The 72,089-nt window shown below is 41.9% G+C and overlaps 4 protein-coding genes across 4 annotated transcripts; 2 read left to right on the top strand and 2 right to left on the bottom strand.

The window, feature by feature from the left end:
• Positions 1-12,222: 12,222 nt before the first annotated feature.
• Positions 12,223-19,272, top strand: LOC109031999 (uncharacterized). The gene is made up of 2 exons (XM_072303551.1): positions 12,223-15,822; positions 17,769-19,272. The coding sequence occupies exons 1-2, from the start codon at positions 13,920-13,922 to the stop codon at positions 17,822-17,824; spliced, it is 1,959 nt and encodes a 652-aa protein (XP_072159652.1). The 5' UTR covers positions 12,223-13,919; the 3' UTR covers positions 17,825-19,272.
• Positions 19,273-47,176: 27,904 nt separating this feature from the next.
• On the bottom strand, positions 47,177-49,075 carry LOC140225248 (uncharacterized). Its single transcript, XM_072303497.1, has one exon. It carries the CDS (start codon positions 48,956-48,958, stop codon positions 47,180-47,182), a length of 1,779 nt encoding a protein of 592 aa, XP_072159598.1. The 5' UTR covers positions 48,959-49,075; the 3' UTR covers positions 47,177-47,179.
• Positions 49,076-50,990: 1,915 nt separating this feature from the next.
• On the top strand, positions 50,991-51,796 carry LOC140225249 (uncharacterized). The gene has a single exon (XM_072303498.1). The coding sequence runs from the start codon at positions 51,017-51,019 to the stop codon at positions 51,776-51,778; it is 762 nt and encodes a 253-aa protein (XP_072159599.1). The 5' UTR covers positions 50,991-51,016; the 3' UTR covers positions 51,779-51,796.
• A 4,311-nt stretch (positions 51,797-56,107) lies between these two features.
• LOC140225281 (uncharacterized) lies at positions 56,108-59,926 on the bottom strand. The gene has a single exon (XM_072303569.1). It carries the CDS (start codon positions 59,924-59,926, stop codon positions 56,108-56,110), a length of 3,819 nt encoding a protein of 1,272 aa, XP_072159670.1.
• Positions 59,927-72,089: the final 12,163 nt, after the last annotated feature.

Raw genomic sequence — 72,089 nt, 5'->3', positions numbered from 1 at the left:
AAATTCGACAACACCTTACTCTCCTTTGGAGACCCTGCCATATTTGGATTCTTGGAAGTCTCTCTGGGGCTAAGCGCCGATATTTTCTTAATTAAATGTACTTCATCTACTGGAAAAAACACTTTAATACTACACACTAAATGATTAGGTTTAAAAATCTAAGGCCAGCTATAATCATATTCTGCCTTACAAGCATCAAACCCTGGAATTTCTAATTTCTTTTCCCCCGTACAAAATGTCACGCTGTTAGGTATGACTTCGTGATAATTAATGTGCTTCAATTTATTCTGTAAACATCTTTAACTACTAAACGATTACTAAAACTAGTTAAAAAATTAAAATAAAATAGTTCTATTACGCTAGGTACCCAAAACATGGGTATGATTAGTAATACATTGAGATTCGTGCTCAGTGCTGCAAACAGAAGTCTCGGAATCCTGCGATTGGAAAATGTTTAAAATTGACTTCGACTCGTCCATTTCTTTGTAACCCTATGGTTTTCCACGTGTCTTTGTCAGGAATTCATATGTTTACATCCGGTGCTTTTGAACCAGGAGAGTGTCTTTAAGCCATGCCAAGCATTTCAAGCAGCGCAAATTCTGAAAATGTTCAGCTATCATCTCGCCGATGAAAGCAAGGAAACTTAAAAACAAACCTATAAAAAGGCTCACAAAAGCTGGCTGTAAATCATTGAAATTGTACAGTCTCGGTTCTCCATCATCTGGTGGCGCGAGCATAACAGTTTTAATGGGCAGGCCATTCATGGATTCCTCTACAATTTTTTTCACAAGCCCACTTTCCATAAATTGAGCAACTGTATCCTTAAAAACATCATTCAAGAACATGTTTTTCAAGAACGAAAACGAGTAAGGAATCTGCACCACGTGTTCTTCAACCACATGGTACTCATATTCCAGCGGTGACCAAATTTGCAGATTAATGGTGTTTTTTTTAATGATTTGCGAAGGAACTCCGATTAAAACCGCGTCCATTTCGACGACACTCTTCATATTGTTCATGATATCTTTCCCTCTGGCTGAACCATTCCCTTCATCATTGGTCAGGTTATACAACTCTGTTTCATAATCCATCGAATACGAGATATATTCATGTTGATCGTCCATCGAATACGAGAATATAGCCGCATCGTAGGAATGCATGCTATTGGTTAGCTTGGCAATCAGTGCCTTAGATTCACCGTAGTGGGTAAAGGCTTCTCTGGCAGCGTTATCATTTTCTGTTTGAATTAGTAGATCGGATGCCTGTAGGTCCTGCAGAGAGTTAATTTCCGAATATCGCACTCGATTTGTCAACAATGTGGTCATACCACCGAGAAAAACAGTGGAGAATATAAGTGCAGAGAGGCTGAAAATTAAGAAGAGGATCTTCCCGGTGAAGAATTTGCCGAGGAGTAAGGTGGGTGGACTCCTGCAGATGAAGTACGAATAAACGGTCAGTAACGACGATGTGCTTTCATACTGGAGAATCTGTGCCTCCGTGTAAAAACGATAAAATATTCTTGATTGTGAGATCTGGAAAAGATATTGCATTAGGAGAAAAACTGAAACTTGTGATAAGAAAAAAAATCCATACCACAAATGTGAAGCTTCTAAAACTGGCCAAAACCTGTGGAATGAACACGCTGTGAGGAGTAACGACTCTCACAGCTCTCGATTCAAAGCCGACAGTGTAGTCGAACCTGGATAAACTCGAAGAATCATAATTAAATATCAATCGAGAGATATGAAAATCTGCACCGAATTTTTGTGCGAGTTCTTGACTGTTGGGTTCGTAATTTGCGCCCGAAAGGTCACGTATCTTGGTGCAGTTTATCGAGTTCTCTATATGCTTTAAAATTTCGGAGAAAAGGCTTGTCACAAAAAGCCCGAAAAAATGATCGTAGACACCCTCGTCCGACATAAAGCCATCGTTCGCCAAGTTCGCTGATTTCCTATTCATATTTTTCACACAAAAGTCAAAAAAGGACTCGCTACTTTCGCTGCCGTACCAAATGATCTCCTCGACGAAGGGATCATACCGGGCGCAGTCCTTCTTGAAGCAGACAATCGTTTTGTATCCTCTGAAGGAGCGCCAGAAAAAATTGGAAATCAAAATGAAACTGTTAAATTTTTTGAAAGAGGCCTTCTGCGCACTCACCATTTGAAAGTTTTTTTTGACGGGTACAGTCAAACGCGGAATGTTCGGACTAAAATTTTTGAGCATGAATATCAAGAGATTGTTTGAATTCCAAATGGGATTGGCGTACAAACCGCGTGTCAAGTCGAAATTGTGATCCGACAATAAAGAGGTACTTTCTAATTCCTCATTTGTCAATGTCATTTTCTCGTCACACACAGCGTCAGACGCGGGCTTCAGCTGATCGTTAATTTGAACGCAATAACGGGGCAGTTTCTGAGGGGCGTGAATTCTAGGGCTTACCTGATTGTTTGAAAAATCAGTATCGGCGAATACTCTCAGCTGTTTTGCGTCACTAATAATATCGGTATTTTCGAACCGATTCTTACTTGAGACGGAGCTCAGAATTAAACTCAGTGCTTCCTCAGTGTCATTGACAAGGAACATGATTTTTTTCCTGTGGTATGCGATAAAAGTATCCGTCAGTTTGGCATGGTGGTTTATCAAAATTGTTGGGATTAACGAGTTATGAAGGGCTTCGATTAATGAAATATCTGCAGGATCCTCATTGAGATCTACAACATGAAGTATCGATCTTTCAGATTGATCAACTGTGTCGTTGCAAACTTTAAAAGCGAGAGAAAGCAGGTGATCATCGGATTCCTCATTTAGCGTAAGATTTAGCGAAGCGGATGTAAGAGCGTGATAAGAAATGATGAAATTAGTGAGAAGAAGAAGGATTGGAAGGTTTTCCTCCATAGTATGAGGATGATTTATGATTTACCTGAAATAGTTCTAAGATACAAAACAAACGGGATGGATCAGATGGGTGTGATTTAATCAACTTTTCACACCAATAAAGAAACAATGGAGATGTTGCATGTATGAGGAATTTGCGATTTGACTATAGACTTTTACGTAAAAGTTCACGTGAAACACGATGGTGCCACTGGTTAGCTCTGAAATCAACTCCCAAGCTCAAAAAAAGCTCTCAAGTCGAGGCCAAAATGGAGGGGATATCCAACGCTATCCTGAAAGTCCACCTCTACATCAAGACAAACTCTCCATGCTAAGATAGAGCGTAAATACATTAGCAGGGTTGCCATGTTTTCAGTTTTAGAGTCCCCAAATAAAGTGGATGCCCTGTCAAAGTATTTGCTCCCTATCTTTGCATGGAGAGTTTGTCTTGATGTAGACGTGGACTCTCAGGATAGCGTGGGATATCCCCTCCATTTTGGCTTCAACTTGAGAGCTTTTTTTGAGCTTGGAAGTTGCTTTCAGAGAAAACCAGTGGCACCATCGTGTTTCTCACGAACTTTTACATGAGAATCAATAGTCAAATCGAAAATTCCTCACACATGCAACATCTCCATTAATGGTGTGCATTTTCGTTTCATGACATATGGTGCGAGGAAGTATAGAGCTACAAATGAATATAATGAATAATATATTTTGTACGTGTTTCTCCACTCAAAAATCTTGCTATGCAATATTTGCCTGACCTACTTGCATGGCTCATTTGCCTTAACTCACTGCGGAAAAAGTGTTTCTTGAGTGGAAATGGTTGGCACGTGTAACGGAACTCGATCCTTCTGACACTCAGTATATCAATAAACACTCAGCTTTGAACAAATAGTATTGTATATTATTCACTTGAAAAGGGCTCTTTTTGGAATGCAAGACGACATTTATTTATGAAAATCCATGTCGACCGTGTGAGTCCGCAACTACGTATCTCGGTCTTCGACGTCGCAGATTTCTTGTCATGCTTCATTTTTTAAATGAAAAACCACTCAATAGCAATTCTTAAAAACTGCCGTGATTTCCCTTCTTAAGGTGATTTGATGGACGCCATATTTTGTGTCAGAACGGCATGCGATATATCGCATCAATTGGTTCCATTTTTTCAGCTACTCGTCATTTTTCACCAATTTGGAGATCGCAATTCTGTTGTCAGGAGACTAAAGCACTCACTTACCAATTTTAACAAAGAAATTCAACGTAATAAAGGCGTGGTTTATTTAGAGAGAAAATGTCGCATTCGAGTGCAGTTCCGACATCAGTATCGAATGCGATGTTTTCTCTCTGAAAAAACCACGCCTTTATTACGTTGAATTTTTTTGTTAAAATTGGTAAGTGAGTGCTTTAGTCTCCTGACAACAAGATTGCGATCTCAAAATTGGAGAAAAATGATGAGTAGCTGAAAAAATGGAACCAACTGATGCGATATATCGCATGCCGTTCTGACACAAAATATGGTGGCCATCGAATCACCGTAAGGCCAAGAAAATTCCGCGAAAACTTTAAGGAATGAAGTCGAATTGTTCCCCTTTGAAAAAATGACATAGAAGCGGAGGTTTTCAATCACCAAAATCGAGATGCGTGATTGCGGACTGCCGCCGTTGATTTTCAATCGCAATAATAATTGCAGGTTATCAGCGACCCGATCCACTCTAGATTTAAATAATGCTGAATTGGCAATCTTCAACGATGCATTCCTTAGTAACAATAGTTTTTTTTGAAGAGGCTTATTTTTCACACGCCTTTAAGTGTGCGCCATGAAGTGTAAGTTGCTGAGAACAGACTATAACTCGTCCACTCTTTCAATGACTCCATTTAGGGCTGGATTGGTGTTCAGGGGCCCGGATAATTGGCGGATGAAAGGGCCTTTCATCCACTTTACGACTTGTATAATTTTTGAATGAAGGCGGTGCGCGTTTCCAAAAAACGAAGGCTCCCACGTTACCCAGTGGCGTGGCGTGCTTTACGATGTATCGATTGACCGGTAATTTAAACCTATGGAAAAGTATCGATAAACAGGGTGTTCGCAGCGAACACCTCAATAATCGATTCTTTACCATAGGTTCAAATGGCATAACAATCGATACATCGCAATTCACGCCACGCCACTGCCGTTACCCCTGACATCCCGATTTCAGGACCTCTCTAGTCCTCCAAAATCTCTATGACTTCATGGAGACCCCAAAAAGTATGATTAGACCGATCGCTCGCAGAGAGAAAAAAAATGAAGTAAAAATGACAAAAAACCGTTCCCAGGGCCAGTCACGTAACGTGCTTTGCGACATATCGATTTATCTCTCATTTAAACCTATGGAAAAAGACCGATAAACAGGGTGTTCGCAATGAACACCTTTATAATCGATTCTTTACCATAGCTGTAAATGGGGAGATGTCGATAATCGATCATTCACGCCTCGCCATTGCCCAGGACCCGTCATTAAAGACTGACAAAGACTACCGATCTAACTGTCATAAGGGAAATTTTTGAAATGGACAAAAATTAATTGCATTGATTGCATCAATGTAGATAAAATGTGAAAAGTTACCCAACTAGTGTACCAAAAACTGAAATCAACCAGTCTCTCAATTTTATATCATATTCATAGCATTGAATTTCACATTTTCCCCTCAACACTTCCTCGGTCCCAGAAGGATATTTTGTTGGTATTCTAGTTATCTTGATTGTTATTTATTGTGAAATATCGTAATATTTTTTTCTGCTGGAGGAATTTTAAGTGTTTCTGTTATTTATTTGTTATTCATTGTTTTAGAGTATGTATTACTTCTACCTTTAGGTTTAAGTTAGGTGTTTGCAGATATTCAAAATGAAAAATGAATAAACCAAAACTCACCCATAAATTTTGGAAAAATATTTTTAATTTTCTCCTTCTAACACGGCAAAAAGAGCTTTAAATTTAAAATTATTAAAACAGATTTTATATTCATTTTTTGAATAACTATGTGAGGTAACTTAAATTTTAAAAATAGTGCTAGATTTATTACGAAACAGATACAAAATGTTTATGCTTTTTCCATGATATGCCGGAGTGCTAGTTCCCCGGCATCCACCTAATCTTGCCTGCGAGCCGATAATTGAAATTGATAGACAAAGCTATGGACAAAGAAGACATAGATAGTATGGAGCGATCCTATTGGTTGAGACGGGTGCTTCTCATAGACTTAGGTGGGAAATGATGGACTAACTGTCGGGTCTCTCCCGCTAGTTAGTCTTTTACTCACTTCCTTTATCCAATCCAACGACCCATTTTAACCAGTAGGATAGCTTCATTTGGACCGCGTTGGACAGAAAGGAACCAAGCCACATCAGCCATTGCCAAATTTAATTGGGTAATTTAATTACTTACATGAAACCGGTTGTGCGGATTCTCGTGCAAATTTCAGTGAGAATTCTCCATGGCACGAAGCAAATTCCTTAAAATTTTCCAAGAAATCCGAACAAACGTTCTCTCGTAAAAAATTTAATTGCCCGGTCAAACTTGGCAATAGCTGATGTGGCTTGGTTCCTTCCTGTTAAACTCGGTCCATTTTTCCTCTGCCTCCTATATCTATAGCTTTGTCTGTTAATTTCAATAATCAGCCCGCTGACTTTATTTACTATAACCTTTCACGTTGACTCACTCCGAGGAATACTTAGATGCACAGATACGGTACCATTGAACCTAAAAGGAATTTTCAAGCCATGCCAAACATTTCAAAAGGCGAAAATTTGGAAAGTGTTCAGTCATCATTTCGCCGATGAAAACGAGGAAACTCACAAGGAAGCCTAAAGGAAGGGTGATAAATGCTGGCTGTAAATCGTTCAAATTGTAGGGTCTCGGTTCCTCTTCGGTTTGTGGCGGGATGATATCCATCTCGAGCGGAACTTCGGCCATGGATTGTTCTATAATTTTCTTCACGAGCCCACTTTCCATGTACTGAACGACTTTCTTCTTGAATATGTCATTCAAAAACATATTTTTATAGAGTGAAAACGAGAAAGGATTCTGGACCACAGATTCCGCAACCACATGGTACTCAGATTTGAGCGGACCCCAAATTTCTAGCTTGATGCTGTTTCGCTTGATGAAGCTTGAAGGAACTTCAATTAATATCGCGTCCATTTCAATGATGGCCTTCACATTTTTATAAATATCTTTTGCTCTGACTGAACCCTCCTCTTCATTTCTACTTAAGTTCAACAATTCTTCTTTGAAACTTGAATCATGAGCTATGTACATGTTTACAGTCTGCTCGTAATATGCTAAGTTACTAGTTAGCTTCGCAGTTAGTTCTTTGGATTCGCCGTACTGGGTAAAGACTTCTCTGGCAGATAATGTATGTTCTGTTTGAATTAGTAGATCAGATGCGGCTAAGTCCCGCAGAGAGTTAATTTCCGAGTATCGTACTCGATTTGTCAACAGAGTAGTCATAGCGCCGAGAAAAACAGTGGACAAGATGAGTGCAGAGAAGCTGAAAATTAAAAATAGGATCTTCCCGGTGAAGAATTTGCCAAGGAGTAAGGTAGGCGGTCTTCCACAGATAAAGTACGAATAGACGGTCAGTAAAGGCGAGGTGCTTTTGTAGGTAAAAATCTGTGCCTCGGTGTAAAAACGGTAGAGTATTCTTGACTGTGAGCACTGGAAAAAATATTGCATCAAGAAAAAAACGAAAGTTGAGATGAGAAGGAAAATCCACACCACTAGCGTAAAGCTTTTGAAACCGACCAAGACTTGCGGAATGAACGAACTGTGAGGAGTAACAATGAGCGCAACCCTTGATTCTACGCTGATAGAGTGATCGAATTTGGATACGCCGGCAACGCCATGCCTAAACATAGATCGAGAGATGTGAAAATCAGCACCAATTTTTTGCCCATTTTCATGATCATTGTACTCAGTCATGCCACGGATAGTGGCATAATGATGTTCGATGGTGCAGTTAATTGAGTTCTTGAGATAAGTAACAACGTCTACGAGAACGTCGTACCATGACAAATCAAAAGAGAGACAAAATTTCCCTTCGTCCGTCGTTAAATGATCGAGGACTAGGTGCATCGATTTACCATGCATGTTATTCACGGAAAAGTCAAAAAAAGGCCCGCTGTTATCAGCGTCATACCACATGATCTTTTCTGCGAATATATCATACCTAGCGCAATCTCTTTCGAAGCAGATGATTGTTTTATATCCTCGGAAGAAGCGCCAAAAAAATTTAAAAATCAAAATCAAAACTTCATTCGTATCGCGTAGAATCCTCCGAGGACCCCCCGTGCGATAAAATTGATTGACGGAAGGAGTCAAAGCAGAATCATTTCGGTTACATTTTTTGAGCATAAAAATCAGGAGGTTGTTCGAATTCCAAATGGGATTGGCATACAAACCGCGTGTCAAGTCGAAATTTTGATCTGACAATAAAGAGGTACTTTCTATTTCCTCGTATGTTAGCGTTATTTTCTCGTCACACATGGCATCAGCCCCGGGCTCAAACTGATCGTCCATTTGAATGCAAAAACGAGGCAATTTCGAAAACGTAGCAGCTCGAGACCTTGTCTGATTATTTGAAAAATCAGTATTGGCGAATACTCTCAGCTGGTTTGCGTCACTACTATTATTGGTATTTTCAAACTGATTGTTACTTGAGACGGAGCTCAGAATTAGACTCAGTGCTTCCTCCGGGTCATTGACAAAGAACATGATTTTTTTCCTCTGGTGCGTGGCTAAAGTATCTGTCAGTTTGGCGTGGTGGTTTATCAAAATTGTTGGGATAAACGAGTTATGAAGGACTTCGATCAAAGGAGTGACTGCAGGATCCTTATTAAGGTCTACGACATGAAGTAAGGATTGATCATGTGTGTCGTTGCAAACTTTTAAAGCGAGAGAAATCAAGTAATCCTCGTATTGTACATTCGGTGTAAGATTTGGAGGAGTGGATGTGAGTGCGTAATGAGAAACGATAAAATTAGTGAGAAAAAGAAGGAGCCGAAGGTTTCCCCGCATAGTATGAGGATGATTGATGATTTACCTGAAATAGTTGTAAGGTTCAGAACTAACGGGATGGGTGTGATTAAATCAACCTTTCACAGCAATTAAGTAAGAACTATTGGTGCATTTTCCTCGTATGACGTACGATAGAAGGAAGTGTGGAGCTGCAAAAGGAGATAATGAATAATGTATATTGGACGTGTCCCTCCATCAAAAAATCTTGCTATGCAATATTTGCTTGACCTACTTTCATGACTCATTTGCCTTGACTCGTTGCGAAAAAAGTTTTCTTTCGGAAGTTTAGTTGTCGCCGGCAACGGAGCTCAAACAATCGGACACTTGTTCTATCCATAAACAATCGGCTTTTTACTAATGGTATTGTATCTTATTCACTTGGAGAGGGATCTTCTTGGAATACAAGAAGGCATTTATTTATTAAACCCCATTTTCAGTTGCAAAACAATACTCTTTAAACTAATGGTATGTATCTTATTCACTTGCTAAGGGCCCATCTAGGAATACACGAGACGGCATATACTCGTTACAGACCGTCCTTATTTGGAATAATAAGTGCCGGTCATCAGTGACATATTACATGGAAAAAAATGGGGCAGTCGACACAACCAGCGGCTAGTTAAAAATGCGCCAGCTACCTTGCGGTAGTTACGATAACTACCGCGGTGGAGGTCACAACTAACCCGGTAGTTACATCAACAACCATGGATGTTGATGTACCATGTGGACCATTACCTATTTGGCCCCCAACGCTCTACAGTGGATCAAGTCAATCGGATAGGTCGGACAAAATTTGGAAACTTTACAAGCTTGTAACTCCGTTTATACAAAACATTGAGGTTTTAAAAATGGTTCCACTGTTTTTCTCGTGGAATTTTCTTCTAGAAACACCCTTTACAATTTACAATGTGACGAAATATACATTAAAATTTACAGTTTTAGTCAAAAATTTCATGTCCGACTCCTCTGATTGACTCTTTCCACTGTGCGCCCCCCCCCCCCCCCCCCTAGATCCGCCTATGAGATAAACGAATAAAAAAATGTTACCGGCACGTTTAGGCTACTTCGTGCTCTACTTTCCATTCTAACACAAAATGCCGATAACTTTTTCTTCCTGTGTAGGCAAAAAGTCTGATGTGCATAAAAATAGAACGGAGAGAAAGACTGGGTCCTCAAAACAGACGCAGTTTTGAACGAGGATTTGTTCCGAAAGTTTGCACACCTACGAGAAGGTATTCATAAACGACCCTCTCGAAATATAAATTCAAAAGGGAAAGGGAGGCGAATTTCCCGTTAAGCTCGTACAAAGTTCACTGACGTCACCGTCCTGGGGATTCCGTCTTCGCTGCGGCACTCGAAAGCTCTGACAGGACCCGAAACGATGGGCTACCGTTTGGTACAAAACCGCATATCTCCAACGGAAACCTAGCCTGGTTGCGTCGTTCTTCACTCCGCGCGAAGTGGGCGACATTGTTGAATCTTAACGGAAATTATCTGAACTTGCTCTAAGTCGGCACGAAGGTCAGGGCCCCGCCCGCGGAGAAACCACGCATATCCGATGGCTATACCGCGTGTCATACGCGGTTTTCGGTGAAACGGGGGAGCGGAAAGTCGTCCGGCCTGCGCCACCCCCGTGTTGACAGAGGGCTCAAGCGAAGTTCCTCGCAGCCCTTCTGTCAACTCGGGGCTGCGCCCGAGAATTCGCCCAAGACAAATTAGCGAGCGATGAAACGTGGAAACTTCGTCCGATGTGAGGCGGATGTCACGTTAAGACCCAGCGACAACAAACGCGGATCCGCCGACCTGCGGATGCCAGACTTCGGGACGACGAACGCGAGGTGGCCCGAAAGAGACAGCTAGATGGACTCATTTCTGCCAAACGGAGCTATGTGCTTGTGACGTGAGCCTCGTTATGCATATGTTTTTATGGGTCTCGGGGCTCATGTCTTAATGCGCATAGTTTCGTTTGGCAGAAATACATTCAGATCTAGGTGTAAATGGGCCGCATCAGACAAAAAGGAACCAAGCGCTAATAGCTATTGTCAAATTTAATTGGGTTTATCGAACCACTATTATAACCACTTTATTGAAGGTGCCACGTCGCAGATTTTAATTCATTGAGCTGCTTAAAAGTATTGAGGGTATTATTTTTAACTGAAAATTAGGTTTTAAAACGTAAGTTGATACGTTGCACTGATACGGAATGAAAACATTTTAAAATCATGAGTCAAAAAGCACAGACTCCGCGAGTTTGAATTTCATCATGAATCAGAGCCGAACACAGTGCGGCCAGCTCAAAATGCGTATTAGCGCCTACAAGACCGCGGTGATACTTCACGCATTGCGCGTCCGCACGTACGGATACTTCACGCATTGCGCATACACCGCGGTGCGTACGGGCGTACGCGCAATGCGTGAAGTATCACCGCGGTCTTGTAGGCGCTGATACGCGTTTCGCGCTGGCCGCACTGTGGCCGCTCTAACGTTTAAACTCGTCGAGTTTTTGCCTACTCAAATTTAACGCAATCCTCGCGTTAGGTTAATAAACTCGATAATTTCACGCCTTAACGGTCTTCAAGGCGGCTCCTTCAGAACGCGCGACGGAGCGGCGGCGGGAGAGGGGGGGGGGGTAGTTACTCGCGCGCCATTAAAAAATCAACAATTTCTTTCAAATTAAAGTCATAATTTAAGCCGGCGAGCCATTGGGATTCACGACCGGTAGAAGTGAAAGAATAGCCCCGCGCTGAGGGGGCGCTCTCCCAACAAAAGCCCCGAACCCGCCCAGCGCCTTTCATCAAGACGAGTCCGACCGGCGGGGGGCGGGGGGGCGTCTTTTGTTCCAGTCTTCTCCTCCCCCGGCGGGACCCGCTAGTCACTGAGTTATGGACCAAAGCTGGAGGAGGTAGAGGGGGGGGGGGGGGGCACTCGGAACTTGGGACTTCTTTCTGGTCATTTAACTCGGTCTTTTTAAGCTCGAGGAGTCGGGCGCTTAGTTTCCGCACTATGCATAGAGTTCCGCCGATCCGCGTCCTTGAGTCGGGGGGTTTTCCCTTTTACCCGCCCCTCTGTCTTGGATCGCGGCTCCTCTACACTCTACACTGCCGTGCTAAGGAATGAGAACGCCGTATGAACATTAGGGAGTTGCCAAACTGCTCTGGACAAAACATGTATTATTGAAGAAAGTTATGCGTATTAGTCCTTGAAATTTTTAGATTAAATGGACCGCGTTCAGCAGAAAGGAACCAAGTCACATCAGCTATTGCCAAATTTAGCTGGGCAATTTAATATTGTAATAGAATGGGGCCCTATCACTTACGTTTTAGGACCACATTCCATTATGCTTTCTAGCTCATTCGGGCCGAAAGCCATCGATTTCGCAAGTGCGGGCTCAGGCGTCAGCATTTGGATGTTTAGAGTTTACATCTCGGAGCGCCGATGTTTCTCGCAATCACGTCTTTGACGTCATCGCGTCATCGGACGCTACGAGATGTATGCTCTCGAGATTCGCCGCGGATTCATTCGTATCTTCGAGGCAGCGAGTATAGGTAGCACCTAGCCAGTGTACCAAGTGTATTACCGTTGTATTGATATTCGAGATATAGAGTCAGCTCTGCCATTTGACGAGCGTTGGATTATTTCATCCTCCCCCCCATTACATAGTGGAGACTCCGGGAATCGAGCACGTCATCGAAGATCCCAGGTAAGTAGGATAATTTGAATTTAAATTAGAAAATCTACAGAGTTAGTAGGAATTTTTCGAGCTTCACCAAGTCAAAAATTCACGAAAACCAAAGGTAATTTTCAATTCATTGATAGTACGAACAGTTAGTAAGTTTCAAGCTTCACAAAGTTGAAAACAGAAAGCGGTTAGTAGACAGAAAGTCGTAAGTAAGTTTATTGGAAGCGTTCAATATTCAGTGAAATTCTATTCACCGATTTTCCATTTCATTTCATTTGAAATTTGTTTTCAGTGAAATTTTATTCGCAGATTTTACTGCAGATCATTTTTGGGGCAGCAGAAAAGAATTTAATTTTTTTATTTAGACGAAAGTCTTGAATAAAGTTCGTTTATTTTATTCGTTTTTTCTAAAATTTCTGGGGCAGCAGAAAAGTAATTCAAGGAATTTAGACGAAAGTCTTAAGTAAATTTCATTGAAGCCTTGAATTATCAGTCGAATTTAATTCGCAGATCTTACTTTACGTAGTAATTTTACAGAGCTATAGATAGCTTCAAATAATTTCTGGGGCAGCAGAAAAGCTATTTATTAAATATCTGTTTTAAACTTGTGAGTAAGATTAAATCTTCGTGAAGTTTAACCTGTGCATACTTGAAAGTTCTGAAAGTTGATTTTTTTTCAAGCTATCATACTGGCATTTTTTTTTGAAGAAAGTTTAGTTTAAGCATATCATCTTCTTTGTGCCCATTGCAGCAATTTGGCGACTTTGTCTCAGATTTACCTTCCCGTGCTGATTCTCGTACGCAGCTGTGATCAAACTTTTCAAGTCACGACGCTGATTGCGCAGAGAATCTGGACGCGCGACGATATCTGGGATTTCTTTAAGCCTTTATGCTGATTCTTCTTTCATTGCTTCTATCAGTGTTTGCTAAATTAGTGCCGAGTACGCGGAAGTAACTAAATTTTTTTTTGTTAAAGTCAAAATTTTCTCTACTCGTCGGGAAATTGTGCGTCGCTCCATAATCATCGCGTCGAGTAAATAAACAGTAAAAGCTGCCTTGTCTACATTGAATTGCGACTTGTGTGAGAGTTACGGGAAGCAATTCAATGAAGAGAATAGCATAATACGAAAACAATCTTTTTCAAAATCGCTTTTTCAGAGACTCGTAGCTATGTTTCCAATCGCGCTCGTTGCACCAAGAGCGGTTGCAAAAAACGCTGATGCCAGTAAACACAAAGAAAGACCGACCGAGTCCACATTGCCTCATGCCGGTTTAATTGAGAACGAGTACGATGCGGTCGGGTTTGAATGGCAAACCGAACTTGTGCAGGCAGTCCCGTAGGACCAAGAGACATACTGTTAGAGGGCATGGAGACCAGAGACAACGGCCGGAAAATGACCCAAAACTGGAACCAAACATTTCAACCTGGTTTATGGGGGCAAAGTTCCGCGCAGATGGATCCTCGAGGACACAGGGCCTTCCAGGAAATACCGGGACAAAACCGAGAAATTCAAGAAATGTTTAAAGCCCAGCTGGAGGTGACGAGAACGTTGAGCCAATCCATAATGGAATGGAACCAGTTGATAGCAGGATCCAACGTTCCCCGATCAGCAGAAGGACCAATAATTTCAATTAAGGCACCTCCCTTCAAGAGACGTTTCAAGGGTGAAAGTGACTATGAGATCAGAGACTTTTTGAAAGACTTCGAAACGCACTATCGCAAGTGTTCGGATCAAGAAAAGCGGGACCAGCTCAGGAGTCACCTAGGAAAACGAGCCGTGCAGTATTATGACAACGAGGAAATAGCGTTCCAAAACTGCGAGTCTTTTGAGGAAACCAAACAAAAACTGATCGAATATTTCGATGATGATGAGGATGCCCTCCAGAAATTCTCTACGCGAACGCAGAGGAGCGATGAGGACCCGTTGGATTTTGTGCAAGCGAAGAGAAAACTGGCGAACTTGGCTAAAGTGAACTCGACTGAAGCACAGTTAGTGAGGAGTATAGTAATGGGATTGGCACCGGAGTATTTGGCCCAGGTGATTAATAATCGTGATTCAACAATTAAGGAGTTAATAGACTCAGTAAAAAATGCTAAACTGGCCGTTGCCGCAGCCAGCAAGGGTAGAAACTCTATTTTGGCTGTGAATCACTATACTGGGCAGGAATCATCCTTAGAATCCCGGGTGAAAGCCACTGAAAATACTCTAGCAACGTTGGTAGCCGCAGTTGATTCAAATCGTGCAGAGACGGAGAGGAATAGTCGAGCATTGAACGCTATGAGGCAAGACTTGGCCAGGGGAGTTGACGCATTAGTAGCCGCAGAAAGGAGGTTACGAGAGGCAATGTGCGGTAACGCGCCCTGTCAAGGACAGCAACAAATGGCAGGGATGCCCTTCAAGAAAAGAAAATGGACCCGAGGCCAAGAAAATGACGCACCGGAAACAGCAAACCCCGGAAATCAGCAGTGTAGATGGAACGGAAACGCGAACCAGGCCATTTCAAGGGCGCAACCCGCAAATCCTCTTCTAAGCCAGCAAAGTTCCATTCAGGAAAATCATGATCCGTCGATCAGTACAATAAAATCTCGTGATAATTTTGTTGCTAAAATTTATCCTAGAAGTAATTTTCCTGTAAAATATGAGGGTCATAAGTCTTTTGCTGAAACCAATGAAAAGATTTTGGACAAATCTGCATATGATTCTCCAGATTCAGATACTGTGGATCAGGAGCCTATTTACATAAGAAGTGTTAATTTCATGCAGGATAAAAACTTTGAGCAAGAAGTTAATTCGAACGATAAGTTTTCTTCCAAATTTAAGGAGGTCACAGAGCAGGCTCACTCCTTGTCTGATTTTAATGATTCGAATGTTGGGTCTAATGCATCTTTGAGCAGTGTTTCAGATAGTTGTGAGGAAATTGGCGCAAGCAAAGGGATAGTCGAGCCCGTTACGGAGCGTGGGGATCCCGACGCGTTCAAGAGTTGCAAATCTGAGGAGGAATCAGCCCCATGTGAGATTCAGGAAGGAGACCCTCACAATATACAAATATTCCCTGAGGAATTTGTGAGTCCCACTGAAGAAAATAGTAAAAATGATCATTTTGATCAGCAGGAAAGTGGAGGAGAGGCATCGAAGTTCGGAAACGAGGTCGAGATGCTCACAGTAACAAGCGATGGACTTGAACTTGCGTATGGTTTACGCGTTTCAGGTAAGCAAGGTGAGGTCAGCAATTTTCAAAGCACGGACACCGCCGGTCGCGCAGTTTACAAATTTGAAAGAGTGAGTAAGAAAAAGCGAGGCTATTCTACTGCGAATTACACAGATGATGCCAAATCTGAGTTCAAAAAGAAAATATGTTTGAAAAATAATGGCTATTTTAATGGGCACAATTCCGATCATGATTTTTCTTGGAGGAGTCCCAAGAATTGGAGATTTAGGAGGAAATTCGATCCTGGGGGGATAGTGTCAATCCAGGATTTTCGGTACCAAGACGTGTAACTTTCATATCATAATGACGATGTTTTTGTTTTTGTTTAACAGGACACGATAAAATATCCTTTAATGGTCAGATTTTTTTCGTGTTTGTTTAATTTTTACTCTTCTTGGTAGACTTTTCCGAAGGGCGAATGTCCATGAAAAAAGAAGCTGTTGCAAAAAGGACAGGTTTAAAGAAAGAATCTTTTACATTTCTTGATCGTCTTATGTTTTGAGAAAAGATGATTTTTAAGTCTTAAGTTTTTAAGTTTTCTTTAGCTCTGTCAGGAACTCGTTACAGGTCTCGTTATTCATTTTTCATTTCAAAATTTTTAAATTGTATGTATGTATTTTTAGTTCATTCTAGGAGACCCGTCTCATTGTTTCTTTATTGTCTTAGTTTCTTCAGGTCTTTCTTTTCAAAGATTTTCCATTTTCCATCTTCCTTGAAGTTTTCTTTTCCCTAAAAAAATTCTCGGAGGACCCAGCCACCAATCTAGGTCAGTGCGCGGAGGCTGAAGGAAAAACAAATCATGGGCATACCGCAGTTGCGCAATTTTTGGGGCGTCGGCCGTCAATTTGGCGAAAAAATTTCTCATGTCGACATTTCAAACACGAGCGGCGCTCGCTGAATTTTCCGTGTTATGCAAGATGGAATTAGCCGGCAATTTCCGCAACCGAGCCGGACGAGTTCGATGTGTTATTGGCAGAAATGGTAAACAATGCGCCAGCTCTAATGGAGCGCCAGCTATGGATTTGCTAATTCCATTTTATCAAAAAAAGTATAAGTTAGCAATTTTCATCAATTTTCGTTGTGGATTGCCTACGACCTGTAACTAGACCAAAATTACTTAACTTCATTACTAATTTTATAAAATTGACACTCTCTCTTAGGAAAGGTCAGGATTTTTCCTCTTCCTTGCGGAATTATCAGGAGTACCTAAGCATGGACAGTTTGTAAACGCGCAGCACGTTGTTTGCGGCGTTGTCAGGTTTTTTTTAAAATCTTGATTTTATGAATGTTCATTTGCCTAATATTTCATGGTACCTGCAAATTTTACTTTTCAAACTTCCTTCCTTATTTGTATCAAGTGCGATACTTAAGTATGCCCGATGGTTTTTGATTTCTTTGAACAACCATCAACTTATTAGAAATGTCCATGTTACGTTGGAAATATTCACGAACGTATTGTAACAACAAGGAAACCCATGACAGTTTTCGATTTTTTGTCTGAGAAAAATTTCGTGGTGGAGACAGGCTATTGCCCCCGTTTTTAGGTTTCTGTTTTTCGTTTAAAAGTGTTGAATGGTTTCGACTAATTACTTGTGTTACTTTTAAAAACGAAACCTTATATAATATTGGAAATTAATTTATTGTTATTTCTACTAGTTTCCGGATAAATTTAATATAATATTTATTTAATATAATTTAATATAATAATATATTTAAAAATTTAATATTTCCGGTAGGATCGGTAAATTATGCTACCATGGTTTTTTGTTTACTTAATTTATTAATATATTATTTTGTGTAATTTACTAAGCGTATCTCTAGATTTTAAGAATCCTGCGCTGATATTTTACAGTTGCGCTTCTAAATTTTGTTAATGTAATTTTTTCTCCTGAGAATAGGAAATTACAGCGCAGTAGTCTAATCCTGTGTTTTTGGCAACGTTTCAGGACTCCTGTTCGCAATGGAGGTTTTCTTGATGCCGTCTCGGAATTCGCATCTCTGATGGGAAACGCACTGACAGTCCACGCATCCTCAATGATTCACACCAAAGTAGCGCCCAAATCGCGGGAACTTTGACTTCGCTGATCGTCAGGCAGGACATCAGCCGGCTCATCTCCTGTCGATGGGATCAGCGGCCCTTTCCCCAGCGTACCCTGCTTCCGGGGTAGAAACATCTCTCCCTGGTTCATCATCCCCTGGTTACCGTAACCGGAGTAGCTAAGCTTCGGCATCCAGCGACTGGTTGGCGGGTCGTATCCCTCAGCGCCCTCGGACGTATCAACCAATCGACGAGGCGGCAAACTTCTTCCACTGGTCGCCAGGCAGGCCGATCCCTAGGACAAGCAGAGGCCATCGGTGGGCTTCGAGACACGTTGGAGGCACTCTTCACACCCGGCTCATCCTACCTCCACTTTCGGCGGGATCCGGGCGTGCTTCTCTCAACTGATCGGCAAAGGCATCTGGACATCATCCGGATATCCTAACAATCGAGGGACATCCATTCCTGAGGGCGACACTGCGATTTGGCAACCGCGAAGCATCACGGCGCTTCATGGGACAGCGGATGGTGCAAATATCAACATTGGGCATCGCGAAGGACTGAACGAGGCGCTTCTGAGTCAGTAGAATGTGTTGGACGGGCATGGCACCTGAGATTTTTCGGAGCGACAGCAAATTTCTTTGTAGTAGTTTTAAGAACCGAAATCGGGTACTCGTACTCAATTTTTTATTTACGTTTTTTTTCGATTCAAATTTGTTTTTGAGTACCACGAATGCGCCAGGTTAAACTGCGGTGAACAGATTTCATAGCAATTTTGGGATTTTGTTACATGAACAGAACGGCTATGAAACCTCTCGAACCAAAGTTCTGATCGGGTGCCGGCAAATATAAAATGTAGCCGCTTTATTTATTTTTTTCGTAAAAAGTCATATTTTCTATTACCATTCGATTAATGTTTTTTTTACGCTAGCCTCCTTTTATTTATAATTTTTTTAAACCTACTTTTATTTTACTATTTTTTTTACGATGAAACGCTGCACTTGCTACGCAAGGGCCTTTGCTTCGAAAGGGATGGTTAAATCATTTTTTTTTCGTTTTTTTTGCCTAAGGTGGAAGAGTGTAATAGAATGGGGCCCTATCACTTACGTTTTAGGACCACATTCCATTATGCTTTCTAGCTCATTCGGGCCGAAAGCCATCGATTTCGCAAGTGCGGGCTCAGGCGTCAGCATTTGGATGTTTAGAGTTTACATCTCGGAGCGCCGATGTTTCTCGCAATCACGTCTTTGACGTCATCGCGTCATCGGACGCTACGAGATGTATGCTCTCGAGATTCGCCGCGGATTCATTCGTATCTTCGAGGCAGCGAGTATAGGTAGCACCTAGCCAGTGTACCAAGTGTATTACCGTTGTATTGATATTCGAGATATAGAGTCAGCTCTGCCATTTGACGAGCGTTGGATTATTTCATCCTCCCCCCCATTACAATATATTACATGAAAACTGTGAAGCGGATTTGTTTGAAAATGTCAGTGAATTTTCTACATGTTACAAGGCAGATCCCCTAAAATTTACGAACAACTTCGCACAAATGTTCTCTTGTAGAAAATTGAAAAACTCAGTTAAATGTGGCAACAGCCGATGTGGCTTGGTTCCTTTCTGTTAAGCGCGATCCAAATTGTGTAATATTGTCTAGAAGATTTGGAGACAGATGTTCAAAATTTTCCCGGTAAATTCAATTTTTATTGAAGGAAACATGGCAACGCCTGAAGGCTCATTCAGCGTTCTTGCTGCCGTGCTAAGGGGAGACGCCGTATGGGCCTTCAGTGAATGATAAACTCCCTTCCACAAATCACGAATTTTCGGGGAAATTTAGAAGTGATTTTCTTCAAAATTTTCAGAGAATTTCGTTCGTAATTTAAAATAAAGTATTTGAAAATTTCAATGAAAAAATTCATGACTTTTCTCAAAAATAAGTACTTTCTGGGAGGTAATTTGGCTGCATTCGAATATTCATAAGACATTTTTGTTTTGATTTTTGTCATGGGAACGGAGTTCCCCATGATATTAGAATCGTTCCGTTGCTTTCGCTATGGGATTCCCTATACCTCTGCGACCTTGAGCGTTTCGCCCAGTCTCCGATTTTTGGTTGATTTTCCGATGTATCAAAAACCGTTGTATTTTTTAGCCAATCATGTCTCTACGTCAAGTTGTGTTGATTGCTAAAATTCGCTTTCAGCGAGTTTTTTTCCACCTTGAGATGTCGTGTCTGACTGGTAAATCTGCGCAGAACCACGAAGTTCCGTTTTTAGGCAAATTCTTTTTTTTGGGAGGTTCTGATTGGTTATTTTTCGCCATCAGTTTTCTGTTCGTTGGTGCAAAAGATCGCCTACCTCGGTGTTCTTGAGAAGCCGCCATTATCCCACCTCAAATTTGAAAAATAGAAGTAAAGAAATAATAACCATCGTACAAGGTGGAAAATTGTTCTGGAGGACTCGTTACGGATAAAGAAGTCAAAATCAGAGCTCGATTGATTGATTTAATTCATGGATACGCAAATATTGCCTTAGCTTACTGCCGCGAATCGCGAATGCATTCTGGGATGAAACTCGAGACACATGATAGCATAGGCAAACAATGTCTCACAGAGAAAGGCAGTTAGCTCTTTTTCTCATATCTCAGAGGCTACGAAGACGCGAATCGCTCAAGGACAACTCTTGTGATAAGTCCCGCCCATCGTCCGAGTCTTTTAAATGCTATTTTTACTCGTCATGCCGCGGTTCTGAGATAGCCAAGTTGACTGAGGCGCCCCATTTTTTTGGTAAGGTGCGGGCACCCGGCGATCGGGAGTTCGATACCCGACAATGGGAACCACTTTTTAATGGTTGTATTGAATGTTTTAGACTAATCATCAAAAAATAATTAATAGTAGATGATAAATGTACGAACATTTTCTCGTCAGTTAATATGTTAAACAAAAATACTGGAATATACCTCCTTCATATAATCAGCCACATGTTCCCCCAAATAAACTCCAAAAAACCCAAAAACTTGGGTAAAGAGACTCCGGGCAAGTCACCATCCTCTTGCCAAAAACCTCCAAAAGCTCTTCTTTGTTCCCCTCTTCAGTGGAAAAAGAAAATATCACACTACGACAGTTTCCATTTCTGTCATAGAGTACCCCAAGCGGACCAAAGAACGGAACTCTTAGTCGTTTACACATTTACCTATTTAACAAAATCTCCAGGAGGTCACAGACAGGCTGGCAGCCCCTCATTGGACCAAAACGCACACCGTACCATTTTTTCCTTGTAGGTATGTGCCTCCAAAGTACATGAAATGACTCCTTGAGGGGCGGGCAAGTTTGATTGAAATTCACGTTGTCCTCTGAAAATGAGCTAAAATTTTACTTACCTTGAAGAAGAAGAAAATCGAGTTATCATTTTCTTCCATACACGGTAGGTATGCCTATGAGGTATGAGAGGCACCAGGAACGCCTTCCAAAATTATTGATGCAACCCGCACGACTCCGAAGTCAGCGGAAACTTTCTTGAAGCGTCTCCTAAGATTTTCCCTACGCAATAATCCCCTTCAAAAATGAATGATGCAACAAGCGCGTCCTGTTTGACCACGAAAGCTCCTCAGATGAGAAGTCTTTTGGTCTGGTCAGAAAAATATTCGAACTTTATTTTTCATCTTCTCTTCTCATTTCCCGCATTGACGGAGGCGACATTTTTTGGAAAGCATGACGCGCCCGGCCCAATGCTCTCACTGAGGATCAACCTGTAGATAGACTACTAAAAATATTTAGGAAACAGATGTTCGGGCTCACTGAGAATGAGGCCAATTTCCGAACTGATAGTACGGGATCAGAATGGAAAAAGTCAATTATGACTACGAGGAGGCTTTGTACACTTCCAAATAAACAGTGCCGTCTTTGTTGTACAAGTATTCCTGAACGATCATTCATAATGGAAGGTCATATTCTATTCGCACTTTTTTTTACGCATTGGGCCGGGCGCGTCATGCTTTCCAAAAAATGTCGCCTCCGTCAATGCGGGAAATGAGAAGAGAAGATGAAAAATAAAGTTCGAATATTTTTCTGACCAGACCAAAAGACTTCTCATCTGAGGAGCTTTCGTGGTCAAACAGGACGCGCTTGTTGCATCATTCATTTTTGAAGGGGATTATTGCGTAGGGAAAATCTTAGGAGACGCTTCAAGAAAGTTTCCGCTGACTTCGGAGTCGTGCGGGTTGCATCAATAATTTTGGAAGGCGTTCCTGGTGCCTCTCATACCTCATAGGCATACCTACCGTGTATGGAAGAAAATGATAACTCGATTTTCTTCTTCTTCAAGGTAAGTAAAAATTTTAGCTCATTTTCAGAGGACAACGTGAATTTCAATCAAACTTGCCCGCCCCTCAAGGAGTCATTTCATGTACTTTGGAGGCACATACCTACAAGGAAAAAATGGTACGGTGTGCGTTTTGGTCCAATGAGGGGCTGCCAGCCTGTCTGTGACCTCCTGGAGATTTTGTTAAATAGGTAAATGTGTAAACGACTAAGAGTTCCGTTCTTTGGTCCGCTTGGGGTACTCTATGACAGAAATGGAAACTGTCGTAGTGTGATATTTTCTTTTTCCACTGAAGAGGGGAACAAAGAAGAGCTTTTGGAGGTTTTTGGCAAGAGGATGGTGACTTGCCCGGAGTCTCTTTACCCAAGTTTTTGGGTTTTTTGGAGTTTATATCATCTCATTTTTGCAAGAAAACTGTTATTTTACCAAATGAAGTCCCCCACTTGTGAAGGAATTGGATTACATTTTACAATAAGGAACCATTACCTCTGGCTCTCCCATAAAAACACATATCTGCATAGGGAAACCAATAGCATGTATTCTGTTTCTAAAATGGACCAGAAATAGTGGCTCCTAATTGCAAAATGTAATCCATTTAATGCTTATAGCTATGAAGTGGATATCTCCTTGCTGTGTAGCAAAGTTTCTCGGATCCGTCTTATTTTTTTACACCCTTGACTGTCATTTTTAATTAATCAGTTCAAAGCTATTTCGACGATTAATCATTAATTGTTAGATCGAAGAAGAAATTTTCTTCGGAAAGCTATGGCTGAATTGACTTTACAACTGAACTTGTGAGAACATCAACTGAGGCAAATTTTGCAGAAAGTTATACATGGTAAGTGATAATTATTTCAACGCTCTCTTAGTTTTAAAAAGAGATTAGTTTTAAAAATCAAAATCTACACAACTGTAGATATCCCTGAAAAGAAATACAATTGTAGAATCCCAAGAAAAGAAAAAGAAGAAAGAAAAGAAATACGAAGAAATTCAATGATAAATTGCAACTACGGTAGGTACTTATTTCAAATTAATTGCTCTAAAAATTGTTCCTTCAATGAGTAAATAGGCAACATTCTCAACACTACAATGCAATAGAAATAATTTTACCATGGAATTGAAATCCAAAGAAATGTGTGCTGCTTGAGTAATAGAAGTTTGGAAATCAGGGCATTCAATAGCTTCCCAGACATCATTAGTGTTACAATCTAAAAATTGTAAGGATTAAAAGTGTCAAGCTCTCAAAATTTTTGTTCTCTGATTATAAAGAAGCCCTGCTAGAAATGTTCAGTGTCATTTTTATTTTTGTTTGTGAAAGGAAATTATTTTAAGATTTTTTGGCGTTCTTGGCGTCCTCTGAGACTCTGAAAATTTTTGTACTTTATTTTTCATCAAATAATGAACATTTTCATTGTAATTTTTGTCTATTTAGGAGAGTACATTATTCGATGATTATCTTCAGTATGTATTAGATCTTTCCCCCAGCGACAAGGTTTACTGAAATTTTATGAGATCTATATAGTTCTCATAGGTAGGTACTGACCTGCATCATGGTCAATTTCATCTTTGAGGAGTAAATGAAAACAAATTATTTTCTCTTGGTTCCTCAATTCAGGGCTCTGATGAATAAACCCTGTTTGACAACAATGTTAGTAGGTAAAATTGCTCCCTCCAAAATCATTTAAGCGGTATCAATTTAGTGGTAAAGTTATCAACGACCCTCATTGAATCTCATTTGGTTCACTGAATTTCTGAGGGATAGACAGGGTGACAGGTTCTGTAAAAGTTAGGAAATTAAGCCCTCCTCACTGTGAAAATATGTCAGGTAGTTTTGCTGCGGAGCATTGAAATTCCTTCTCCCAGTAAAAAAATTGGACTTTTCAGTTTAAAGAGACTAAACACTTAAAATTAAGTCAAGTAAAAACTTGAAATTTTTGTGAAAAGAATTTTTATCTGAGACACCTAATGTCAAAAGAGGACATTCCAAAATCAGGGAAAAGTTAGTGACCACTACGCTAAAAATCCCAGAAAAGAATATTCTGCGCATCGAAGTCATTAATTACACAATTTTCAGAAATTATGTTGAATTATTTATCAGCAGAGAAATGAAAATACTCTGAAAGTCTTTGAGGATGAACTTTGTGGATTGCGGTAAGTAGTTTCCCAGTTTGGCCATGGTATTGATATATTCGTTTCGTCATTAATCATTATCAATAAAAATATCCCTATCTACCGTAAATGTTGGAAAACCAGTGTGCATGTAATCTGGTAATCCTTAATTAATCAACTGTAGATTTCTTACCTGCTAAACTGCCTGATGAGTTGAAAAAAATGTTCACTTTGAGACAGATTCTTATGTCTTGGTTCATGCTTTCGTAAGTTGAGTTGCAATGTCAATTCCGTCGTAGCTTTCAGCAGAAAATTTCTTCCTTGATATAACGTTTGATGATTCATCGTTGAGATAGCTTTGAACTGATTGATGATGAATGGAACTAAAAGTGCCATTAATCGATGAATCAGAGATCAAAGTAAGATGTGAAGCTATAAGAGCAGGGATCGTAACGGACAAAAGTGAACGTCTGTTCTACGTGTCTAAACTGAGACTTATCTGAGAAATTTAGCGACACCACACAGAGGTTTTCACTTCGTAATAAAGCTTAAAATTATTTATCACTGGAGGAGTTTCTTTGGTAAATTAGCATGCTTAAAGGTACATCCTGACGTGAGAGAAAAACAATGGTATTGGTACCTGAGCGTAAGTATGTATGTCCTTGAGTGTTCACGTAGAAAGACTCTCAACAAACATTAAACAAGGAAACAAAACTGGACGAAGGTACTGTAATACCTAATTTACTTTAAAACTGCTAAAAGAAGAACCAAAAGACAAACCTCACTTATCTTAAATGTATAAACACTTGGTATCGCTCAGAAAAACCTTGAGCGAAATGGACTCATATCCGTAGAATTTGAGGAGTAAAAAGGCTGTAATGCCAGAAAAATGTGAGCTTCACACTCTTGAATGGATTCAAGATCACATAATTTTAGTGAAGCGACTTTAAATCGCTTGATTTGAACCAAAAATGAAGAGAGAACAATGAGAGAGTAGAATGGTGAGGTTTTGAGTTCTAAGATTGGATATTCAGAATTCACTTCACGATGAGGCGATAAACTTCTGCTCCAGGTTGTAAAATACGATGATAATGCTTGTCACAAACATTGTTGAAGTCGTAAATGGATTGAAATGATTGAAACCAAATGATTCCGTATTGTATCGATCGTTTTTGTTGCTCTGTGAAACAGGAACTAACCTAACATTCGTGGTTTGTTTTGTTGTTCCGCTGGTGAGATGCTGACTGCAGAGAGCACTAACATTGTCACTCTACCGTGTGTATGTGTTAGTAAATTCGGGTTTTACGATTTTTGGGACATAATCAAAGCTACAGCCTAAACGGTAAAAGTAAACCCCTACTCATATATAATTTTTAGAATCCTCATAACTTCAGGATGTTCCCTCGAAATAACCATAATTTCATTCCAGAATAGTGTAAGCGAGAAATTCAATGATAAACGTCAGCAGGTCGGGTCGCCCATTGCACCCGAAAAGCAGTTTAGACGCAATATTTTTCTTAGGATGCCTTGGTTATTAATGAAACTTAAACGCGCACTACACGGGAACATGACAATTCTTTTGATATAACATTATATAGGGCTCCGATGTCTCGTATTCTCCATAGCTTTGACAGAGCGTGAAAATGGTCAAAGTGGATACTTTTTGCTATTTTAGGCACATATGCGTAATTATCTCGTTTAATAAATCATCAACCTCCTTGAAACTCAACAGTCTGTTAGACGGGACCGAGACGCATCTTTAGACACCAAAATTTCTGAAATCCGTCGCTCCGTTGCTTTGAAAAGTTTACTAAACCGCAACTAAAAACCCAAATAAGCCAAGTTCGTGTAACTATGGTGTCGTTGCCTCGACCGGGCTGTGCTGTGTTGCCAATTGTTGGAGGATAGGTTACTTGCCCGGTGGTGGCTACCGCCACTCATGATTAATGACGTTATTTTCTTTTTTCAATAAAGTTAATTTGCATTCAACGTTCGTAAGTTAAGCAAAAAGTACCTATTGATACAAATAGAAAGACATGAAAATAGTATGTCTAACATTTCAGTTGTTTTTTTTTTTTATTTATTTTTTGTTTTTTCAAAAAAACAAATTGACTGGGACTAGAATCATTGTATCTCTGAAGACAAAAGCTAAGTTTTTTGATACAGAAATACTAATATATTCATCCTTTATATAATCAGGGAGATGTTGACCCAAATATTGATGTATATTTTCTCTGTTCGCCCAAATTAATGATGGTACTTTCTTTTTTCAATAAAATTAATTTACATTCCACGTTCTTAAAGCAATATTTTCTCCAAAATTCAGCAAAAAATAACAATTTATACCTACGCAAAAAGTAAATAAATAAGTAAAGCAATGACATGAAAGTAGTATTGGTAGTACACATCTAACATTTCGGTTACATCTATTTGAATGAAAAAAATGGCAACTTAGGAAGCACAAAGGTCACTTATCGACGGTGAAACTACCAAACTACGGATCTCGGTTTGCGACGTCGCAGACTTCCTATCATACTTTATTTTTTAAATGAAAAGCTACTTAACGTCCAGTCTTGAAAATTTCCGTGATTTTTCCTCTTCGTGCGGAGAAAATTCTGTGAAAATTTCAAGGAATGATATTGATTTGGTCTACTTCAAAAAAATAAAATGTGAGCGGAGATTTTTAAACACAGCAAACGAGATACGTGGTTTGGTAGTTTCACCGTCGTTATGATGCGTATTCGGGCATATGCGTAGAGTAAAAATATCATACTTTACGCCGAAAAAACGAAACTGAAAGTTAAATGCGTTAACTTCCAAAAACCATACATAATCCAACGAAAATAAATAATTGGTAAATAACAGCTTTCTTGTATGCAAAGAAAAAAAATTAAAAATGTTAAAAAAGAGATGTCGACACAAAATTACATGGCCCCTTCAATTCTGAAGATACTACAAACGAACTGTACCTTAAAATTTTCATATCCTAGAAGCAAAAGTTCCCATGACGAATATTGCTATCGCTAGCGATTGCAAAAACCAACTTGTTTGATTTTGATTTTTGTTTGAAATTTGAATTTTGCAATACACAGACCTCTCTGCGCTACCGCATTCAGACAAAAAACAACGAATGAACATTCGAATGCTGTCTTTCCCAGGGTAAAAAGTCTATTCCTGAGGAAAGTTATGAACATTCTTTCTCGTGATGTTCAGATACTTCCGATTGAATTGTGCACAGACTTCTTTCAAAAATTGGAAGAAAAAAGTACACAAGTTTCCCAGAAAATGTTTACTTAATCGAAGAGTATCTGACAACTCCCAAAACCTCATACGCCGTTTTTCCTCCGCACGGCAGAACTTCTGGCACAATACAGGATGCAGAGTGTTAATCATAAATTATTATTGAGCAACTATTCGAACATTCGGAAGATCAATTTGCCTATCCGTTCATTGGAAGGCGACTCCTGATTGCCACTTTGAATCTTACATATCTTAAACTTTGTGCGTGCTGGTTTCAGCTCAATATATACTTGACTCTCTGGAGACGTTTTACGTGCAAAAGCAATTCGCCTTCAGCTGCGTCTGCAGCAATTGTTGTTACGAATATGTTGTGCGTGCTGATTTAAGCTCATTACATACTCGACTCTCTGAAGGCGTTTAATGTGCGAAAGTAGAGCACTCTGTTGGAGAACAACAGAAACGAGACTGAATGAATCGCTCAATTCCTACTTCGTTCCTTCTCCGATAGATTGCTCTACTTGCGCACATAAAACGCCTTCAGATAGTCGAGTATGTAATTCGCTAAAATCAGCACGCACAACATATTCGTAACAACAATTGCTACAGACCCAGCTGAAGGCGAATTGTTTGGTTAAAAAAAAAGAGTATGATAGGTAGTCTGCATGTAACGAGAGGGTATGTATTCGATGAACATAAATCGAACGAAAAATAAATTCGTGAACCAATCAACACCGATTTAATGGACAAATAAATAAAAAAGCGGATCTAAATCGATAAAAAAACTTGCATTTGCTATTAAAATTTCAAATTGAGATACCTCGAAATTAGAAGCAGCAAAGATTTTGATTTTTCGCGATTTCAAATCCACACGCACCATAGGCTCATCCCCTGCAAACAGTTTTTGGGGTATATTTTGTCGCATCGTTTTTTTGCTTCAAGACCACAATGTCTGATGCTTCTTTGGTCTTAACCTTCAGAGGCTTACCTTTAACCATCAAGCTGAAGTTGATTTAGGTAGTATCACCGACCCACGTCTTTCGACGATTCTGGCTAGTTTGAGACACAATATTTGCAGACACCACTTTGTCGGGTTTCTTTTTAATCCGCCCACGTAATAATCCTCAATGCCGCAACGAAAGATATACACGATACGAGCTAATTAATGTAATTTCAGACACCAGCGAGCCGAGAATAAAGTGAAACGCGGAAGAACGACAAGTTTTCAAAAGTCGCCGGAAGCATCGTCCTGCTCGTGGGGTGCTTAATTAAAAGACGGAAGGTCTGTATGCAGGACGCGAAGCTGACAGCGAAGGAAAAACGGAAGAAAAAGGAGGAATGGCGAGTGCCTCCGAGGAGACTTTTGCATGAGAGCCAGAATGCCCACACTGGAAGAACGTCGTACGAGCCCTCGTATGTTGTCAAATTTCTTTCTACAAAACACGAATTTTCTTTAAGAAAATTGTAGATATTTTTCTTCCGGGTTTCCGATGGATTTCGTTCGGAATTTAATCTGGGTGCCGTAAAAATTTCGATGAAGAATCTTGATGACTTCATTCAAAGATACACTGGAAAAAGACACATTGTATCTAGAGTCCAGACTCTTAAAAACATTGACAAGAAAAAGGACTCTTGATTCAATCAGATTTAAGATTAAATCAAAAGGAAACCCGCTTAAATTAAGAGGCTTGGTTCTTGATTTAAGCTTAAATCTGATTGAATCGAGAGTATTTTTTCTTGTCAATGTTTCAAGAGTCTGGACTCTAGATCAAATGTGTTCTTTCTTCCAGTTTAGATATTTCATCGATGCCAATGGACCACTAGACAAGGTACGAACTGAAGCATTCTGATACATGTTTCTTTACCAAAATTTCACGTAAAACACGAATCTTGCATCGAAAAATACTGAAATCAACTCCTAACTAAGATATTAACGTTTTAATTTTACATTGGCTACGGTAAATTTGAATCACCCAGGCATAAGAAACGCAATACTCTACGTGAGTCAACTCGCGCCCTTCGAGAGTTTTGGCAGGATTGAATTCTGCCAAAACTGTTAGTAAAACTGCCAAAAATTGAGAATTCTTAATTGAGCATTGTTTCTTTCCCATCCCTCATTGTTCAAAGTGATAAAAAATTTGTTATAGCTAACCCAAAACGCCAAGGTTGTGGTTGTCACACGTCTGTATCGCAGAGACTGCCACAGTAACGTTTAGTGTGCTATTTGACTCACATAGACCATCGAGTTTTCATGAGCGGGAGGTCTAAACTCACGGTCAAGAAACATTAAATACACTAGAAAAAAAAAAGACCCATTGGATCTAGAGTCCAGACTCTTGAAAACATCGACAAGAAAAATATTCTTGATTCGATCAGATTTAATCTTAAATCAAAAGGAAATCCGCTCGAATTGAGAGGCTGGGCTCTTGATTTAAGCTTAAATCTGATTGAATCAAGAGTACTTTTTCTTGTCGATGAGACTCTAGATCCAATATGCTTTTTTTTTTTTCCAGTGTAGATTCGCACGTAAAAGCGTATTTTCGTTGATGATTGCGAGCCAATACGAACCTAACCTAACTTGAGGTTAATTAAATTGAATCAAGAGTAATTTTTTCTTGACGATGTTTTTATAAGAGTCTGGACTCTAGATCCAGTGTGTTTTTTTTCCAGTGTATCATAGTAATTAGCATTAGTCAAGATATTAGTAATTTTGGCTATTTCAGTAATTTCCGTTGCTGGAGTCGAGATCTACGTGAAATGTTAGTTAAGAAACATGTGTCAGAAAGCTTGACTTCGTACCTTGTCTAGCGGTTCATTTGGCAACATTCGAATGCTTTTACGGCTTTTTTCCCTACAGCGGCAGCACAGGTGTCTAAAGCCGCTAATTTTATTCTCAATTTTCCGCATTCTTCCCACCGTCTCCAAATTCCCCGACTCGACTCCCCGCGTAATTTGACAAAACTCCCCTTGGGCGACTTGCACTCGGCAGGAATTCTTGAATTCTTTCCAACCGTCCCGAGTATGTGTGCGTGAGCACACATGTATACTCACGAGTGTGTGCGTGTCTACGTCTCAGCGGATGATTAGAAACCTCGAGAGGAAGGAAATTGAGAGGGGAAAAAAAGGCGTAGGTATACATTGTATTCGCGAAATACCCCTCTCCTGTATTTAATTAACTTTTTTCGGTCAATCTCCTTCGGCGTAAGTATTTTGAGGAGGGGGGCGGGGCGGAAGGGGGGAATCGTACCTTGAAGTACGCTCCGAGATCAGTTGCTGGTGAGATGGAACTTTTTATTCGATTTAAAACTACCGGAAGTTGAAGACGAAGTTTGATCAAAGTTTAGATTGAAATTTAGATTGCCCGCGTAGTCTTTCTTATTAATACTGCATGTGTGATGCAAGGAAGAAGGGTCTTTAAAGACAGTTCGGATATCTAGACGAGGCGGGGCTGGGGAGTAAAATGAGATTAGACCTTTTCCATTAATCATGCATCATGAGCGAAGCGGAGTTACGGACACGTCAACGGCATTTAAACGACAGTTGCATCTTTGCTCTCCTTAGACTAAAATTCAGCGAGGGCGTCTTTTTCAAAATCCTTGGCACTCATAGAATAATTTTGTTATTGTACATGGATTGCATTTTGCAGAAAGGAGCCAAGAGCATTCCAATGCCGCAAAAACTGTGCAGATTTTTAACCTTGCAAGTATACACTAATCATCTTTACTCCCAATAAACTATATATTTAAGACGAAAGTTACCTTTTAATTTTAATTTTTTTTGTAATTTTAATTTTTTGCACGATTTCAGTAGTTTTATTGCAAAGGGTGTAAGTTGTACAATCCTAGTAACATTGGAATGCTCTTGATTCCGTTTTGCAAAATGCAATCCATATCGTGCACGCAGATGTTACAAGACTGTCCGTTTTTGGCAGGATAATGGAACAAAGAAAGGGACGGAAAAACAAACATGAAAGTAAAAACTTATGCTATAGATTCCGATTCTGTGACCAGCGCAACCAACCCATCGTTTCACCCAGAATATTTAATGACAAAAGTGTGCGGCACGGATAGTGTCACTTTTTGTGCGAGCGGGGGTTCGATTCTCGTAGGGGACAGCTAATTTTTACTGGTTGTATTGAATGTTTTAGACCAATCATCTAACAATAATTAATACTTGGCAACTTAGGAAGCACATAGGTCCCTTATGATGCGTATTCGGGCATATGTGTAGAGTAAAAATATCATACGTAGGGTGTCCCAAAAGTACCGGGACTGGTTCTATAACTTCAAAAGTAAGATAGATGCAGACATGATTTTCATTCTCATTTTAAAGATCAACTCAATACCTATCGATTAAAACCAAGATCAGCTCAATCGAATAAAAATTGACCGAGTTATGACAATTTGAAATTAGTGAGGAAAGTTTACCCCTACGGTTTTTAGGAAGATTTTTCGCTTACCAGGATTCAAAAAGTTAATAATCCTATCCACTTTCCTCCGAATCTTCCATAATTTCCTTTTGCTTTTCAAAGTACCGTCCATCAAACCGGATGCACTTTTTCATGCGCTCTTGCCACTTATCCAACATTGTTTTCCTGAATTCTTCCTCTGGGATGGAGTTGAAGAAGTTTTGAATTGCATTCTGGATTTCGGTCTTCGATACGAATCTTCGTCCGCGAAGCTCCTTTTTAAGCGTGGGAAACATCCAAAAATCACATGGAGCCAAGTCAGCGCTATTAGGGGGATGAGGGATTGTTTCAACTCCATTCTTACTCATAAATTCACGTGTTAAGCTCGATGTGTGAGGCCGCGCATTGTCTTGATGGAGTATCCACGAAGCTTTCAAGTCCGACCGTTTCCGGGAAATGTGCATTCTCAACTCCTTTAGTACTTTGCAATAATACGCACTGTCAACTGTTGTGTTTGATGGTACAAAATGTTGATAAATGACACCTCGAAAATAAAAAAACACAATAAGCATCACTTTATCGGCCGACTTTTCGATTTACGGCGATGAAGAATCTTCCTTAAAAACCGTAGGCGTAAACTTTCCTCGCTGATTTCAAATTGCCATAACTCGGTCAATTTTTATCCGATTGAGCTGATCTTGGTTTTAATCGATAGGTATTGAGTTGATCTTTAAAATGAAATCAAGATCATGTCTGTATCTATCTTACTTTCGAAGTTACAGAACAAGTCCCGGTGCTTTTGGGACACCTTACGTATACTTTACGCCGAAAAAGCGAACCTGAAACTTAAATGCGTTAACTTCCGAAAACCATATATAATCCAACGAAAATAAATAATTGGTACATAACAGCTTTCTTGTATGCAAAGAAAATAATTAAAAATGTTAAAAAAGAGATGTCAACACAAAATTACATAGCCCCTTCAATTCAGAAGATACTACAAACGAACTGTACCTTAACATTTTCATATCCCAGAAGCTAACGTTCCCATGACGAATATTGCTATCGCTAGCGATTGCAAAATCCAACTTGTTCGTTAATTCCAACTGTTTTCATAAACGTTATTGTAAAAAACTTGTTAACAGTCTCTCAATCAGCCGTGTTTCAGTCGTGATCGCTTTACAGTTTTGTATATTTTATTCCTTTTTTTCTATTTTTGTGTGTTTCAGTAAAGGGTAACGTGACAGGCAGGAGGAAAAGGATAGTAATATGCGTCTTGTAAATAATCCTGTTTGAAAGAGAACAGGGAATCGTGGCTGAGAGGACAGAGAATCGTGGCTAAGAGAACAGAGAATAGTGGCTGCGATTAAAAAACTTTACTCCGGGATGTGATCAAGAACGAAATGAAATAATCACGAGCACATGAGCCACATTACGGAGGGTCGTTAAACTAAGGCACGTAACAGGTTCGAGCCATAAAAAAATTTAGCTCTCATTATTATCCCGAGCGCGGCCCCGCTCCTCGCGAAAAAAAAAAACCGAAAACTTTCACATATTACTGCTTCGAATGCAATAAAATTTGGATTGCTTTTTCCTTCGTGCATTTAAAAATTGATTACACCATCAGCTCGTTCTCGACTTCCAGAGAAACTTTTCCGTCCATTTGTTTACTTAAATGACCCGCTTCAAAACAACTGTGGATACTTTGCAGCTCGAAAGAATTTGTGTTGCAGATTCGAGATAGACGGGAGCTGTCGATCTTGAGTAATCGTCCGGAGTAACGAACTGGCAAACTTCTCCTTTCTTGTTGGTAATTCACCCATTCCTCCAGTCTACTTCCCGGTTTGAACATTAACAATATGGATCTTCAGTCAAAGTTGAAAGTTGCGATGTATATCTCTTTTTGAGAATTAAGTTCGTACAAGCTCCTGGTAGAGCGAAAAGAAGATTTTCAAAAAATTACCTTGAAGTCCTATTGAATCTTTCAGATGATGACAATTATGGCGCTACAAAAATGTCATTTTAAAACTCATAGGACTTAACTTTTCGCCTCCTCTGTTATTTTAATGGGTATTACACACTGAATAAAAGGTTCTGTCATATGAACTAAACGCTTGGTGATCCATATCGCACCCGTTCGGTTTCTTAAACCGAACTTTCAGTTTGCGTGACGAAAGGTTCGATTCATGTAAATGAACTTCATAACATCAGTCGTTATCACGAATCGGCTTAGAACACTCTGTCTTTACAGTTATTTGATGTTTTTAGCCTTGATTATTTTCTTTCTATTGCTTTCGTATATTCGGGCTATGTTTTCGTGTGTCTGATCGTTGTCTGGTTACCTCTACAGCGGTACAGTACCATTGCGTCAAACATCAAAAATAGAATCAGGATATCATCTATACTATAAGCTCCAAGACCTCCTAATTTTGCGAAACTGGTGACGCTTAGTTCCAGCGTTCTACCGGGCCGATTTTCATGATTTTTGCGGCTATCGACGGGCAATTTGTCTCTAGATAAGCCAACTCTTTTCAGATTTTCAAAATATGGCCCAGGTTTTTTTACATTACGTGGTAAAGTTGCGAATTCTCCCATTTAAACAATGTAAATTTATACTTTTTGTCATAGTTCGTTTGAGCGTTCTACCGGGCCGATTTCCATGATTTTTGCGTAAATCGACAGGTAATAGGCCCTAGATGAGCCCGCTGTAATCAGATTTTGGAAAAAGGACCCAGGTTTTTTTAAAATCACGTTATAAAAGTAAGTAGGTTTACAGGATGCTCCGGTACTGCTACCGCTATGCGCGGGAGGATGCGCATTGGTCGAGGAGGTTGCGCAGTAGCTGTGTAGCCTGCGCATCAGCTCTACACTTATCTACACAAGATTCGCACCGGACACCTCATGTCGAGCGGTGGCCGAGTCGTCTAAGACGTCGAATGCATCCACTCTTAATTCGGCGTGGGTTCGATCCCCGACTCATAAAATCTTAATTACTATCTGTCTATCATTGTTCATTGTTTTACTGCAATATTTCATCAAGCAGTCATTCCAAAACGCGTCCTTTTAATTTTAAAGTAATTTTAAGTAAAGTTTAAAATTAAAGTATACCTCATATCGTAATTTTTTAGGGGAAAAATAAAACCAACACTGATAGGAGGGTAAAAATAGGGCCGCGAAGCGGCCCATTGATGGCGCGGAGCGCCTTTAGGGGGTTGGGCCGCGTAGCGGCCAGGGGGCGTAGCCCCTTGGTTCACCATGTTCGGGTAAAGATACTTTTTCCAGTGTTCGCAAAGAAAAATCTATTGCAGTAACCTAAAGTTCTCCACAAAAATAATCTGCAAAGAGGCTCTCTCGCAGTGCTGAGGAAGAACGCCGTAGGAGCCTTCAAACATTGCCGAGTTTCCTCCCACAAAAACTGAATTTACTGGGAAAATGGCGAATATTATTTTCGAAAATTTTCAGAAAATTTTGTACGCAATTTGATCTAAAATGTTTAAAAATTTCAAATAAAATTTGCATAAATGTTGTTAAAAATAAATGTTTTATCAGGGTAATTCGGAAACTCTCGAATGTTCATACGGCGTTCTTTCTTAGCACGGCAGTCTGTCCTTTTTATCTAGTTTTTCGGGTAGGATCCGCTTGCGGAAAAGAAGCCTCCGTCGTGGTTTTTAATTACGCATAGGCAAGGCTAAGAACCGGGTGGATTCATTAAGGTCTTTGCCGTGTTTTGTTTTTGAGAGCGGAATAATTATAGGCTCAGTTCTCTGCATTTGCACCGACTTGGCGCAGCGCGGCCTTAATTCCCCAGAAACGCTTTACATATCACAAGAGTTGCCGGCTTGGACCTCGACGAGTGCTAAGGAAAAACTCCGTATGAACCTCCCAGCATTGCCAAATATCTTTCTAGAAATCACGAATTTTCAGGAAAATTTGTGAATATTTCTAAAACAGTTTTTCAGGACTTACTATTCGAGACATTCGAAAAACGTTCAAATTTTTTTTAAAAATAATTAGGATATCTGCCTCAATCCCTTTTCATTGAAAATGGTAAAAGCCATGGACGATTTTAGCGCTAAAAAATTAAAGGTGATTGCCTTTTACATGCATTTCAATCCGTAATCATCGCCAAAATTTAGATGTATAGTTTTGTTGTATTACTTACTCCGCGCTTGTTCAAGTTATGCTGAGGTGCAAAAAAAGTCAAGTTACTTGTGCTCTTATTTTCTACAGCAAGAACAGAATGAGATTCAAGGGGACCCTTTACCTGTAACACACGAGAACGCAAAGGTAAATATTAGTAAATTATCCAAAGAAAAAAACATGGTATCAACAACATTCGAAAAAAATCATTTAACTTTGTAAAGAGCGTGTAAAAGAGACATTTTATTTCCTTCTTTTTGGTGTTGTCCCAGGAGACGAGGCGAGTAAGTTCAGTTGCTGGAATAGTTAACGTAGGCGTTAACTTATGAGTGGGAATTCAAAACCTAATTAGTAACACCAAGACCCAGTTTCGGCTGAAATTTGTCGGAAAATTCGAATTGTCCATCAATGAATACCCTCAGATATTGAGCGTAGCAAAATTCGATTAAACAGGAGCTAAGATAGTATTATAGACCAGGTCTGCCAATTTGGATTTTTTGAATTTTGAAAATTAAACAAAGAATTCTAGTTTCCCGTCCAAATATACCACGTACCTAGTATCTCAAAAATCGATAGATACATGGACCAAGGTAGCAATTACCCACCAAACCTACGAAGTGACAAAAATTCAAGCAGAACTTCGAGAAAAACAATTTAATGAGTTTCTAAGTAAAAAAAAATACATAAAATTTAATTCCAGCACGTTAAAACCAACATTGTCTTTGCTGTAGTTGTATTCGCCCGAGTTGTATGATTCTGATCGTTCGGGAAGCTCGGGAACCGACCGCATTAGTCAGGTTGGGTTAAGTTAGGTCACGCAACTAAACTAACTTCGCGGATATGCTGGAAGTATCACCTAAATTGAAGGCGCCCCTAATTCTGAATGTATACACATTATCTCTACGACTTCGATCGATGGAGCTGTCTAGGTTCTCTATCTCTTTCCGCACACTATAGGTAGCGGCACTAACTATAGGAGAAGGCCCTTTATGGGAAATTCTTTGTCGAATCGGGTTTGAGGATATTAACACAGTCATTATATTCACAGTGCACATAAACTCCGAAACCCATGACCAATCAGTTTCAACATATAAGTGTTGAAGAGCGCCCAAATCGAGCTGCAGGCTCCATATTAACAGAGGAAAAATTGACTTTGAAAATGAATAGGAAATAAAAGACAACATATCTTGTTGAATGATCCCGGAGCCGCCAAGACAGCTTTGGAGGCTACGCCCACCATCTTGGATTTTCAGGGCCTGAATTTGACTGAAAACTTTAAGGAAAATGTAAAATGCATCTATTCAAGAAAAATTACACACAAAATACACATTACAATAATTTGCCAAAAATGTAAAAGTTACGCTAAAGAATTGAGAATAAACCGTTTTGCAAATTTACAAACGTTTCTTGAATAATCTGTATTTTATCAGAAGAGAATTGGCAACATCAAATCATTTATAATAATCGGTTTTGTTTTCACAGGATGAAAGAACCTGGAAAAATCCATCGATCGAAGGTGTAGAGATAATGTGTACACATTCGGAATTGGGGGTGCCTTCAATTTAGGTGATACTTCCAGCATATCCGCGAAGTTAGTTTAGTTGCGTGACCTAACTTAACCCAACCTGACTAATGCGGTCGGTTCCCGAGCTTCCCGAACGATCAGAATCATACAACTCGGGCGAATACAACTACAGCAAAGACAATGTTGGTTTTAACGTGCTGGAATTACGTTTTATGTATTACTTTTTTACAAGGAAACTCATCGAATTGCTTTTCTCGAAGTTCTGCTTGAATTTTTGTCACGTTGTAGGTTTCGTGGGTAAATGCTACCTTGGTCCATGCATCGATTGATTTTTGTGATACTTGGTACTTGGTATATTTGGACGGGAAACTAGAATTCTTTGTTTATATTCAAAAAATCCAAAATGCCGGACCTACCCTATGATACCATCTCGACTCCAGTTTGGTCAAATTTTGCGAAAATTGATATCTGAGGGTATTGTTTTTTTTTTTACGGAAACCCCAAATTCTCCGTCTTTCAGTCGAAACTAAGTACTGATGGCGCTATTAGAGAATTTGCAGGTGTCTGAGATTTGATGAAATCGTGTTTCAGTGGAAACTACTGAGTGAAATGAACACGAGGATACCCTTGGTTCATGAATTGAACAGTTATCGGAGAAGATATCAGAAAATAACCTTCTGTGCTAAAATACGTGTGTTTAAATGAGAAATGCGGCCAGATGACGTCACCATGCGGTGCATTTTCTCACTTTTAAATCTATTTGTATACTTTTTCCCTTATCAGAAAAAAAGTATAAAAAATACTGTGAAACCAACTCTTTAAGCACTTTCAGATGAAGCAATAAAAAAAATTGCATGCAAATTCTCCATTAGGTTTTGAATTTCCACTCATACGTTTACGCTTACGTTACTATTGCAGCAACTGACCTCACTCGCCTGGTCTTGGGCGTTAATGATCGGGCTTGGTGGCTATAGTAGGGAATTGGTTAAGTTACCTGCTGTATTGAACTTTTTGCAACTGAACTGAGAGGAGCAAAGCACATTAAACAAAGTTTTATCGTCAAAATCTTTATCCTCAGCTCAGTGTTCCGGATAATCAGGTCGGGTACCGGAACTAAGCGGTCAAGAGAAACGTCAGAGGCTTCCTGACTATGGTAGGGAATTGGTTAAGTTACCGGTAGTATTAGATTTTTTGCATGTCATTCACATTGCATGGCACTAACCAGTCCACTCTGCAAATATCGAGCGAGGCAGGTAGCGGCAGCTGCATGAATGACGTGGACAACTAGAAGAATATGGTAAGTTTAACCAGACGAGTAACAGAGGAAATTCTTCGACGAATATCTTGCAGAACTAGCTACACGCTACACGGGCAACACGCGAGTATTGACAAAAGTACAACAGCCTATACTGCCATGCTATAGAAAAACGCCGTATGAACCTTCAAGCGTTGCCAAATTTTCTCAGGTAAATCACGCATTTATGGGGAAATTTGTAAATATTTTTCCTCCTATTTTCTAGATAACTTTGTTCGCAATTTCAACTAAAATTCCTGAAAATGTCAATGGAAAATATTCATAGCTTGTCTCAAAAATAAACATTTTATCGGAGAAAATTTGCCAACTCTCGAATGTTCATACGGCGTTTTTTCTTAGCCCGGCAGTATAGCCTAGTGTATCATTAGCATTTTACGCAGTGCCTTTCCTTATGAAATTCTACAATACTCTTACCATTCCCTGCGTGAAGTTTTAATGAGAAAACATGTCCTGCAGCGCTGTAACTCTTACTCTGTTCCTCAGCTCATCATAACGTCGCTCAGGGTCTAGTGCACTTTAAGACGCAGTACACTCCTTTTCGTCACCTGATTTAAGGCAAATCGTCGCCGCGTCTCAAGATGACGTAACTAAATTCCCACGTGACCCCCAGAAAGTATGGCACCAAGCGCGCCGGAGGGCTCAACCGAGAACGAAGTTTCGCGGTTTCGCCGGGAAAGGGCGCGTCGCCGGAGGATCCGACGACACACGGCGGTGGCATTTAGTCGTAGCTTCGGCTGGAAATGTGCAGATGTAATTGAGCCGCTTTTAAGTGCACTTTTATGCGGTTCCTCCGCCGCGCCGCTAATGCAGCCCCGTCGCATCGTCTGTCCTCGGCCGCCTTCGCAAATGTTACAAATGGCCCCCATTGTCGGGCCCGCGATAACGTCAGGGCTGCCAAATCAAAGGCACCGCGAACGGGTCCCTCTCGAACTCCTGGTGGAGGAGTTTTCTCTGAAGGAAAATGGCTTAAAATTCCGATGAGGCCTAATCTGCCGTGATAGCGAAGAGAGTGGTAGGTGTCAAATTTCCGAAATCGAATTTCCTTCAAAATTGTAAACAAGAACATGACCTCGTATTTGTTTCGCGTCCTTATCGCGTCAGCATAGTGTTGAATCCGCCCAAGTATTTCTTACAATCGAAATTTTTCGTGTTAAATGAGTCCCTAATAAGTAGGTAGCAAATATATGTCTTAGCACACCTGCATCTTGCACTCTGTGCTTAGAATGAGCACAAACTGCATCTTGCACTCTGTGCTTAAAATAAGCACAAACTGCATCATGCACTCTGTGCTTATAATGAGCACAAACTGCATCATGCACTTTGTGCTTACAATGAGCACAAACTGCATCATGCACTTTGTGCTTACAATGAGCACAAACTGCATCTTGCACTTTGTGCTTATAATAAGCACAAAATGCATCCGTGCTAATGACGAGCACAGCTTCTCACGGTAAGCACACGTTGCTGATACGAAACAACATATGTCCTAATATTTTACCCGAAAACCGCAGTTCAGACCAATATTATGAAACCGTAACACACTCCAGCGAGGGGCCCGCCAGGGCCCCTTGCTCTGTGACGTCTCAATCTACGCAACGACACGCATGCGAAGAACTATATTTAGAAGCCGTAGGACACTCCAGCAAGGGGCCCGCCAGGGCTCCGTGCTTTGTCCCGTTCCAATCTGCGCAACGACACGCGCTACATCCGTCCGCCCCGAGTAACTCATGCTTGACTTCCCGAGTCCTCCCTGCCGAAGCAACCTACCCTTAACCGGAACTGGAACACCCAAAATAGACCCCTCAGCTGTCAACTGTTGCAACCAAAAGGAATGTTTTCCCTTCGTTTTACTACAATTATTTTTTCTGTAAATTTGACTAATTTAAGCATCACTCCGAAACTGCAGTTAAGAAAATGCATCTCCACCAGTCTGTCTTCTCATCTTGTCCTCGCCACACATAAGAAAATTATGTTCCTTTTCTGCGCTGTGTTGTTCGTGGTTTTGAGTGCCGGTTTCGGTCAACGTCGTCGCCACCGCCGCCGCTCGCGTCAAAACTCGCGAAATGTTTCCCGCGCCACACTTGTGCAACGTCGTCGGCAAAATCTTGGAGCGCGACCCGTCCAGCCCGTGGAACCCGTAATTAATTACGGTGCCGAACACCAATTTCATCGGTCCCTTTTAACCTCCCATTTTTCCCGCGCCCTAAACGACTTAGCCGCGTACGCGAGGCACGGACAGTTGCCCGATGGCACAAATTTTTCAACTCCGCCCGACCAACGACCGGCCCCTTCCCCCCTCGCTCCGTCCTCCCGCCGTCCCTCAGCTCGGTTATCCCAACTTTTTGCGGAGGTAGTGCCCCTTTTAACGCGCGAATTGGAACTAGACGCGGCAACGGAGTTGCGCGCTTTTGAAAAAAAGCAGGCTGAATTTGAGTCTAAGCGTCGCGCCGTGGAAACTTCCATTGAGGAGCAGCGTCAAAATTTCCACCGAGACGCTCGCGACGCTTTCCAAAAAGCGCAACAGGCTATGGAGGAGGCTTCAAATTTCCAAGCTCTTTTTCCGGAGAAGCGGCAACACCTACCGCGTCTCACGTTGATCAACCCCGACCCCCCCGTCCCCCATCAACCCACAAACTTTGAAGTTTTGTCCGACTTCGCCGCGAAAGTTACCGAAAAATTAAGGGATACGCGCGCGGATCCCAAAATCCAATTATCTCTCGCGCGAAAAATCTCGGCCGAAATATTCAACGAAGACGATTTGTCCATTCTCTCCCGTCGCCATGAGTTTTCCGATGCTGCCGGAGCTGGACCCAGCAATCGCGCCCCGCCATCCGCGGTTCCCTCCGCGAATCGGTATACTAATCTTTCGTCCCTCGAATCACTCGCCCGTCGTCTAGAAGCCTCGGATCCTGGTGCAGGTCCGAGTCGTGTTGCACCATCTGTAACCTTGCCGGCAAGGATAGCTCGTCACCCCGTAACTTCCGTCCCCGCCTCCCCACCGTCCACCGCGCTTCGTCCCGTCGTGGCCCCTGCGACGCTCCCCTCTGTTCTCCACTCTGCGCCTTCCCCCTCTTCCCCCCTCGCCCCCGTTCGCGCTCCGACCCCCGCCTCCAACGTTACCGTTCCCGTTCGGCATTTCATCAGCCGCGGAAAACCAGCTTGGGCAGCCGACTTCAAATTGTCAAAATTCCCCATTGTTCGCCTCGTACCATTGGACCCATCAACGTTAGTATAAAAATTTCACATTCGTCAAGTATTACCCAATGAAACTTATGCTTATAAATCCAATTTTTTTTTAGTTGTTTCTTGTCAAGTCTCTGAAAAATCAATTTTTTCATGCGTTTGAGAGGGAAAGTGTCAAAAAATCGATTAGTCCCGTCGATTTTTGACTTCCTTGTATTCAACTCCTCGAAAATCGATTTATTTCATACGTTGACTTGTTTGTGCGGAGCTCCCTAAGAAATCGATATTTTTCATGCGTTTGAATGGGAAAGTACGGATCTTCGATTATTCCCATTCGAATTGATGTTACTAATCGATTTTTTGACTAAATTGTTGCCAACTCTCTGAAAATGCTATGCCTTTGAATGGGAATAACAACATATACAAATATTTTCAGTTGAACCTACGCGTAAAAATCGATTTTTAAGTTGTTTTTTCGTCAAGTCTCTGAAACATCAATTTTTAGGGAAAGTATCGATATTCGATTATCCCATCAATTTTCGACTTGTTTGTATTCAACTCCCTAGAAATCGATCTTTTTTTCATACGTTGACTTGTTTGACGTAACTCCCTAAAAATCGATCTTTTTCATACATTTAAACGGGAAAGTATCGATCTTCGATTATTTTCATCGAAATTTACGTCAATAATGGATTTTTTTTTTTACCTAATTTGTTGACAACTCTCTGAAAATCTTTCCTTTATCATCCGTTTGAATGGGAAAATATCAACATACTAATATTTACATTTCAACTTATGCTGAAAAATCGATTTTTTAAGTTGATCGAAAATCGATTTATTGCATACGTTGACTTGTTTGTGCGGAGCTCCCTAAGAAATCGATATTTTTCATGCGTTTGAATGGGAAAGTACGGATCTTCGATTATTCCCATCCGAATTGATGTTAATAATCGATTTTTGACTTAATTGTTGTCAACTCTCTGAAATGCTATGCCTTTGAATGGGAATAACAACATATACAAATATTTTCAGTTGAACCTACGCGTAAAAATCGATTTTTAAGTTGTTTTTTCGTCAAATCTCTGGAAAATCCATTCTTTTCATGCGTTTGATACGGGGAAGTATCGATACTCGGTTAATCACATTGAAACTTATGCTTATAAAAATCGATTTCTGACTTTCTTTTTGACAAACATATGAAAATCGATCCTTTTCCGTACTTTCGAATGGGAAAGTATGAACCCTCGTGACCCTCGTTTCTCATTGAAATTTATGCTAATCAATCGATTTTCAATTTTTGTAAATAATCAATGTTTTCACTTGTTTGTTGACAACTCTCTGAAAATCGATCCTTTTCATGGGTTTAGATGGAAAAATACCAACATTCCTTTATTTTCATTTAAGCATATTGGTGAATTTTTTTCTATTATCAAGCGAAAAAAATTAAAGGTAACCTCCACTTTTTTCCAAAGAAGGAAACATTCACAGGCTAGTCACTTGTCGTAATTTTTTACAATTTTTTTTTCATTTTTTTTTTAAAAAGAAATAAAGAACTTCTAGGGTAATGGCCGGATTCGAACCCTGAACCTTACGATTTCAGATCTGTTTCTTTGACCATTACACTAGAAGTTCTTGAGGTACGATGACAAGTAATTGTTTCTTTTTCAAGGATAAAAGTGACTGTATTAACCCCCCCCCGGACGGGAAAACAAATCCAAAGACAAGACCTTGTTTGTGTGCAAAAAAACTTTAATCATGAAAAACACTCATAAAATGAAATATTTCCTTAAATTTAGGCGTTTATGTACGTACGTATAAAAAATAAAAAATACACAGGGCAAATTTTAAGCAAAAAGAGTTGATTGTCCCATTTTTTACAATTCAAATCAAAAATCTTCCTCCGACGACATTTCGTCGTCGGAGTCTCTCATCGTCCTCCACAGCATCTCCCCATAGTCCATACCTCTAGCGAAATCTCTTTCACGTTGGTCCCGTTGTTGTTGTTGTTGTTGTTGTTGTTCTTCTTCTTCTTCTTCTCGTTGTTGTTGCCATTGTTCCTGTTCCTGTTGTTGTTCGTTTTCTCCGGTCAAATCGATTATCGGCTCGTTCTTCTGCCGCAACTGCACCAATTTAGACGTTACCTTGTGCAAGAGAACCCGTAATGCAAAAAGGCCTCTCTCGAACTTTTGACAAATGCATCGCCCGTCCATATCGGGGGATATCTCGAGACCAAAATCGCTGCACCAAGAGAAATGCGTAGTGTCAGTCCGTTCTCCGCGCACCGTTGTTAAGTGACTTTCGAATCCTATGAGTTGGTCGCGCAAAAGGACCATCTCATCCCACTCCATTTCTTCATTCGTGAAAAAGTCCGAACATGCTTTCGAAACGACTTCGCCAAGAGCCGTTTGACGTTGGAGTATCTCCAAGAGCTTGAATAGGTGCGAGTGTTCACCCATAATTCTATGTCCAATATGTATACCGAAACAACAAGGAAAGACCAAAAAAAGCACACACGAGATCCGCACAAGACCCACGCAGCCACTTATTAGAAATGAATGTTACACTCTGTGTGCAAGCCGTGGAAGAGCTTTTCCATCCGCGCATGCGCGAAACACAAAGAATGTCAGGACCCGACCCACCCTGGGGCCCAGGCGCAAGTTACGAAATGACCCCCGAATTGCACCAGAGAGTTCAATGTTTTCAACTTCACAACCCATAGGGCTTCATGTTTCTCAATCTTCACGGTAGAGCACAACTAAATCCAAAATAAGACCCCACCATTTCGGAGAAGAGCCTTTCGATGCGGGCAAGGGAGCAACATATACACGTTTCCGGTCCATCGATCGCATTGTCACCTTGCGACCACGGGCATGTAACAAAATGTCCATTCTTCTCTGGTGTCAGCTCGAGCTCTTGGACCTTTTCGATCCACTCTTCAAGGCTGGCTCTGTCTTTCTTTCCCAAAACCTTGCAATACCTGCGCTTGAACTTAACCATCTTGGTTAACAGGAACGACGTCGACGTCAAATGATCCATTGGATTTTCCGTGATTCTGCGATTTAAAGTAGCAGTCGGATCGATATTTGTACACAAATCCAGTCAGAATGCCTGACAAGTTTAGAACCAGAATTACGTACAAGATTGCAACATGAACACCTGAGTTTTCCTCCGGTGGCGGTGGGTCCGAAGACCGGTGTGAGTTGTTTCTGTGTGAGGTGTGTCCACCGCAGAGGGAGATTGTCTCCAGAATCAGACTTGCCAAATACCGGTCACTGTTAGTTTTCTTTCTGGACCCTGAGTGAGGTAGGCAAGGCTTGATAGGTGTCTCGCACAGTTGTTTCTCCACTAGAGATGCGATGTCTTTGCGGCGAACGAACTCTTCGAGAAGCTCAACATCTAGTGTATATCCCACTCGTCTTTGGATACAAAGTGCCAGCCGTAATAGCGCACTTTCTCGATGATGAATCACCGTCGGATGGAAGCTCACTTGCGACCGTAAATGAGGGAAAAGGAGCGCCAAAAGGACGATGTAAGCATGGATAATCATCACAGGACGTCCTTGACACGACTGACGAAATTAAAAAATATCGCTGGCTTTAATCCACGAATTGTGCGCGTCTGAAAATCCGAGCCATTTCACGAAAACTCTGTCCTTGTCCCGTTTAATTACTTTTTCTACCAGATAAATGTCCTTGTACCTCGTTTTCTGAAGTTCTTGCGCGTAGAACCCGCCTTTTACCGGAACGCCGTTGAGATCCTCGATTTCGTAAGTAATCGGACGAGTAGATTTGACTTTAGTTATTCGGAAAACTTCGGTGCCCCAGTTGGGGGTGTAGCCTTTTTCGAAGATTGACTTGACCTTGCTGAGCCGCACGTGATCGCCACGCTTCAATTTAGCTTTTGGGAGGCGCCCAGCGGGTTCCCGCATCAAACGTTCTCGGATCGCAGGAGCATCTTCATGCGTCACTTCAGCAGGTGTCATACCGATGCTCCTGTGGACCTTTTTTTCGTTGTATTCTTTGAGGAGACCCTCGAGAATATCCGTCCATTTGTAGTTGCCCCGAAGACTAAATTTTTTCCACATGGCCGTTTTCAGGGTCCGATTGAAACGCTCAACTATTGATGCTTTCTTAACGGAATAAGAAGAATACAGATTGATGCCGTGTTTCCGCATGAGACGCTGGAATTCTGAGTTGTAGAACTCAGATCCGCCGTCTACTTGGAGGTGTCGCGGTACTCTTCCCGAAGATCGAAAAATACTTGCCATTGCGCTCGTAATTTCGTTGGCTGTTTTTCTTTTCGTGGGCACCGCCCAACTCCTCTTCGAAAAAGTGTCGATACAGGTTAGAAGGTATTTGTATCCAGAATTGGCATCAGCGTACGGGATCATCTCTACCAAGTCCGCTTGCCACAAATCGTCAATGGTATCTGTCCGAACTTTTCTCGTGGGATAGTTACGGCGAGCCGGACGGTGGAGCTCTTCGACCAAGCCCTCTTGCTCTGCACTCATTTGGGCGGTTTGGTTTTTCCCGAGGTCGAAGAAGAACCAGGTGTTTTGACGGTCGTCTGCGGTGCTTTGTTCGACGTTGCGTTTGCCGGAGAGGCCTTGTTGGGCTTAGCTCCTTCCTGTTGTCGAGCACTCGCTCCTACCACGCTCTCGACCAGACTCTTCAAGTGGGCTACTTCTTGCTGCACGTTGTCGATTTTTCCCGTCAACAATTCGTGTGCCGCTCTTACAATTTCGTCTTTCTCTCCGCCCAGGTCTCGAAGTCGAATTTCGACCCACTGCTTGGTTACAGCGTCGCTGTTATCTTCCGGATCCAGAAGATTCTTAATGCGCAAATTTCGAGCGTTAAGTTGGTTGTTTTCGTCCGTAGGTAAATTGCAAGGCGCACCTCTCGGACCCTGTGCGGGTGCCGCGTCCGAGTCGAGGCTCCTACCAAACTTGTCAACGGTGCCCATGATTTCACAACACTGATCTCCATCATCTAACTCCGTCTCTTATATATCATATCGATACGCTTCAGTCATCGTAGTTGTAAGACACTGATGGCGATTTCCCATCGGCAACTCAACTGACTCGTCGTTAATGAGTATTCATTAACCAATGACGAGCACGGGTTGGAGTTACTTTTTCCTCTAGCTGCTTGAGTCTCTCCTTAAGTGCAGAGTTCTCTCCCGTAACTATATTCATTTTCCGATCTGCCGCATCTGCGATCGATCCTGCCAACTTTTTCACATCGGCGACGCTGTTTTCTAGCGCATCGATCCGATCCTGGTCCGACCGTGATGTCGCCACCTTTTCGGACACTTTGACCTCGCCAGATAGCGCTACGGTTCTCTTGATATCATCCAGCGACTTTTTCAGAACGGCGTTATCCGCCTGGATATTCGTCATCTTTTCTAGCACTTCCTTCGTTGGACCCGCCAATGAGTCGAGACTACTCAATCGATTTTCTAGCGCATTCATCCGCCCCGAGATTACCTCCAAACCGTTTCCGTTTTCAGTGTCTACCGGCGACTTTTTCAAGTTCAAAAACTCGTCACGTAGAGCAGCGATTTTTCCATCCGCAACACTCTGTGACACCTCGACCTCCTTAATGTTTTTCGAGTAGGCCTCTCCGCGAACCTTCGCCTCGTTTTCGCTGTTTTGTAGTTTTCCTCGTAGATCGACTACTGAATTTTTCAACTCTGCGATCCCCCCTTCACAAGCGGCAAGTTTCTCGTCCAGCGTCTTAACGGTGGTTGCCAAATCATCACATTTTAAACTTCGAGCTTCCACGACGGAAACTTTGTCGGTGAGAGATATCAGACGGGAGAGTATATCGGACGACCCAGCATCGTTTATTTCCAGCACCTTTCCGATCGTCCAATATTTATTTTTCAAGTCTGTATTTTCGTCTTGAATCATGACGAGTTGCTCCGTCGCTTCTTGCAAACCACTTTGCAACGCGTCAATGTTCTCCATCCTCTTCGCGTTAACCATCAGCTGATTCAATATTTCCTTTTCGGAAGCGTTTATTTTACCTTCAAGGTCATCTTGCTTTCGTTTGATGTCGGCGTTTTCACTTGAGATATCCGTTATCCTCTTGTCCAAGTCGGTGTTCGAAGGACCACCCTTCGTCTGATCACCGATCGCTTTCGTTTGAATTTCCAACGTTTTGATCCGGTCTGTCAGCTCTGTAAGTTGTTTCGCGGCTTCGATCGACTGCGGTGATGACGGCGACAACAAATCGACGGTTTTTGTAAAATTCTCTGTAATCTTGTGCAATTCGGTGTTTTTCTCCTCGAGAAACGCGAATTTTCGATCGAGATCTTGCATCGTATTCGTTAACTCATCAGTGTTGATGGGCAGCATTCCCTTCTTTTCCAAGGCCTCGATTCTGCTCGCCAGGGACTCCATACGGGATAGTCGGCCGGTCAAAGCCGTCGACGTAGTTTTCATCATGCCGATCGATCCTTTGAGGGTCTTATCTTCTTCTTCGAGGCTAGCTATTTTCCTGACCAAATCATTCAGTGGAGCCTTCAATGTATCTAGATGCTTCACATTATGTTCGAGGGAGTCAATTCGACTCGTTAGCATGGATTCCAACCGTGCCAGACGCTCATTCGTATCATTTTGAGCATCTTCCTTCCGGTCGGCAGCACCAACGATTACGGTGCGAATATCTTGACCTGACACCTTGTCGATCGGCACCGGCGTGCCATTGACGGGCAGGTTATCGTTGTTACTGTCGCCATCATCGACGATGTCGTCGTCGTCGTCGTCGCTCACATTGATACGGAGTCGTGGTCTTTCGACCTTCGTGGGGACCGTAGGTGTGCCGCTGGTCAGCGTCCCGGGTACAGCTCTCATTCGATACATCCTGCCTCCTTCAGTTCCTCGATAATGCTGAGAATTTCACGGTCCAATCCCGTATTACCCGCTTCTTTCGACGAAATGAGGATGTCCAAGCGTTCTACCAACTCGTTCGGATCGTCCCAGTAAACGTAACTTCTCTCGCTGTTTGGAACGAAAATACTTCCACCACGCTTCCGCTTGACAGCTTTCGGCGGGAACAATTCCCGAATAATATCGTGGTACTTTTTTCCTCTGCTCGTGATCAGTTTGCCGCCCGGCTTGTTATCTTTCCTGTGAGCGTTTGTCAGCTGCAGGATCCTTTTATACCGTTGGAGATCCTCGTCGGTGTAGCCCTCGGGTACTTTCTTGAAAATGAGCTCCAGAAGTCCCGGTGTCGCAGAAAAGGTCTGTCCGGCCAGGCTGATGCTATCGTCATCTTTGCCGAATGAAATCGGCTCTTTTCCGATACTCCATCTACCGGTACGACCTATTCGGACACCGTACGTATGATCAAAGTCCGAACCACGGACGATCATCTCGTGAAAGTAAGGGCCCACAGCCGGGCCGAATTCTTTTTTGACGTAGTCGTCGACGTTTGTGTCATCCGAGTCTGGAGACGGCTCCCGCTTAACCCTAACCGACTTCCGATCGGGCGTCGATGGAGGCGACACGACGATGGCATCCGTCGCTTCCCGACCGGAGGAAAAGGAGGAGCGCGCAATTTCTTTGAGCGGTTGAGTAATCGGGCGGAGAGTTTTTTCGAGGACCTCCGCCGTTTCAGCCTCGCCACGACGGAGTTCGTTGAATTTTTTCTTGATGATTTCACGAGCGCGGATGATACTGTTGTAATGTTCCATGATTGACGTTTCCTAACCGTGGCCGACTCCACCTCGTTACTTTCTTATATACGTGTCGAACCCTTTCCGGTACCGCCCATCGTCCATGTCGCTGTCCTTATCGATAACCAGAAACCCGTACTTGTCCGAGTTCCAGCAGAGGGCGCACATTTCCTTGAATTCACCGAAAGTCATATCCGTATTGACATGGTCGTCGTATACGTGTTTGAGGTTAGATTCGTCCTGCCGGAATAAGATCAAGAGGTTGGCGTTGTCGCGGATCAATTGCTTCGGGATCCGACTGTAAGTTTGACAAAGGTAGAAGCAGTCAACCAAGCTATGACGTCCCATGCTGAAGTAGGAGCGCATCGCGTTCTGTTTGTCGCATGCAACGTCATCGAAAATAAATATCGAGTCTGATTTGGCATCCTGCGGCTGCACGATCTCCGCATTATCCGAATAAACGTAATAGCCCAGGCGAGGAATCTTTTCAAGGATCTTGCCGAGCGTGACGTACTTTGGTTGGAAAGGCGTTTTCGAGTAGAGGTACACGTTGCGAAATCGAAGGCCGTTCGGATTGAGTAGCAACGAGATGACGACGTTGGTTTTCCCGCAGTTGGACGGTCCGCTGACGATACACCGAATCGAGTTTGGTAGCAACGAGCTGTGACGTCTTCGGTGCGCCGTTTTTGATCCGACAGGATCCATACTTTGGATCTTGATACGTTTCCGCTGCTGCACCAGTTTCATAGTTGCTCCGTTGAGAGCAAGACCACCATTTATATACACATGCACGCCATTGACGTTCTTGTGGACGTTGCTATCATGGAAAACATACTGGCTTCGCGCCGCGAAGGAGTTTGTCAGCTTCTGTCGGGGGAGTTGCACCAGGACGACGACAACAGACGCAGCAGTACCAGTCTCAAGACGGTGAGCTTCGAATGCGATTGCATTTATGCTTCGACGCGCCGCAGTGAGGTCGTCGAATCCGTCGTCCATATCTCCGCCGCACGGTTGCTTGACGAAGATATCGATGCACTCTACGCGGCGACCGTCGATGACATCCTCGATCTCCACCGCACCTTCCTGCGGGGCGACGAAGACGACGAGCCAAAGGTTTTGGTTGAAACGGTTACCTTCATCGTCAAAATAACCACCGTCCATCTGATGTAGCCGCCGCCGCCACCCCCGCCGCCGCCGATTAAGTATAAATAGGAGCGTTGGTCCTCGACTCGGATCGATTAGTATGGGAGCGGTGACGCCGAAGAAACGAGCACAACGACGACGACCCAAACATCCTACAGGACGAGGTCTCGTGAATAAGTTGATCGATCTCCTACCGTTCGAAGCTCATTTGCCTGGAGGGTACAGGTACTGCGGACCGGGCACGAAGTTAAAAGAGCGTCTAGCTCGAGGCGATCCCGGAATAAACGGCCTTGACGAAGCCTGCAAACTCCACGACATCGAGTACAGCAAGACCTCCGACACCGCCGAGCGGAACAAGGCCGACATAGACCTAGCCAACCGGGCTTGGGCTCGAGTCAAGGCCGGCGACTCGTCACTCGCCGAGAGAGCTGCCGCGTGGGCCGTAACCAACGCTATGAAACTCAAGGCGAAAATGGGTGCCGGATGCTGCGGCCGCCAACGTCGAAGCAAGACGAAACGTGTCAAGACGGGCGCGGGCGCGAAGCGTGCCACGCCGGGCGTGAAACGTGCCACGCGGGGCGTGAAACGCACCACGATGGGCGCGGGCGCGAAACGACGTCGTCGCTCCACCAAGAAGCGGACCGTCGCCCGCGTCATTCCGATCCCGACGACGGGTGGCAACGTCCGTTCGATCCTGTCGCGGATCGGTGTGGCGGCGAAACCGGCCGACCGAGCGGCCAAGAAGATACGCGCCGTCATGAGTCAACGGAAGAAGAACGTCAAACTCGGGCAGGGACTGTACCTCCGCCCGTACAAAACGGGCTACGGTCTGTACTTGGCACCGTACAAGCATTTAAACTGATCGCCGAGCTACCGCGGAGAGCCTTGTCGGACGCGGAGCTGCGGAAGGCGGCGGAACGATTGCGCATCCCGTATTTCCGCGGTGTCTTCATGCGTGACTCGTTCGCCCGCATGCGACCTCGTCGAAACGAGAGCGCGATCGTCAATCTGGACACCCGTGCGGGCCCCGGCACGCACTGGGTGGCCTATTACAAGGTCGGCGACCGCGTTCTCTATTACAACAGCTTCGGTGACCTTCCTCCGCCACTCGAACTGAAGCGCTACTTCGCCGGTAGCTCGACGATCGAGCGCAACTACTCGCAAGAGCAAACGTTCGGCACGACGAATTGCGGGCATTTATGCCTGGAATTTCTTATAAAAGCCGCAACCGCCTCGAAACGCGATGACAATTGTCGTCGTCGTCGTCGTAAATAGTGAAGAAAAAGAAGAAGAAAATGAGCGAAACCTTTGTGCTCACGGGACGGAGTAACGTCCTGGAGTGCTCCTTCTCGCCACCGATCCTCTTGGACCCGAAGAAGAATCATTACATCGGCCTGGTTGATTTTGTGGCCTACAACGCAATACCGAACGTCAATGGAACGAACCAGCATTTTCACTACGGCGACAACTTATCGGTCAGTATTCCGCAAGGCTCGTACGAGATCGCGGCCATCAATAAGTTTCTCCAAGATCAGATTGGCAAGGAGGATATCGAGTTGAAGCCAAACAACAATACATTGCAAAGCGAGATCAAATCGACACACCGCATCGACTTCACCAAACCCAACTCGATCGGCCAACTCCTCGGTTTCGGCCGACGGGTCCTCGAGCCGCCGGGAGTTTGGTACAGGTCGGATCTACCGGTCAATATCATGAGCATCAATATGATCTGCGTCGAGTGTAACATCGCCACCGGAAGTTATATCAACGGAAAAGTGGCCCACACTATCTTCGCATTCTCACCCAACGTACCTCCCGGATACAAGATGGCGCTATCTCCGAGAACCATCATCTACAATCGCATCAACACTGGTTGTGTCGATCGGGTATCTATAAATATAACCGACCAAGACGGGAAACCGGTAGATTTCGCCGGTGAAGAGGTGACGGTTCGCTTGCACATCAAATCCGATGGGTAAAGTCAAAAGTATAAATAGGACAGCGCACCCCAGTTTGGGGCACAGTTTCCAACGGAAACGGTTGACTCCCTACAGCCGACGACTGTTGCAAGACTTAGGCTTCACGGTGAAAGAAAATGAGCGCCGAAACGAGGGCTCTCAAGTATTATCAGCTTCATACTTACCAAGCGTACAACCCTTCGTTCAAAAACAACGATGAAATCAGGATTCCGGTCAACAGTCAGGATCTCATCACCGTACCGGGCTACTCGAAACTTTACGTGGAGGGAACGATAAAGTTTACACCCAAGGTCGCCGGAGTTAAAGCGGATGGAGTGGTATGCAATCTGTCCAACAATGCCGTCGCTTATCTGTTCGATCAAGTGAGCTACGAGGTCAACGGAGTCGAAGTGGATAGAACACGCAAGGTCGGTGTTACCAGCACGGCAAACGTGCTGCTGACGCGTACCAAGGAGGAAGCGGCGGCACTCAAATTGGCCGGATGGAACTCGCCCATAATAGATGAGGCGAACAACACCTTCTACGCCCTTGTGCCTCTCGACATGCTTCTCGGCGTATTCGGCGATTACAAGGATCCACTCATACGAGTGCGTCAAGAACTCGTGTTGGTTCGCTCGAGGACGAACAAGGACTCGTATGAGTTCACTTCGGGGGCCGATAAGGAGGATGTATCACTTACCTTGACCAAAGTACAGTGGCAGATGCCGCAAATCAAGTACAATCTTGCAACTGAGAAGTCGATCCTGGACAAGGTTAAATCCAACGCCAGCTTCCAGATAGCTTTCCGCAGTTTTGAAACGCACGTTTACCCCCAACTCCCTGTCAGCAGCAAGGAAACTTGGAAATTGATGACGACGACGAACGTCGAAGCCCCCTCCTACATAGTTGTTTTGTTCCAAACCAACCGCTCGGATAACGAGAAGTTGGATGCGAGCAAATTCGATCACATCAATCTTCGCTCCTTCAGAGTACATCTTAACAGCGTCGCTCTGCCGTACGAGAACTTCAACGAGGAATTTGAGAAAAATCGGTACCTCAATTTTTACCAGAATTATCTCAATTTCATCACCGACTACTCGCACGGAGAGAAACTCTGCGAACCGCCACTATCGGTGGCCGAGTTCAAAAGTGATTGTCCCATGTTTGTAATGAAATGTCTGTACGAGGATATCATCAAACCGGGTCCTCTGGACATAAAAATCGAGCTCGAGGCCCACAAAAATTTCCCTGTCGGAACCACGGCGTATGCTATCCTCGTCCACGACGTAGTTTTTTCATACCAATCTTTGTCTGGCATTGTCAAAAAGCTTCGATAAATAAAGTATTCTTTCGATCAAGGCCTCATACCTGAATTCGATTTTTTTTTCTTTCGTTTCACCCTAGGAAGGGGGGGGGGGGAAATGAGAAGATGTTATTTCGTTTGCACGATTTTTGTTTTGTTTTATTAGTGAATGAAGTGAGGTTACAAAATATGAGAATCTTACATGCTAAGTTGATGGTACCAACAACTACATTTTTTTTTTTTTTTTTGATCTAACAACTAAAAGAATACATGTGTTCAAAACTTACTCCTAGAGGATTACAAATAAAGTGTATCATTTTTTTTTTTTTTTTTGGGGGGCCCCACCGCCATATTGGTGGCTGACGCAAGTGCACAATTATTATGGTCGTGTACACATTTCAGACCGTCGTGATTATTTGAAACGACGTCAGGGGGACTCACACTAATAGCTACGATAAGTGATTTCATTGGGTAAATTAAATCTTTGATGGCAGTCGACTCGACAATCCACAGTCGGAAGTGACGGGCCAAGACCTCGAAAACTCTAGGAACGGAGGAGTAGGGGACGGTGCCATCATCCCAGGTAAGTCCAACGTCACTGCGAGTCACGCTATTACGATCCTGGCGGGAGAGGCACTGAAAAGGGTACGGCGGACGGAAGATCCATACTTGTACGTTGCCCCCGTCGCAAGCGACGGCGGCTACCTCTTTGAAGACGAAACCTTTGGTGAGGTTAAAGCCGCGCACGTGGAGGAAGCAGCCCATGTCTTACGTCAATCAACGGTAAACTCTTGACCTCGAATGATCTCCGTTCGGATAAAAAAGGATTGTGCGTTCTCGACAGGTTTTTCTTTGTTTCGTTTGTCCTTCAAAACAGCATCTGTAATTATACAAGGGGGGAAATCAAAGTTCAACTTAGTTGTTATTGCAGTCTGTTGCGCAATTGAATTAAAGTGGGAGGTGTCGAGTCGTCTGTCATCACTATCATCGCTTTTGTTTTACTTTTGATAGGGAGGATGAGGGGGAACTGCCTGAGCTGGAACCTTGGGCAGGATTTCAAAGCGGAAGCTTGGAAAAACGTGCTCCGCTAGTACAAGGTCAAAATTCCCATTTTCGTTGACGTCATTGATGGCTTGGTCGGACAAATTGTCGGCGTATATTTTCGGGAGGAAGATCTTCTTCGGCTCACCGTCGATGAATATGAAGGCGAGAAGTGCATTGCCGTAACGGGTGCAGGTTTTTTCCAACTTCTCTAGTGGGTACCGACGCCCAACCTCCAGCTCGGTTGCCCTTATTTGTTCGTAGACGGGCTTTACAGGCACTCTATTAAATGCTTCCATGATCTGGAACAAATATATGTACAATGAATGGTATTAATCGGGGAGGTAAATTGAGGTCCTTGAAACAAGCTCCAAGACCAAATTTTCGGCGGTATCTACGAGGACAATATCGTAAAGTGGAACGTGAGACCCATTTACAAAATCGATCAGAGTAGGAGTTAAGTAATTACGCCAAATCAGTTCGTAGTTAGGGACGTGTAGTTTTCCTTGTCGACCATGAACGTCTAAAATTAGTATTTTTTGGGGATCGGGTATATTTTTCCACATCTCAAGTCTCACACGGAGTAACGGGTACCTCTGTCCTACAACTAACTCATTTAGGTTTATTACGCCATCGTTTGGCAAAGGAGGAGGCGGTATACGGGGTCTTATACGGTTGAATCGTTCCATCCTATTGAGAGAGAATGAGTATAAGACGGAAAAATCTCGGCTTGTAACTGTAACAGAAAATAATGAAACATTGGACTTTAGTTTGTCGTCTGCTTGTTCTGGCTTGAAAGGGGGGGGGGGGTATCTAAACATAATGTACATGAACTAATATCACAGCATGGTTTTGGCTATTTAACGAAAGAAAATACTCACACATGATTCTAACAAAATCGAAGGTCGCTGCTACAATGGGCAACATGTTGAGATTGTGCAGTTTTGTCCTTTTTGACTTGTCGAGAATCGTCATCGTTTGTGGCGACGTCTTTCCCAGAGTTTTCGCGATTTCTCTTCCTTTTCTTCAGTGGCAGTTTTTTCGCTTCCACTTCTTGGGTTGCTACGCTCAAGTGAAGAGGAGACGGCTCGGCGTCGTTGTCGTTGATGGCTTCGTGACAGGAGAGAGAGCTGGTCTTCGGCCTTTCCTCTATCTCTGCTGTTACTCTTCTCATTTGATCCCCGTGTTGTTGTATTGCATAGTGGCCCCAGGGTATAGAGACGACGTTCCCTTGTAAGATTTTCCGTTTATCGTCCTTGCTCGAAAGAGCGACCTTCTTGCATTCATACGAATATATATTGTGTAAGGTACTATGAATCCCGCGGGTCATTCTTGATACGGTGTCATTGTAAAACAGAGTGTGTTTAAAGTGGTCAAACTTGAGTGTGTCTCGAACGACGGCTCGTTGGATCCCCTTACAGCGCTTTTCCTCGGCTAAGCTCAAAGTGAGGTAGGAATAAAGTTTTGAGCGAAGACCGACGAACTCTGTAATTGGATCGCCAGCAGTCTCGTCCTTGAACGTCCCCATTACCTTCAAGTTGTCCGTACTGTACAGGAAGTGGTTTTTTGGAAAATTGGACGTGTCGTAGAGGTTTCGATCACGGATCATATCTCGGTACCGGTCTTCAGTCTTGATGGCAAGAATGAACGAGTCCGTATCAATATAAAGAATGGATACACGATTCCTCGGGTAGCGGGAAAGTAATTTATTGTAATAAAAATCGTACATATGGGTTTTGCTTAGTTCAAGCACTGAAAACCCGACTATCATTGGTTTATCGAACGTAATATTGGTGGTCTTTAAGCGGATACCGACCAGCTCTTCATCGAAGATAGTGCGATCGATGAAGTCTGCTCGGGAGATATATCGAATGATCTGTTTTTCATGAGTACCGAGTACGATCCGCTGTCTTTTCATGGGGTTTTCCAAAAATTTTCCATAACAAGCGTTGGAAATCAGCTTCAGGAGGTCTTGGTGGAATTTATTGGTGGCCTGTTTTCTTAAATTGGCGTTCAGTTCGATGAAAGGTCTCAGGAAAGGTTTTTGTTTGAAGTAAATCCCCCTGTGTATTTTCTCCAAGACAAGTCCGTGTGAAATGGCCTGCTTAAGAGCAACGTAATGAATGACGTATTTTTTCTTGTCTTGGAGGGTCAACAGAAGTTTGGGATTTTTGGATGATGGAAATGGCGGAATTTTCTTTTCCGGGCAGAAAGGAAGATCGGAATGGTAGTCGTGAAGGTGCTGTGGATACTTCAAATCCACCTGCAGGATGTAGCCAAAGTTGCAGTCGTCCGGCACTTTCATGATTCGATGTTCTCCGTCTTCTTTCTCAAAAAGATAATTGATCTGGAATGGGCTTATCCAATGATAACCACCGTATGGTAGATACTTGCACATTGTGTAAGCATAAAGGGCGGTCACATCTAGATATTGAATATACGTTGACGGCTCGGTGAAGGGAGTTCTGTTTTCCTCACCTGTCACCAACGGATTGTCTGCAATTGCGTGTCGTAATGAGCATTGTGAAATGCCACCACGTATGGAAGCACTAATAAACTGTATCATGTCAATGTCGGTGAATAGCTCTATTTGAACACGAGACATCTTCAGAAAAGCATCGTAGGAAAAAGCCGGCAGTGTCAAGTAATTTATACAATCGAGGCCGTAATTGTTCATGCAAAAACCTCGGAATTCTTGCATCACATCCGCCAAAAGGCAAACGTCTAGTTTGAGATAGAAATCAGCGTACTCTCCGAGATTTTTGAATCCGAACGCAGTCCAGGTGGTGCAGAACCTTTCATAATCAGCGTCGGAAATATGGGTATTTTGCAAGCGATTGTAAAAGGCTTCTTTCGGTGGGGGAACCGTGTCGGCTAATTTTTTCGCATCGGATATGTAATCATAGCAATAAACACCTTTCTTTTTGACGAGGTTGAACTGGTCGTCGTTGGTGCACAGTCTTCGAGCATGGACAAGAGAAGTTTCAGGAACAGATGAAACTAAATTGTCCAGAGAAGAGGGTAAATGACGAATGCTATCGATGAAAACTATGCGGAAGCGATTTTCTACCCAAATACTCATACTTATATAAGTCTCCATCGTTGACGGGATGATAGAGACTCGATAGGTACAGCCGCTAACTGCTCGCACCATCGGGTGAGCGTCGTATTTACCCCAATTGTGACAAACGACAATCAGGCTCTTGGGATGAGAATATCGCAAATTGCAAACTCCGCATAAAGCTTGACGGTAATTAGGTTGGTCTGGTGAAACATACTGATGGTTATGATCTCGACATTTCCGTAAGACTTCATCAAACTGAAGGCCGCACATCGCACAATGGGTAGCGTTCCGGTGAGCCCTTATATTCTCTTCTGTCATCCTGATTTCTTCGCCAAAATTATGATCTCCCGAAAGGTCGCTGGCAATACTGATCATCTCTTCGATAAAGTGAATATGAGGTGATGGACCGCGGTATAATTTGGGCTTGTTCATATTATAGGTGGGATCTGAAGATTTTAACATGTATGCATATGACATCGGCACATGTTTCTGATAGTTGTGGTTATTAGGTCGTTCAGGATCTGGGTCGATGTTGCGTAGGTAGCATTCGAAATCTGCGTATACCACATATTGATGTGGCATTGCATACCGTAGATTTTCGAATTGCTCAAGTTGACCTTTACCGAACATTATGTTGGGTTTTGCCGGCTTAAATTGAAGACATAATTCCATGTGCTGCTGTAACTGCTCGTTACATTTGTAGCGAGAGAAACAACGTCTGCACATGAACATCTTCCTGGTAAAAGTCGATAATTGTCTACGAACCACTGCTTCAAGGTTCGTAATCCAACAATAATGTGATGTTTCTCCATTCGTGAAAAATAAAAGGTCTGTGTGGTCTTCCTTGATAATATCTGGAACTTTCAAAGGATAAAGGAGCGGTTTCTTTCTTTTGTTGGAAGCAGGTTTCTGTATCGATTCGACAGGATCTTGAACGCCTTTCTCATTAACATCATATTGCTGTCCATCTTCCTCATCGTCGTCAACGTCGTCTTCGTCGTCGTCGTCGTCGTCGTCGTCGTCGTCGTCGTCGTCAAGGTCTCTCTCGTCTGTCATCGAATCATCGCGTATATTGATTTTCGGCTTTTTCACTTTTTGTTGATAATGTCCCGATAATCCATACACGGAAACGCTCAAATTATTCACCTTCTCGAATTTTGAAATATCCTTCAACTTGACGGGAAATTCGAGACAAGAAAAATCATAATTTTCAAGATATTGGTTGTATTGGAAAGGCCTATTCTTATTTTTAGTACCGATTGGTAATTTTTTTCCGAGCATTGCATACATGAAACATTTATCATCGGAATTCTTTACATTTACAATATGTTTTGAATTAATCGGTAGCGGTATATAAGTAGAACCTTTGGAGAGAGGTCGATAAAAATTTATTCTCAACTCGGTGCCCATTATAAGCTTCAGAACCCAGCCGGATCCTTTCATGACAAACTCTTCGTGCTCCTCCATCACACTCGTAAAAGCATCATCCAGAAGGTGGTTTAAGTTAGTTTCGTGGAAAACAGGAACATTTTTGGTTTTATAAAGGACGATTTGTGTTTGGTCAGGCTCCTCCGGTTTCTCGAATTCAAGGTAAACGAGGATGTTGAATTTAATGTTGTCCAATTCCAGTAGGCATAGGGACATTATATTTTTCAGAGTTTCTTTCGTATTTTGTAAATAGTGTTCTAAATCTAACAGGGTAACAACGAGATTTTTAATATAATAGCTTCTAAGTTTATTATTTGCAGCGGAATCAACCTTGCGAATAGTTTCTTCCGTCTTGAAAACATTTCTTATGTGAGTAGTGGATAACTCGTGACGACCTTTAGGAAAGTGGGCACGACATATAGCACACCAAAAACGTAAAACGGACATGACTCACTTTTTAAAATTGCTTCTGGGTAGAAAAAGACTGCGCCGGTTGATACTGGTTAGAATGTTCGCAAGATTTATTCCTCTGAATATCCGCAAAATGAACGTCTGTAACAATAAAATATTTTTTTTATTTTTATTTTAGAATAAATCGAAGCAGTCCTGTTGATGACGAAGAAGACGAGGAAATCGAAGTTATAACATTATCTTCTGATACCGAATCGGATTAAACTAATTGTAAGCATTTGTTCGTTTTAAGAAAGAAAAAAAATACAGTAAAGTAAAATGAACCGTATCGAATCAATCAATTTGAAAAAAATTAGTTTCGTAGTTACGCAGTGTTTTTTTCGCAGAAGGGAAGTATATTTCGGTTTCAACATTTAAGTTCAAAACTGAGTGATTAAAAAATGAAAAAAATTAAGTAAAATAGTAAAGTATCAGGAGACGTGTAAAATGGACAGAATCAATTGTTTTTTTCGGTGTAAAATTGAAAGGACTCACCTGAGTAAAAAAGGCGGAAGATGATGATGAAAAAAGGAATTGTTCCCAAAACTGACGAGGAGAGTATCGGCTGAAGAATCCTGCACCGGACACAAACGGTAAGAAAATAAAACTTCTTAATTTTTTTCCGCACTTGACACAAGGGAAGGCGAAGACCGTTAGACTGACACAAGTGTAGGCTAGCGGGAGCGCGGCGTCATTTATAAGGTGGGCTCTACGGCGAATGTGGGGAACATGGATACTGGAGGGAGAATATTACGCAGTATGATGTAAGTGTTTACTTATTCAACTTGGTGTGATTTTTTCGGGAGGCGCAGGGGAATGATACAGTAGAAGGTTACAAATTTTCGTTTCTCCTGTCATAGAAGAGTAAGTATTGCACAATATTATGTTTTGTGTTTACATCTTGAAATGTTTTTTGTAACCGCACAATCTGGGATGGACAAGAAGGAATCAGTCAGTACGAATTTCTGGGAGTAACATAGTCTGACACGACACAAAGCAAGCCGGGCCCGAGAGGGCCCGGCTTGCTGGAGTGTGGTGTACTTTGTAAGGGTGCTATCTTCTAAATCTGACACAATGCATTATTGGGGTAAAACGTATCCTTGCGCAGATTGAAACGAGACAAAGGAAGGAGCCCTGGCGGGCCCCTTGGTGGAGTGTCCTACGGCTTCTAAATATAGTTCTTCGCATGCGTGTCCTTGTAGATTGAGACGTCACAGAGCAAGGGGCCCTGGCGGGCCCCTCGCTGGAGTGTGTTACGGTTTCATAATATTGGTCTGAACTGCGGTTTTCGGGTAAATTGTTAGGACATATGTTGTTTCGTATCAGCAACGTGTGCTTAACGTGTGAAGCTGTGCTCGTCATTAGCACGGATGCATTTTGTGCTCATTGTCAGCACAAAGTGCATAATGCAGTTTGTGCTCATTGTAAGCACAAAGTGCAAGATGCAGTTTGTGCTCATTGTAAGCACAAAGTGCATAATGCAGTTTGTGCTCATTATAAGCACAGAGTGCATGATGCAGTTTGTGCTTATTATAAGCACAGAGTGCAAGATGCAGTTTGTGCTTATTATAAGCACAGAGTGCAAGATGTGTCGTTGCGCAGATTGGAACGGGACAAAGCACGGAGCCCTGGCGGGCCCCTTGCTGGAGTGTCCTGCGGGCTTCTAAATATAGTTCTTCGCATGCGTGTCGTTGCGTAGATTGAGACGTCACAGAGCAAGGGGCCCTGGCGGGCCCCTCGCTGGAGTGTGTTACGGTTTCATAATATTGGTCTGAACTGCGGTTTTCGGGTAAAATATTAGGACATATGTTGTTTCGTATCAGCAACGTGTGCTTACGGTGAGACGCTGTGCTCGTCATTAGCACGGATGCATTTTGTGCTTATTATAAGCACAAAGTGCAAGATGCAGTTTGTGCTCATTGTAAGCACAAAGTGCATGATGCAGTTTGTGCTCATTGTAAGCACAAAGTGCATAATGCAGTTTGTGCTCATTATAAGCACAGAGTGCATGATGCAGTTTGTGCTCATTGTAAGCACAGAGTGCATGATGCAGTTTGTGCTTATTTTAAGCACAGAGTGCAAGATGCAGTTTGTGGTCATTCTAGGCACAGAGTGCAAGATGCAGGTGTGCTAAGACATATATTTGCTACCTACTCTAATAGGTTTATGACCCGTCAATAAATGAAAACGATTAACCAGAGACAAAAGACCCTCCACTAATATTTTGGCCATTGTGGAAGCTTTTACTTTCGCCGACTTTAGCATTCTACTGTTGACTTACCTACATGGTTGATGTTTAACAACGTGTTGGCAGTTTCGTTTTGCAAACAAGCCGAAAACATCCGAAGTTTGGGAAACTTACTTGGTTCATGACGTCACCCGAAGCTCATCATCCACCATGTACGTAGGTCAACAGCCAAAATTAAGGTGATGACTGTTGCTCTCTTATCATTGTCCATAAGGAACTGTTGAATCCCCGAAAGTAAAAGCTTTCACCAGTCGCCTTGAGGCCAGTGGAGGGTTTCTTGTCTCTGCGATTAACTCACGATGAATTTGTATAGGAGGTTATGTTAGGCTATGCTTTTGGTTTTGGTTTGAACCGAGAGTTCGATTTTGTATATCGAATGACGTATAATTACTATATATCAGTCTTTTCCAAGACGGAAATCGTCGGATGAGAACGACTCAAAATTGGCAGCATCGGTAACTATCTCAAACTTCAGCCTCTTCAATGACGCTAATGTCATGTGCGAGATAATTATGCCCTGACGACGTTTATGTGCAAGCTCATGCGAGTGTCGCCATTTTCTTTGAACGCCAGGCATCTTTTGCCCTTGGCGGCCTCCATGCACCATGCGCCGTGCATTTTCCCCTCTCATACAAGTGCACTCAACTCTTCACCCGTGATTCCCGACCTACTTTGTGGCGAGGTGGGAGAATTCTCCCCCGGTGTCGCATTCAAAGATATAGATGAATCGGCGAAACAATGGTAATAATTCATTGTGTTCTTCTCCTTAATATTTTAAAGTTGTAAGTGTATTGAGATCATAATTTATCCTTCCATGCTTTCTTTAAACGCCATATTTTATTTTTACAGGATGACTGCGGCTGCCTATTATTTACAGGAAGCGATAAAGAACCTAGAAAGTTCCATCGATGGAAGGTGTAGAGATAATGTGTACACATTCAGAATTGGGGGCGCCTTCAATTTAAGTGATACTTCCAGCATATCTGCGAAGTTAGTTTAGTTGCGTGACCTAACTTAACCCAACCTGACTGATGCGGTCGGTTCCCGAGCTTCTCGAACGATCAGAATCATACAACTCGGGCGTGTACAATTACAGCAACGACAATGTTGGTTCCAACGTGCCGAATTACTGTTTGTGAATTTTTTTTCACTTAAAAATTCATCAACATCTTTTTCTCGAATTCTGCTTGCAATTATGTCATTTTGAAGGTACGAGGCGTATCTCTACACTCTTCACTCTTCAAAGATATCGATGAATCGGCGAAACAATGGTAATTCAGTGTGTTGTTCTCGTTAATATTTTAAAGTTTTAAGTGTATTGAGATCATAATTTATCCTTCCATGCTAGTTGAACGCCATATGACCCTCCAGACGTTGCCATTTGGACTGCATTTTGTAATTTGGAACTATAAATTCTGGCTCTTCTGGAAAAAACACTTATGTGCAAAGGGAAACTAATGGCACATACGTCGTTTTTAAACCGGGATAGAATTGATAGTTCCAAATTGCAAAATGTATTCCATTTTTTCTTACGTAAAACACAAATTTATTGGCAAAATAGTATATAATTTTTTCGAATTTTTTGGACGATTATTTCCGCAATTTAATCTAGAATATCTGAAATTTCAAGGAGGAAAATGTATAACTTTTCTCCAAAATACATGCTTCACCCGGAGAAATTTGGTAACCTTCGAATGTTAGTACGGCGTTCTTCCTTAACGCGGCAGTGCTGGTGCGCCGCAATTGGCGTTGGAGCGTTGTCGTAAAAAGTTGCTTTGGACCTGGAAGGCAAGGAAATGTAAAGGGATTTTTGAAGTCCTGGAGAATCTGACGATTATCTAAGACCTGACAGAGTATCTTTGTATTGCACTTGGAGACTTGTCTCGAATTAGAGACAAAGATGGCTTTAAAGTAAGTTACAAAGATAAACCAGCCAAATGTACCACCTTTTCTTATAAGAGTGCTACATTGCCTGATACAGGATTACACCTTGCTGACCGTCATGTTTTAAATTAAGCGCAGCCAAGGCGCCTTCATTTTTTCGCATATGCAACACGGACGTCCCTCGAGTGTAAATAGTTGCATTCAAGCGTTGCCATCATCAAAGTTGTTCCCTGTCCCGAATTTCAATGGAAGGTGACTCTTTGCTATGCATTGTTGGTAACAAAACAAACAAAGATCTTTTCTTTTTGGATATGATAAAGATAATAAAGCCCATTCAGATTCTCTTTCGTTGTATGTGCAGGATAGAGAATTCCATAAAGATATGTAAAAGCTCCCATCTGCGCATATGATCTTAGACTTCAATGTTTCCAGTTTTTCAATAATAAAACTTCTTTCAACCCGAAGAAGTTTCGACTTCCCTGCTCCTATTCTGTGGAAAAAATGGAAGGAAAAATGCAAAATACCGAAAAGAAAGTGGAATTTTTGTTTGTTAATTGTGCGTTGAGGAGATCTGCCTTGCGAAGGAAAAACGTCGTATGAACCTTCAATCGTTGCCAAATTTCCATTTCCAAAACACGAATTTCCTGGTAAACTTATAAATATTTTTCTTCTAATTTTGCAGCAAATGTTGTTCGCAAGGTCACCTAAATTCCCTGAAAATTTCAAGGGAAAATATTCATAACTTTTCTGAGAGATAAACATTTCATTGAGGAAAATTCGGCAACTCTCGAATGATCATACGGCGTTCTTCCTTAGCACGACAGAGATGTGCTCATTAGCAGGGGCACCGTCGATAATCTCGAGTGCCTCATTTTAACCCTGCGGTGCGTGCCTAAGGAGGATAGTGATTCCAGAATCCAAAATGAGGTCTCTTTAAGTGAGTCATGATTGTGGAGAAACGAAAGATGAATATCTTTAGATTTTCTCATCGGGTTTATATCAAACGGAGAATCGGGATAAGTTATTCTGAATTAATTGCTGCCCCCGTTCCGGTCGGAGGAAATGGACGTTGAAGCAATGTAATTCCAAGTTTATTAGTTTAATCTTTCTTCAGATTGTCTCGGAATTAAATGATTTTTCTCGAAGGAAGAAGAATTTAAAATCGGTCTCGGATTCTCCGGGCTCCCCCTTAATTAAAGTTGTTTTGGTTTCGATTAATACCTGTGAAGGTTATTTTGAAATCGACTGAAAAGAAATTCAGACCTTCCTTTTCGCTTTATATTCACCTCCTTCGGATTTGATTCTATTCATGGATTTTCTTATTTTATCGGATCGGACGGTTTATTATTGGTTTTATTGTATGCACCGTCGGGGATGAGATGAGGAAACGTGGTATTCCTCCTGAATTCTGAGACAGGATCAATGATCGTGTCTTGAGACAAGTATTGAAAAAGAATAAGAGGAACAAATTAATTGTGTCTATTAACACTTTAGTTGCTGTGATTCATTACAGGGAAGAAAAATTGAAAGAAAACTGTAAACCAGATTCTTACGTTTAAATAATTTATGTTCTTCAATTGTTCTTCCCTTGGAAGAGACTTCGGTCCACGAATGGAAAATTCTGGGGGCAGTGATTTTTCTCGATGCAGAAAAATCGGATTTGAAAATTTTATACTCCTTCGGGTGTCTTTAAAAATAAGTTGGAAGTTCTTTAGTTAATTTTACAGGTGTAAAGTTGCACTCTCATCTTAAATTTTAAATTTTGAACAAGGTTTGAACTTGAAGTAATTTTTCCTCAAAACTACGTTCTTATAAATTGAAACTTTGAACAGCGACAACTCCGGTTTGGGTGGACACTTTTTTCACTTTTTTGTTGCATTATTTATTTAAAACTTACTTGTAGGCTCTGATATTAAACAATCAATTGTGAGTTTTTAATGGATTTTCATCAACGGTCATGTATCTTTATTCTTTACGGTTTTGAAAAGTCGATAAAGGAAATAGAGAATTTGCAGGTGTCTTAAATTTTGTGAAATTCATCTTATAAATGATACTACTAGGAAAACTGAGTACGAGCATATTCTTGGTTTATACATTAAACGGTTATTGGAAAACATATGACAAAATATCCTAATCTGCTAAATTACATGTGTTCAAATGCACTGAAAAAAGTGCCTTGTCCGAGAAACAAGGATTCTAGTCACCCAGACAAGACCGTCTTGTTATATTTGATCCACAAGGCATTCTAGTTTATGGGACACATACAGTCTTGTTTAGGGAACAAGACTTCCTTGTTGCATAAGTCAAAAGTCTAGTCACGGTAACAAAATTGTCTAGTTCTGGGAACAAGACCTGTCTTGTCAAAGTATTCGGAAGAAATTAAAATTGCAAAAAAAAAATGTCACAAATTGCACGATTTGTACGAAAATATATTTGTTCTCTACTTCCTTCACTCCACTTATGCCAGAATCGTCTCATCCGACTTTCAAATTTTACCGACTTGATCGGGATTCGAACCCGGGACCGCTTGATTACGGATCGAGTGTTCTACTGACCGAGCTATCCGGAGTAGATATGAGGGGATCCGAATTTTAGGTATAAGTATAGCCCACAGAATTACTTTTTCATTTTGTTATTATCTCAAGTCTGTGGAATGCGTAGAGCATCAGGTTGTTTGGTTTTTTTTCTTTTTTACCATTTACTTACCGTTTACGAAAAGGAATTTACATTCTACATCAGATAAAAATGGACAATTTAGGCCGAAAAAATGTGTTTGTTCAAGCAACGATGTTTCCTTTGTTCCGTGTTTATGATTCTAATTTTTATTTTTATTTTATATCATGATAATAATTAATAATATATAAATAAACCAAACGTTAAACAAATAATTATATAATTAGATACATTTGATTTTAAAACCTTACGCATGAGCGATTTATTTTTAAAAAAGAATTATAAACTTATTGTTTTTACCTTGTCATTAAACATCCAGAAAAATTTTCGGGGAACAATTATTAAGCGTAGTTCTTAAAATACTCTTTCAAAATATATAAAATAATACGCTCTCTTTGAATTTGACCATTACTCGCGGTGAGTAGAGAATCTTGTTACAGTGACAAGACTATCGAGTCCGGTGGCTCAGAAACCTAGCATATAAAACAAGACTGGTCTTGTTGCATTAACAAACGGGTGTTGTTTCCCAAACAAACTGAGTTGTTCGGCAGACTAAAAGTCTTGTTCCTGAGACAAGGCAGGTTTAACAAGTTTATCTTGTCTCTACGGCTATATTATTTTTTTCAGTGTGGAAAATGCCGCCAGATGACGTCATAATGTGGCACATTTTCTCATTTTAAATCTATTTTTCACCAAATTTTCCATGTCAGAAAAAAAAATTATGAAAAATACTGCGAACTGAGCTCATTAAACACTCTCAGATGAAGCAATCCAATTTGTGTGTGCGAATTCTCCAATATGTGTTCCGTCACAATAAAGCCAACAATGAGCATTGAAGACCCCTAAAGTTTGAACATGGAACAACGTTCGAAAAGTGTTGTAAAAGAGTGAAGGAATGTGATGGTACAAACATTTTGAGAGGGAAACAAATGACGGGGAAGCACTGACATAACAGGTGAAAAGGGGCAAAAGGAGCTCACTTTAAAAAGGATTTAGTAATCAAGGGGGAAGTCGAAGAGGACTTAACGAGAAATGTAAATTGGGCCGCATGAGGAGCGGCGGCCCGACCCGACCCGAGTCAACGCGCTGTTTGTCATTCATTCGCCTGCCGCGTTGCCACCCTGCTGTGCGATTCAGTGGCGTGGCGTGCTTTGCGATATATCGATTGATCTGCCATGAGAACCCATGGAAAAGATAAACAGGAGGTTCGCAACTAGTACCTTGATAATCGATTCTTTGCATCAGCTTCAAATAGGGACATAATCGATAATGGATCATTCGAACCTAGTCACTGAACTGGACAAATGTTTTCAATCAAGTTGTCAAGTGTTTAAGATTTATTTGACGAAATTTACGAAGCTTTCAAATTTTTCAGAGACCTTACTTTAGGCAGGAAAGTAACGTTAGCGAAGAGAATCAATGCAGAATAAACGAAACTTTAAAATCAGTTTTTGGTTCTTCTGACATTTTGCTAACACAGGAATTCAACTACATTACAATTTTGCAAAATTTACACCAACAAATTGCAGTTCATGGAGGGTCTCTCAGATATTTCCGACTGAAAATGTCACTGATTGTTCCTCAAATTACACGCAAAAATCATCAAAACTTTGGACAACAATTGCAGACACCTTCTTATTTAATTATCGATGCAGTGAAAAATTTAAAATTAATGTTTTAAAATTGTCTGGTAATTACCCAAAGACACAGATCATATCAAATGTAAAAAATATACGTTTACAGTGGAAAAACAAGGATGCAAAAACGACAAACAAGGCTAAAAATACACAATAAATTAAATAGTTGAATTGATAGTACAATCAATGAATGGTTTTTTATAGTTTTTTCTTTTAAATTTTTATTGTTTCCGACTGAAAATGACTCAGTTTTGAGTCGAAACGTCTCGGGTTTCATTAATTGTGTATTTTTAGCCTTGTTTCCCGTTTTTTCATCCTTGTTTTTCCACTGTTATCATTGTCTTGGGCAGCTCTTAAAAATTTGTATCTATACGTTTACATAGTACTCCTTCAAAGCCTGGTTAAACCTGAGCAAAATTCGGCAAGCCTGCTCCGAGCATAAGAGGTTTATCATACGATTGTGTTGATCACGTCTTGTAAACTTGAAAATGAACTTGAACCTTTCTGGGAGTCTTTCAGGGCTCTAATAAAGCGACGAAGGGGCGACAAAGGGGCCCCGTCGGAGGGGCGCACAGCACGACCCCGAAAGGTGAGATGGAAATGGCTTTTGATTGGATCCGTCGTTTTACGCATCTCAACGAGCACCCGAGCATTCGTTTTCCAAAACGCAACAATCTCCGACAACGTCTCTGACGACTCTCCGTTCATCCTGAAACGTATTGTGCTCTTTTCTCCTCAATGTCTCCGTTCTTCCTTCTCGTGCAAGCGTCTGTGGCTATGATTTACTAGGGGGCAGGCCCCCTGACCGCTACGCGGCCCAACCCCCGGGAAGGCGCCTCGCCCCTCAGGCCCGCTTCGCGGGCCATATACGCATATGTATATAGGCAAAAATGTTCTTCCATTTTAATACACCATTTTGTGTTCGAGCTGCATAGATTTCACAATTTTTGACGTAACACTCAGATTCGTAAATGATGAGGAATAGCTGGATGTACATAATTTCACAGTCCACTTACTGGAGAAGTTTCCATTTATTATGTTATTTTTAAATACTTAATTTTAAAAAAAAAATCGGATTTCGACCGTTAAGAGTTAACAATATTTGGTCCGTCCCGACGCGACGCAGCGCCTGCCTTCTCACTTTGTATCTGCCGTTTATCTGCTGTAAATAGTAATAGAAATTCAGCAATCGAGTAAATTGACCAATGCCACAAACCGAAGCCGGAAAAATGCAGGAAAAATTGAGTTAAACCTTATACCTTGGACCTTGAACCTTGAACCTTGAACCCTGAGCGATGCACCGTTCCTCAACTCTTCGAATGAGGAGCCCTTCACGAGCTTTTCCATTGTTTTATTGTTTATTTGAGTCACTCAGGTAGAATCCCACACCTTGACGTTTCTAGCGGAAACGACATATCTCTCACGCTATTAACATTGGACTGAAGTGACATGAGCTTTAAAAGCTCTACAACATTAAAAGTTCGGGGTTTCATAATTTTTTGCACATCTACATCTACTACAGATGACATACATGTAAAGATCATCCTTATCGGTCTGGCATGGCAGTTCGTCAGAAATAGTGCTTCCAAGATTTTGCTTGTAGCTGTATAATATAGATATAGGCACATCAACGAGGTGGATCGTGTCCATGGTAAGTAAAATCATAGACAATATATCATTAGTCTCGAAACATGATCAAATTTCCAAACCAATTATCATCAAGGTGTCGGAATCAGTCTTTTTTCAAAACTTCCAAGCAATTGAACTTCTCCTGTTTACATACGCCCAATATCTACAAATAACGTCCATTCAAAGGTCGCCTTCAATTTCACCGAATAGGCAACAAACACGCCAGAAAGTAACAGCTCCAAAACCGGTTACCACGCGGCTTCTCGCATCATGCAACGAGAAACCATCTGTTACTTGTCACATTTTGCCTTCATGTTCACCGGATAGTCAACGTGCAGCACGTCATAGGCAAGCACGAGAAAGAGCCCTAAAATCGCCTACCACGTGACTTCTCGCATCATGCAACGAGAAAGCATCTGTTACGGGTCACATGTTGCCTTCAATTTCAATGGATAGTCAACATACCAACCGACAAGCACCAAAAGAGAGAGAAAGCACCAAGAGAGAGATAGAGCACCAAGAAAGAGAGAGAGAGCAGTAAGAGAAAGAGAGCTCCAAAAGAGCCTACTTCGAGACTTCTCACATCGAGGGAGCATCTGTTACGGGTTAAATTTTGCCTTCAATTTCACTGGATAGGCAACAAACACGCCAGAAAGTAACAGCTCCAAAACCGCTTACCACGTGGCTTCTCGCATCATGCAACGAGAAACCATCTGCTACGGGTCGCACGTTGCCTTCAATTTCACTAGATAGTCAACGTACCAACCGACAAGCACTAGAAAGAGCTCCGAAATCGCCTACCACGTGACTTCTCACGTCATGCAACGAGAAACCATCTGCTACGGGTCACATGTTGCCTTCAGTTTCAATGGATAGTCAACATACCAACCAAGAATACCCCTAAAATATATTGTCTCTCGTTGACAGTCCTAAAATTGTCTTTTTTCAAAACTTCCAAGCAATTAGACTTCTCCTTTTTACATACGCCCAATATCTACAAATAACGTCCATCCAAAGGTCGCCTTCAATTTCAATAGGCACCAAACACGCCAGAAAGTAACGGCTCCAAAATCGCTCACCACGTAGCTTCTCGCATCATGCAGCGAGAAAGCATCTGTTACGGTCACATTTTGCCTTCAATTTCACTGGATAGTCAAAATAAGCACGGGAAAGAGCTCCACAATCGCCCACCACGTGACTTCTCGCATCGTGCATAAGTCACGGGTCCATTCCAAGATCGCGAAAAAATCTCCGCGCGGCAAAGAGGGGGAGAGGCCCGGGGTATCTACGTGACGCGGGGCGTCGAATATGATTAAGCGGAGGGCACGGGGCAAACAGCGGTGGGGCGGCGCGGCGTGTTCGTGTCACGTCAAGTGATTAAACATCATTAATGTTTACGCCGGGCGCTTTATCGCGTTTCGCTGAATTTACCGGGGCGCGGAACCACCCCCCCCCATCCCTCTCCCGGGTACATTATCGTGCTTGACATCGTGCTTGCCTACGCGGTATTCGTAAATCGATGATTTCACGCCGCGCGGCCCCCCGAACGGAAACCGAGGATCCCGCGTGTTCAAGATCCGCGCGGCCTCAAACCGAGCCGGGCTTACCGTAAGATTAACGTAACGTCCGCTGTGCGCTTCCGAACGTGTCGTCTCAGCGCGCCGGGACGTTATTCGAGGAGTTAGCGCAAAGCAGGATTGGATGGATCCACGGCTCATATTTTTAGTCTCTCCTTAGACAGCTCCTTTCCTCAGGACTTCTCGCAAGGTTTTCATTGTGATTAAGGGTGGTTTACAGCAGTGGCGTGGCGTGCTTTGCGATATATGGATTGATCGGTCATTTAAACCTATGGAAAAGT

The sequence above is a fragment of the Bemisia tabaci genome, chromosome 8 (genome assembly GCF_918797505.1).
Source record: "Bemisia tabaci chromosome 8, PGI_BMITA_v3".
NCBI classification, from domain to species: domain Eukaryota; kingdom Metazoa; phylum Arthropoda; class Insecta; order Hemiptera; family Aleyrodidae; genus Bemisia; species Bemisia tabaci.
The sequence above is the reverse complement of the archived record's forward strand: the minus strand, read 5'-3'. Positions and strand labels throughout refer to the sequence as shown.

Excerpts from the sequence above, each read along its gene's own strand:
- LOC109031999 (XM_072303551.1), top strand. The coding sequence starts at position 13,920 with ATGGCAAACCGAACTTGTGCAGGCAGTCCCGTAGGACCAAGAGACATA. Across the intron at positions 15,823-17,768 it reads GTATGGTTTACGCGTTTCAG|GACTCCTGTTCGCAATGGAG; the intron begins GTAAGCAAGGTG and ends GCAACGTTTCAG.
- LOC140225248 (XM_072303497.1), bottom strand. The coding sequence starts at position 48,958 with ATGTATCGAATGAGAGCTGTACCCGGGACGCTGACCAGCGGCACACCT.
- LOC140225249 (XM_072303498.1), top strand. The coding sequence starts at position 51,017 with ATGGGAGCGGTGACGCCGAAGAAACGAGCACAACGACGACGACCCAAA.
- LOC140225281 (XM_072303569.1), bottom strand. The coding sequence starts at position 59,926 with ATGTCCCTATGCCTACTGGAATTGGACAACATTAAATTCAACATCCTC.